At 37.6% G+C, this 72,089-nt stretch overlaps 1 protein-coding gene and 1 non-coding gene across 2 annotated transcripts; both read right to left on the bottom strand.

Moving 5' to 3' along the window:
• Positions 1-51,185: 51,185 nt before the first annotated feature.
• On the bottom strand, positions 51,186-51,292 carry LOC141603637 (small nucleolar RNA R71). The gene has a single exon (XR_012525499.1). It is a non-coding gene; the product is annotated as a small nucleolar RNA R71 (small nucleolar RNA).
• A 17,889-nt stretch (positions 51,293-69,181) lies between these two features.
• LOC141601319 (uncharacterized) lies at positions 69,182-69,949 on the bottom strand. The gene is made up of 2 exons (XM_074421591.1): positions 69,694-69,949; positions 69,182-69,474 (listed from the first exon to the last, which is right to left on the bottom strand). Exons 1-2 carry the CDS (start codon positions 69,947-69,949, stop codon positions 69,182-69,184), a joined length of 549 nt encoding a protein of 182 aa, XP_074277692.1.
• Between the last annotated feature and the right edge of the window lie 2,140 nt (positions 69,950-72,089).

The following is a 72,089-nucleotide window of genomic DNA, read 5'->3' as shown; positions in this document are numbered from 1 at the left end:
CAAAAACACAAAAGTAGACGGAAATAGGGAAAATAGTAGCATAAACTACACAAATGAGCTCTGAAATGCGTGTAAAATAGGGTGTAAAACATCATATTCAGGACACGCATCAAACATCCCCAAACCAAACCCTTGCTTGTCCCCAACCAAGAACTAGACTCGATCCTAGGACCTAATTGGAACTATTTCAATCTCAGAGCAAAATGCAAACTGCAAACTGCAAAGCCTAAACCAGTTTAATGCAACAACTAACAATCAATTAGCAATATGAATCATGCAAACGAGTAATGTAGTCGTTAAAAACTGCTGAACCGTCAACTATAGAGACTTATCATTATGGACTCTCACGGGTCACTCATATCACACATAAGCACAGGTGAATATATGTAAAGATAGAAAGAAGTAAATGTAATGACTCTCACCTAACTACAACCTATAAGAACATGCCTGCAATCTAATATGAAAATAATCTCTACAACCGTACATATGCATTCCAACCAAACAAATGACCATGACACATGCCGAGGTAAATATGGATATGTGAGGTAATGGGTAAGAAGGGGCTAAGATAAATCTGGATATAAGGAGTTAAAGCCAAGCTAGTAACTACAGATCCAAATTACGGGAACATCCCAACATCAAACTCAAGATTTCAATCGAAACGGTGCTAAATATCAAGCACTAATCTCACGATTTCGACAATTAATCAACTCCCCATTAGATACAAATACAACATGGGAGCAAAAATCGCCATTTAACAAAGTCTTTGAATTATGCGATTTTGATTTTTTCTTCCTCTTCTGCGGTTCACGGTCGATCGACCCATGAGTCCAGTCGACCGACCAAAGGTCGAACTTGCTTTTCATTTTTTTTTCTCTTTTTTTTTTCATTTCTTTCCTCCTTTCCAACATTCCACCAAACTTCTCATAAAGAGCAGTATAACCAAAATGTAATAAACACATTCCCACAACTACCAATACTAGCTCAGATAAGGTTGGCTAAATATAGTATGTAGCTTATGGGACAGAAGGCAATTTGGCTATGTGAGGTTTATGGGTAAAATAAGAAAAGGAGACCTCTACCACATGTGTCAACAAACCACAAACCGAATGCCTACAGGTATTAAGCAGATTAAGTTCATATTTATGCATAATTATGTAACATGCCTCATAAGGAGTAACTACTCACAATCCTAGATAAACCGATCATGGATGACACCAGTTATAAGCTCTAAACCTCGGAATATAATGTAGTTTGCCAAAAAACTAAGTTAAGTCTCAAGATTCAGCGAGATATTTAACGAAAACTCGTAGACTATGCAATTAGACTCTACTAATAACATGTTAATTAAGCACGGCTTAGGCATAAAACAAATGCAAATGCAATGTCATCATTGAAATACTACCGTTCCGACTCGACCTATATGCTAAAATAAACATGCATTTTTTTTTAATATTTGAAATTTCGATTTTTTATTTTTATTTTCTGTATATAAGAGGAAAATAGACAACAAATGCAAACTGAAATGCAATAAACGTGAAACAGAAAAGCAATAAAACATGTGAACGCAATACAAAACCCTTCCCCAAACCAAATCACACAATGTCCCCATTGTGCGAAATCATATAAGAAAGATAAGCAAAGGAAATTGGGATTTTGCGATAATATAAACTAAATAAGACATGAAAAGGGACTCGAAAACTCACAAGATTTTAAGCGCAAAAGGAAACCTCCCCAAACCAGCGTGAGCTAGGAGGTTTCAGTAGCCAGCAATGCTACCATAGGTACCTGAAAAGAAACAAAAGTACCGCGCGTAATTCCGAGAAAGCAATTTACGAAACGCAAAATTATGTGCAAAATAAGAAAACGGAAGAAAACAGAAATGAATCGGAGAATAAAGTGGAGAAAAGACTCACTCAACTCCGCAAATCGACCAAACACAGCAGGGGAATGGTCGTGAACATGTACAGCAGCGGGAAGCGGTCGATCGACCATACAGGCCAGTCGATCTACCAGGGTGACAGGATCAGAAGCCCCTAGAGTCGCGGCACAGTCGATCGACCACAGGGACCAGTCGATCGACTGAGATAACTACTGTAAGTGTCTGATTTCTTCGAATTAGCTCAATAAATTGAGTTAATATGGTCTATGAACCTGCAAATACACATAATAACGCGCCCAAAATTGCGCAAAACCCAAAGTAATAGTCTAAAGTCTTTGAATCCTAAGCAACTTATTAAAGCGAAGTCTCGCGCACACCAAAGCAATAAAAAGTCTAACAAAAGCAATAAAATGTTTTTTCAAAAAGTCTAACTACCCGGATCTGACTGCGTAGGAGGTAACTTATTTTGAAATAGGGCTGACCCCACCTCAGTCAAAGCTACGGTCTCACTATCACTAATAGTCCTCTTTTGCGATAAAATTTCTTTCAAAAACTTAAGATAAGAGGGTACCTTTGTCATCAATTCAGTGAACGGCACAGTGACTTCCAAGCTTTTCAGAAGTTCGACAAATTTGCCGAATTATTGATTGGCCTTTGTATTCTGCAGCCGCCTCGGGAAGGGAACCGTGATTGGTATTTCGAGTCCCTTGTTTCTCGCTTCCAATGTATCTTCCGGTGCAAGTTATGTATCCTTTGGACGCCTCTTACCTCTCGAACGAGGTCTTTCTGGTGATTCCTCGCTTAATCGAGCACTAGCAAGCTCTCAAACAAGCTTCCCGTCATCAAAACTACTCGATCGACCAAATTCCTCATTCGATCGAGCAGTTTTCTCATCAATATCAGTCGATCGAGTGAAATTTTCACTCGATCGAGCAGCTTCATTTTCACTCGATCGAGTGAAATTTTCATTTTCACTCGATCGAGTGAAATTTTCACTCGATCGAGCAGTTTTTCTACTCGATCGACCAGTTTGCTCTTCCTGTTCACTCGATCGAGTGGAAAAACCACTCGATCGAGCACTTTCGTCTCCAGTTCTGCTCGATCGACCACCTGTAATCAGTCGATCGAGCACTTGCTTTGCCGTGAGCCTATTTTCTTCGACAAAACACTGTTCACCATCAGTTTTAGCCTTCCTCGGGTCTGATTTCAACACTTCCGGTCCCTCATAAGAAAGACCGCTTCTCAAATTTATCATATTTACCGTCTCATGTGGATTCTTCTCATTTTGAGTCGGTAAATGACCCTGCTTTCTCGAGGATTGATTCGCGGCTAGTTGGGCAACTTGAGTTTCAAGTGCCTTAATGGACGCATCCTTCTGTTGATCACTCAGCTGAAACTGCTTTGTAATGGATTGCAACATAGACTTTATCTCACTTATTTCACTCACCCCACTGGAAGATGATGCACCTTGATTATAAGGAATGAAAGAAGGAAGCTTATAAAAGCCTTGTTGATTCTTGTGTGGAGGGACATACGGCTGCTGCTGGTGCGGAGGAGGAGTAGGATTGAGCACATTTTGACTACTCCACCTCAAATTGGGGTGGACGTTCGGCTCATAATAGGTGTTTGTCTGCCTGTAATGTTGAAAAGCAGCACAAGACTCATCAGAATGTGGACAATTATCTGAAACATGTCCCTCTCCTCCACATCTCTTACAGACGAAAGGGTCGTCCGAAACAGCATTCATATCGTAGATTCCTCCTTTCGAGGCTCCTCCCAACTCATATTTGTCGAATCTTGCCGTGAGAGCCTCTAATGCAGCTACAGAAGGAGATTCAGCACTCCTCCTTTGATTCCCTCTGGAATTCCCATACTCAGTTTTATGGGTGGCTAAGTCATCAATGATCTTCCACCCCTTAGTCCCTCCCATATTCTCAAAAATCGGCCACTAGTCTGCAGATCCAAGATAGCCCTCGATCGTCATACACCCCCGTTATTGAACTGATTGCATAAACTCCACTTTTCGAAACCATGGTGCGGAATGGTTCGCACCAACTTCTTGAAACGGACCCATGCCTCATGAAAGTTCTCATCAGGACCCTGTTTAAAGCTCGTGATCTGAGCTCTAATGGCATTAGTCTTCGAGGCAGAGAAGTACTTCTTGTAAAACGCCGAGCCGCCGAATTCCGGTCCGTTATCCCATGAACAGCTCGGTCCAGATCCCTATACCACTCCCTTGCAGCATCTCGGAGTGAGAAAATAAACATGGTTTCTTTTATCTGATCCGGGGTCACGCCAGTTGGTGGGGGTATGGAACAGCAATAATTAATGAAAGTCTCCATATGCTTGGCTGCATCTTCATTTGCAGCTCCCCCGAATTGGTTTCTCTCAACCAAATTGATATAGGACGGCTTCTGCTCGAATTTTCTTGCCTCCCCAGGTAATGTAAATCCCTTATAGAGATTCGCAGCTGTCGGCTCAGAGTGACTGGCAATAGTTGCTTCTTCGGCCATTTCTACAAAGTCCGGAGAAGTGACGGTCTCAGCTGATGAATTAGAAATAGGAGATGATGGTGAATCCTCCTCAAACAGAGCGTTCTCGTAGTAACTAGACAGAGTACTCAGCTCTTCCTCTGTCGGCAATATCCTAGATGATCGCCTCAACTCACGCAAAGTCTTCTCAATCTCAGGATTGATCGGTAGTAGTTCACCACCCTGTAACTTGCGCATAACAAGAAACTACAAATAGAATATAAGAATAGATTAAGGAACGGATGCCCCTTAAACTAAAAGAAAAACTAAAAATAAAACAACTAATAATTTAAACAATTGACTCTCCGGCAACGGCGCCAAAATTTGACACAGTTATCGTGTACCCTGTCAAAGATAAAACCTAACAGTCTCAACTAAAATGTAGTAGAGGCAGTCGAGTATCGAATCCACAGGGAGGCGGTGCAATTATCAGTTGCCTAATTCTAATCTTAAGGTAACAAATGGGGGTTTTTTGAATTGGTTGCTAAACTACGAGATTTAAAAGAAGAGAAATAAAGTAAAGAGCAGTAAAAGCAAGGAAATAAGTTTAAACTATCAAGAGAAAAGGGACATGTCTGGAATTCGGTTCACTACGGTAGTCCAGTAACTCAGCTGTAAATGATTCAGACGAATTATACACGAGACGGATGTTGAAAGGTCCTTTCGGTCCACTTTCTATCCTAAATTACCACTAACTTAACTTTCATTCTCATTAGGGTAGTCTACTGTTCATAGCAGGCCTATTTAGTCCATTCTTTCGATCTAGGATTAATTTTAGCCAGATTAAACGATGACAAAGAAGTGTGCACTAAACTAAGTCGAATAAATACAATTAAATTGCTATGGTGACAGGGTCTCACAATTAATTCTTCCAATTCATCTACTACATCGTCACATTTCTACCGCAGATCCCCTAATCCCAACATGAAAGGGGTTTAGCTACTCATGTCGCTAATTAAACTAACAGCAGTTAAATTCCCAGCAATAGACATTCTGAAATAAACAATAAATTGCATAAAAGTGAAATTAGGGCAGAAGAAATAATGAGACAAACAAAGAATTAAAGCAAACAAAAGGTTAATTATTATTAAAGGAAGAGAAGGAATTACAATCAATGCGAATCCGGCGTAGAGAACAATCGAATCCGAGCAATAATAATCCCAAGGCAAGGTTACAGTAAAGAAGAATGAAGTACGCCGTAAAAGTTTTATGTAAACTGACTAAGATAAAAGCTAGATAGTCCTAATGACCTAGTAAAGCGTGCTTAAATAGCAAAGTAAAAGAGTTTTTTCGAAATTAAACACAACACGGGCTAATTAGAAGCCCATAATAGCGAAACCACTCGATCGAGCAAAACCTCAACCAAATCTACTCGGTCGACCAGAAAGTTACTCGATCGAGTAGATGGTCTTTCTGCAAGTTAAGGATCGATTACAAAGTGCTCGATCGACCATTCTGGGATGTAGAGACCACTCGATCGAGTGGTAAAACAGCTCGATCGAGTGCTTTGACTTCATTTCAGCTCAAGTCAGCGCCTTAATGCCTCGTAATCCGTGCCATGACGCTTCCAAACACCGTATCTCACTCAGGAAAATCCCGTCTCCTCTAAATGCATGCAAAAAGGACGAAAAAGAGTACGATTCCACTACTTTCTCGTTCATTTCTACAAAATGGACAAAACGAACCAAAGTAGCCAATTCGGGGCAAAATACCATAAAAACAGTATAAAAATGCATAGAAATACGTGTTGAAATAGGCTAAAAAAACTATACATAAGGCACGTATCAAGTCTATTCACTAAGATGTTATTGTTATGTTGGATGTGATGCGAGATTGATGTAAGTTTGTTGGAGTTGTATTGTTGAATATTTTATTCACTAAAATGTGCATGCGTAGTAGTGGAGTCGTAACTCTCAGATGTAAATGGATGTTTGAATTGTGGTATTAATATTTTGAGAAAATCGTTGTGCTAGTGCATAAAACTTTGCAGGTGTTTAATTTTGGGTTAATCAATTTAATGTGAGCTTTTGTTGTATGTTGATACTGCTGCTGTTGTTGATACAGGATTTTTAATGCACTAATTTTGTAAATTTTAAAAAATAATAATAATAAACATCAATAACAACGGTTATATGCCAAAAAACCGTTGTTAATAGTCAATTTTAACAACGGTTTTTTTAAATATAACCCTTTTTAAAAGTCTTCACAATTTTGGTGGGAAAGATACAACAACGGTTTTTTATATTATAACCGTTGTTATATCTTTCCCACTAAAATTTTGTCAAACTTTCTACAACGACTTACTCGCAACAACAACTGCTTTTAACTGTTGTGAATAATTTCCACAACGGTTTTAGTAAATAACCTAACCGTTGTAAATACCTGTTACAACGGCCGCTTTAACAACACCCGCTTTTTGTTTTAACAACGGTTTTTACCCGTTGTTATAGCCTGTATCTGTAGTAGTGCCACCTCCCTCACATCACAATCACCATCATCACTATCAAAACTTTCAATGTCACAAAACTTTTAAACACTCAACCTCACCATCAATCATCATCATGTCCCCACCCACAAACCGACTCAACTCGCCTTCAACTCGGTCATCTACTAAGACCGGGTCACTCAAACCTCCATTCAACAAACCCGATCAACCAAAAACCATTCCCTCACCTCAAACAACCCAAAACAAGCCAATCCCAATCATAAGCAGGGTGAAACTAGTATCGAGGAAAAGTGACGGAAGCTTAATAAAGGCAAAAATTATGTTGTTGGTGTTGAGGACTCGGTTGATGAGGTGGAAGTCCTGGTTAGCCGTCATGGTCATCAAAGGACCCTATTTCGAGAGTATATGCTGAATGCTACGGCTATGTCGCTTGACAAGGTTTATTTTAAAAAGGAATAAAGAACACGGGTGAATTATTTTTTGAGGAACGTTATCCATGGAGGACGATATTATCCCTCGGCATGGTACCCAAAGATTGAAGCTTTGCGGTTTTTCTCCGATTTCTTGACCTTTCAAGAACGGGCCAAGATTTGTGAGATAACCGGTTAAGTTTATCCTATTGAGGTACTTCAATTTTATGCTTCAGTTTCTTTTAATAAGGGTGTCTTGCATGCGGTTCTGAACGAGTCCGAAGTCACCATGTCTATCGATGACTTTTGTACTCCGTTTTCCGTCTCTGATGATGGGATGGAAATCAACCCGAGTGTGGAGTGGGAAGATATGACCGAGGAGGAGAATCTCCAAATAAAGCGTTTGTTTGATAATGGTGCGACGGGTTCAAGCAATATTTGGCAGGATCTTTTTCGCCCAAATTAAAGTTCTTTCTTAATTTTCTGTGGAACACAGTGGTTCTAAGGCTAGGAGGTCAAGACAAACTGCCGAGTTATGAGATGGTATTGGTGTTTAAGTCGCTTGAAGGTATTAAGGTTTGTCTCCCACGACTTGTTTTGCATCGTATTATTCAAACTAGTATTTCCGTAACCGAAGACAAATTTTACACTACTTTGGATTTGCCTTACGGTATGTGGATTTCTCGTTAGTTGGAGTACAATAAAGCTGATGTATCACTTTTATATAGACTTTTATGTATCCTTTCGTGTTGGTTTTGATACGGTTTTTGTGCCAAATATGTCATTTATATGCCTTTTATATTAGAATGTCGATACAGCCGCTACTTTGTGTTTAAATGCCGAATAAAGCATTTACAAGGTGAAATAAGTGAAGATGAGCACTGCGGATATGGCATAGCAGGATACAAGAGGCATGGCACGTGAAACTAGAGGAATTAAAGATAAGAAGTGAAGATTAGATGAAGATAAGTTGAGAAGGCAGAATCCTCGATCGAGTGCATGAAGGCTCGATCGAGTGAAGTGTCCTCGATCGATTATGTTCATGCTCGATCGAGGTTCCTTTTTATTGAGTACTTTTCCGAATTTTCCTAAAACACGTCTTATTTGTATTATATATTCTAAACTCGTGATAATTATTAGGTTACGATTTTATTACTTTTAGAACTCGAAAATACCCTAAGTTTTAGTCGGCTAGCATACATTGAGATCTACAATCGTTCCTTATTAATTTTGTTAAGGTACTTTAATCTTTCTTCATTAATTGTTAATCTAGTTCAAGTTATTATTCCTTTGTTCTTGTTATATGTCTTTAATCATGTTTTCATCAATTATTATTGTTACTAATCTTATTACTATGAGTAGCTAAACCTTTCATCTAGGGTAAAGGGGATCTAGGTTGATTAGAAGGAGGATTATGAATTGAGTGTTAGTAATATCGTATAACTATCGTTTGATTATCGTTCTTATTTTAGTTATTTCATTTAAGGCCTGAATCGATAATTAGTGTAGCGAATTAATACTTTCACCGACTGGGTTAGGATTAATATAGGTTGCGATAATCAGATAGGTTGTGTTTAATTATAGCGATTGCATGTTAAACTGAATCTAAAGGACATAATAGAATTAATCAATCTTGTGACCTTAGATAGTTTGGTTGACCTAATAGTTGTTTAAGATACACCCTCGGATAATTGAAATAGTGAACCCGCTCGCTAGACCTCTTAATATTATTGTTATAATCTTTATTTTACTTGCAATTAGTTGTTAGCAAACAAACCAAACAAATCCCCAAGAATATCAGTTACTTTAAGACAATCTAAATATTAGCAAACTGAAAATTACAGCCTCCCTGTGGATTCGATACTTGTCTTACCACTAGCTATTTTGTTCGTACTGAGATAAGATTTCTTTGATTAAGGTGATACGACTTTAGCCTTATCAAATTTGGCGTCGTTTCCGGGGAGGCAACAATTTTCTTGTTTGTTTTTGTTCATTTTGTCTTTTGTCTCTAGAAACTTTAGTTCCTTGAGACCGTTCTCACACTTTTCTTGTTAGTTTCGTGTATGCCCAGGTCAACTAGGTCCGAGATTATACCATTAGATCCCGAGCCAGAGAAGACTTTTTGCTACAGACGAATGTTTTAGAAAGAAGTTGGTCAAGTATAAGACATGAGTATACCTGACGTTGAGACGGAGCATTCAATTACTTCAGAAAATCCGTTCTTTGAAGAGTACAATGCTTCTGACCTTGATATTCCAGTTCCTACGATTACCATTATGCCTACTTTAGCAAGTAATTCCGCGCCTACTTTGGCTTCCATCCCTAAAGGATTTAAGCTTCCTACCACAGATGACGGTACTTTTGAAATTCGTCCATCTTACATCAATTTGATGGAACGAAATTTATTTGGTGGGGGAGCTAATGAAGACCCTGCAAAACATATGGAGAAATTTGTCACATATTTTTGTTCCATCCCTTTAACTGCTAAGGTGACTCAAGATCAGGTGAAACAGGTGCTCTCTCTTTTTTCCTTAAGAGATGGTGCTCCAGAGTGGTTGCGAGATTTAGATATGAAGGATCAGGGAGTTACTGACTGGAATACTCTAGCTCTTACTTTCTACAAGAGGTACTTTCCACCACAGAAGACTAATGCATTAAGGAGTCAGAACACCAGCTTCAAACAAGGACCCACTAAAGATTTGAATGAGGCATGGGTTCGCTTCAAAAGATTGGTTCGTTCGGTTCCCTATCATGGCTTACAAAAATGGGTTATTTGCAACAAGTTTTACAACGGGTTGTATGATAATCACCGTGCTTTGCTAGATTCTTCAGCTAATAGGAAGTTTAAGTACAACACTAATGATGACAATGCACGGAAGTTGATTGATCAGATTGCTACCCATACTGCTAAGTATGGAAATCCAAGGGGAAGTACATGTGGAAGTGGGGTAGATAGTGGTATTATGGCGTAGAAGGAGGCTCTAATTGCCCAAATTGCTTAAATGAAAACTACCCAATCTTTGGCTCATAAGGAGGTAGTTCATGCTATGACTCAACATGAGGAGTCTTGTGCACGATGTGGTATGGATGGTCATAATGTAGCTGAGTGTTTGAGCAGATTAGAGCATCTTAATGCCTATCAATCTTTCAAGAAAGGTACACCTTTCTCTAACTTTTACAATGAAAGAACGAAGGAGTATCCTTTCCTTCAATGGTCTAGTCAGAATGTGCAAAATGCACAGCAGCAACAACCACAGAAAAACACATATGTGGTTCCTTAAAACCGTGGTAATAAACCACAAGGAGGTTATCAAAGGCAGAATTAAGGAGGTCCACAGTACAATAATCAATATCAACAACCTCCTCAACAAAATAATCAACAAGCTCCAAGTAATGAGATGGCAGAGCTAAAAGCTCTATTGCAACAAACTTTGTCAATACAACAAAAGCAGACGGCTCAAATTTCTGAGCTTATTGCCCATAATAAGATGTTGGAGACGCAAGTTGCTCAGATGGCGGTCCATAATTCTTTAAAACAGCCCATAAATCTTCCTCTTCAAGGTAAGAAAGCTCGCGAGCAAGCTAATGTGATTCAATTGAGGAGTGGTACCACATATCAAAATCCGGAGATGCCTAGTAATGAAGATGAATTGCCCATTAATGAAGATGAGGTACCCTATATGTATCCTAAGGTATTGGGTAATTTGGGGCTAAGTGATGACGAGAAAGAAGTTGACGAAACTGAAACACGATATGAGAAGAAAAGCGAGAAAAACTTAACTGTCAAAAATCCTCGATCGAGTTTGCCCAGGCTCGATCGAGTATCTCCTATGCTACATCGAGTGCACTCCGGGCTCGATCGAGTATCCTATGCAGTTGATGACGGTGTTTCAAAAATTGTTTTTAAAGCAAAGAAAGTCGAGCCCATTACTATTGCACTACCTTTTCCGTATCGACAACAAAAATCTAAGGTGGACAAGCAGTTTGGACGGTTCACGGAGGTAGTAAAGAACTTGCACGTGAGTGTTCCCTTTATTGAGTTGGTCACTTAAGTGTCGGCTTATGCGAAGTTTATGAAAGAGATATTGATGAGGAAGAGGTCCTTTGATGTAGTGGAGACGGTTGCGTTTACTCAAAAGAGCAGTGATGTATTAAAAGATAATTCACCACCTAAGCTAAAGGATCCAGGGGGTTTTTCTATTCCTTGTCATATCGGTCATCTTGATATTAGTAAAGCTCTTGTGATTTAGGAGCTAATGTCAGTGTCATGCGTTATTCTATTTGTATATGGGTCAAATGAGCATTACTAATATGACCTTGTAGATGGCTGACCGATATATTAAGCATCCATTGGGTGTGTTGGAGGATGTTTCAGTTAGAGTGGGGAAATTCGTTATTCCCGTTGACTTTGTTGCCTTAGATATGGCTGAGGACACCCAAATTCCTATCATCTTGGGTAGACCATTCCTTCACACGGCAGGGGCGGTTATAGATGTTAGGAGATGGAGACTGACATTAGCTGTGGGGGATGATACTATTGTTTTCATTTTAGAAAAAGCTTTGAAACATCCATGATAGAAGAAACTTGTCATAGTATTGATATTGTTGATTTTACTATTGATGAGTGTCTTGCTATTTGTTTGAACAGGGATCCTCTGGAGATTGCCCTTGTTTCTAATTCAGCTTCTGAGACGGGCATGGAGTCAAGAAGTTGATGAGATTAAGAAGTTGCTAACTAGAGAGGAATACCCAAAGCAAAAGGTATACAGCTTAGGTAGCCCATCTAAAGCTACCGAGGTAAAGAAACCTGAACTTAAACCCCTTCCCTCTCATCTTAAGTATGAATTTTTGGATGACTGTGAAATGAGCCCAGTAATTGTCAATGCTAGGCTAATTGAAGGCCAACTTTCTACTTTTTAACCTTTTTGAAAACTCATAAAAAGACCATTGGGTATAGCATTGATGATTTACAAGGTATTGGTCCTGATTTTTATATGCACCGTATTCATTTGGAAGAAGGTCACAAGCCTAGTGCACATGGTCAAAGACGGTTAAATCCTTCAATGCAGAAGGTGGTATGGAAAGAGGTACAGAAATTACTTGATGCTGGCATTATTCATTCTATTTCTGATTCTAAGTGGATCAGTCCAGTCCAAGTTGTACCTAAGAAGGGAGGTACTACAGTAGTAAAGAATGATAAAAATGAATTAATTGCTACTAGACTTGTTACATGATGGACAATGTGTATTGTTATAGGAAGGTAAACACGGCTACTAAGAAAGACCATTTCCCACTTCCCTATATTGATCAGATGTTAGAAAGAGTAGCATGTCATAGTTATTTCTGTTACCAAGATGGCTACTCCGGTTTCTTTTAGATACCCATTCATTCTGACGATCAGGAAAAGACTACTTTCACATGTCCATATGGTGTATTTCCTTATAGGAGAATGCCTTTTGGTTTATGTAATGCCCCAACTACCTTTCAGAGTTGTATGATGGCCATATTTACTGATTACATAGAGTTTATTATGGAAGTCTTTATGGATGATTTTAGTGTTTATGGTACAGACTTTGATGTTTGTTTGAGAAATTTGAATAAGGTTTCGCAGTATTTTGATGAGAGAAATGTATTGCTCAACTAGGGGAAGTGCCACTTCATGGTTACTGAAGAGGTGGTACTTGGTAATTTGGTTTCAGGTACAGGTATCCAAGTGGAAAAAGCTAAGGTTGAGGTAATTGAGCAACTCCCGTTCCCGGTTAATGTTAAGAGTGTGTGTAGGTTTCTTGGTTATGCAGGATTCTAACGTCGCTTTATTAAGGATTTTTCATAAATTGCTCAACCTCTAACCCAGCTGCTTTATAAGGATACACCTTTTGTGTTTACTGATGAGTGTGTTAAGTCTTTTAACAGGATTAAAAAGGCTCTTATCGTAGCTCCAATAATCCGATCTCCGGATTGGAGTCTACCTTTTGAGATTATGTGTGATGCCAGTGATTATGCAGTTGGAGCCGTTTTGGGTCAGAGAAAAGATAAAGTGCCACATGGTATTTACTATGCAAGTAAGACTCTTGATGATGCGCAGATTAACTATGCTACTACGGAGAAGGAGCTTCTTGCAGTTGTCTATGCTTTAGCCAAATTTAGAGCTTATCTTGTGGGCTCTAAGGTTATTGTTCATACTGACCATGCAGCATTGAAGTATCTTTTTACTAAGTAGGAAACTAAACCGCGACTTATTTGTTGGATTTTATTATTGCAAGAATTTGATTTGGAAATCCGTGATGAGTCGGGTGCTGAGAATGTTGTTGCAGATCATTTGTCTCATTCGAGATTTGCAGGAAGAGAAATATTGCATATTGATGATTCTTTTCCAGATGACGACCTTCTAGCTATTACTACGGGCACTCCGTGGTTTGCAGATTATGCCAATTACTTGGTTGGAGGTATTCTTCCTCCTGACTTATCTTATCAGCAGAAAAAGAGATTTATGCATGATGTGAAGCGGTATTTCTGGAATGATCGATACTTGTTCCGGGAGTGCGCAGACGGTATTTATAGACGGTGTATTCCAAAGGGTGAGGTACATGCCATTCTCTCTCACTATCACTCTTCCTCTTATGGTGGTCATCATGGTCCATCTATGACCTTTGCTAAGGTGATGTAGTCGCGCTTCTTTTGGCCAACTATCTTGAAGGATGCTACTACTTTTGACCTGTTCTTTAGATGCATGTCAAAGGACATGTAATATTTCGCAAAGGCACGAGATGCCTCAAACTGGGATCTCAGAGGTGGATATTTTTAATGTTTGGTGTATTGACTACCAAGGGCCATTCCCTACTTCTCATAGGAATCAATATATTTTAGTAGCTGTAGATTATGTTTCTAAATGGGTGGAAGCTATTGCCACTCCTACTTGTGGTGCTAAGTAAGTTGTGAAGCTATTTCAGAAGATCATCTTTCCACGGTTTGGTGTACCTCGCGCAGTGATTAGTGATGGGGGTAAGCATTTTGATGAGCGTCATCTTAATTATTTGTTGAATAAATATGGCTTGCACACCGTAGAGGATTGGCCTATCATCCTCAAACTAGTGGGCACGTGGAGGTTTCTAATACAAAATTAAAACAAATATTGGAGAAGGTAGGGAGTAAGAATAGAAAAGATTGGAGTCGTAAGCTTGATGATACTTTATGGGCTTATCGTGCTGCATAAAAGACTTCGATTGGAGCATCACCATACTGTCTAGTCTATGGAAAATCTTGCCATCTACCTGTAGAGCTTGAGTACAAGGCTATGTGGGCCATAAAAGAGCTAAATATTGATCCCTCACTGGCGGGTGAGAGAAGATTGATGCAGTTGAACGTGCTTGATGAGTTTCGACTGCGTGCCTATGATAGTGCTCAAGTATACAAGGAACGAACCAAGAACTGGCATGACAAGCAGATATTGCAACGAGAATTCCATTTTGGTGAAAAGGTATTATTATTTAAGTCTCGTTTACGTTTGTTCCTGTTGGAATATGTGTCCTCCGACAATAATGCGATCACAACTGTCGATCATGATGATCACATGTTTAAATCTCATTTTAAGAATACATGTGGGATGTAATATTTTACAGTCAACTGGTCCACACATATCGGTAATGATTGGCTGACGAGAGTTTGACATTACTGTCGTGCAACGGTGGTGATCAGTTGATCCCCTTAGGTCATACCTATAGGGAAATACTCTTAATTGATTATTTAATTGATCGTATGCCGATGCGAGTTAATTAAATTGCTTAAAATTGACGGATGATTTGTGAGTAAGATTAACGTGTCTTATTATAATTCGATTAAATTTGATACGGTCTAAGTAATCGAATTGTTTTATTACTTAGATAAAATTATTGTTTACGAAACAATTGAAATTGAAATTGAATGAATAATTTATTATAAATACAAGACGACGTAATTTATAATTTGATAAACCGTTTTGGTACAAGTAATTACGAATTACTAGTCGATTTTGTATATGACATATTTTATGAGTATGTTGATTTTTAATATGTTAAAAATACATTACAATGTCATAAGCCAAGTAACATGTCACATATGTTACAATTGACAAATGACAAAATAAAATGGACCTCCCATTTTATATATGTGCCGAAAATTGGAGGGGATTATGGCTGAAATTGTGTTAATTATTTTTAAGTGGAAAACACAATGATTACCCATAGTCTTAGCCTTGCATACCTATGATTTCTTGGGTAGAAAAAACTAGCTCATGCATTGGGCACCCTCTCCCTCACTACCGGTTTTCCAAGAGGAAATAACAAGAGTCTTTCCTCCATCATTTCATTCACAACTTCAAATATAATTTCTAGTGTAAGAAATTATCATTCTCTCTACATCTTATGAAACATTTTTAGAGACATAAAAACCTCACAAAATCATTCTCTCTGGGCCGAAATATTCAAATGAAAATACAAAATTGTTTTTGTGTCAATTTTTAAAGCAAGACTTATATTATTACTAGATCATAATTATATTAGTTATTAAGGGATTTCCTTGGGTATATACTTTTGGGAGAGGTTCTATTTTTGACCTTTTGTTCATCCATTATAAGGAAGCTCAAGAACTAACAAGAAGGAGATCTTGTTGGTGCCCTAATATCCGAAATCCCATAGTAAGATTGATGATTTCTTCTCTTATCTTGTTTTAGTTTGCATGCATAAGATCTTGTATTTAATTTATGACCAAATAAATTATCTCATATATGAATATGTAAATTAATGAGATTATTGAATCCAACAGTTCCCAGGTAATTAAGCTAAAGAGCAGATGGTCTGGACCGTTCACAGTTGCTGAGGTGAACAAATTTGGGTCAGTTACACAGCAAACTGACAAAGGTGAGACATTTAATGTAAATGTGCAACGTTTGAAGGTCTATTACGACGGTGCCCATGTTGGGGTGATAGTGGTCATTGACCTCTTCACCAATGATTCCTCTTACTGATGAGCTAATACGGTCGTGCGGGACCGTTTAAACCAGCGCTACCGAGAGGCAGCTCGGAGTTTGACTTGTAATATTTTGTAATTTAGGAATTTAAATTTCGTTAATCGCATTTTAATTATGTTATTGCATATATTTTGAGTGATGTGAGGGAGACAGTTTGATGTGTTTCAAAGTATTTTTGCAGATAAGATGGTTTTCAAGGTGGAAAATTGACGTATTTGCGAGAAAGTGGAAAGAATTTGAGCCCTCGATCGAGTCTACTGGTACTCCATCGAGGAACCAAGGTTAATTAATTAAAATTAAAAATGTCGAGAGGTGGGTATTCTGGAAATTGAATACTCGATCGAGTAGCATCAGGCTCAATAAAGGACCCAAACTAGACCGGGTTCCACGCTAATAAGCCGACTCTTTTCTTTATTTTCTCAATATAGTACTTGCCTCTTGTTTATTCCGTCACTTTTATTGCTATTTTCTCCTTAAATCTACATCACCCATTACTCTAAATATCTTATATCATCATCAAACTTCATTATAATTTGCGCTAAATTGTTTTATTGTTAATTATTTCACTCCTTTGTACTTATTTGTGTGATTCATTGCTATAATTTATCAAGTAAGTAATCCCGTTTTAATGTATAATTGGTCCGAAAATTTCACTTATGTTGATTGTTTCTTGTGTTTATTGCTTCGAATCTTCCATGGCTCATATACAATTGCTATTTCCTTGCTTTTTAACTCATTAATTGACGAATTAAAGGCCTAATGTCGAAAATTTGGGAGTTAGGGTTCATAAATTCGGGTTGTATTTGTGCATTAAATTGGTTAGTAATTGTGTTTATTTGCTTGGTATCTTCACTATTTGTTATATAATTACAATTTCCTTGCCATTTACATAGTTTATGTGTGATTTTCGACCTTAAAATCGAAATTTCCGACACACCTAGTCTTAATAACGTGGACTTTTTGGCATTTAAATTGGTTTGTGATTATATGATTGTCTTTGGTAGGTATTTCGAACCGAGGACAAAGCAACAAGAGACAACGGGAGAGGCGCGCTCCCGTCTGTCAACCGGTGGTAGTATAGACTTCCGATGAGGAAGAAGAAGAGCTTGGACCAATTCCGTAATTTCCATTTGTTCAATTCCAGGACAATGAGCAAAGGGCAAAGTTTGTGTATTTGATGGAGAAATATCACATGTTTCCTACTCGGTGTGTGGATAGGAAAGTATTGCGTACTTTGTCAAGGAAAAGTAGATCTATATACTTACATACTCATATATGTTTTAATTTAATTTGTCATAAAACTAAAGATGGATTTTATGCATGCAAACAAATGAGCAAAATAAAGAAGAAATCATGTTCTTACATAGTGGATTCGGTTTTAAGGGCACAAGAGAGATCACCTTTCTCTCTTGTTCTTGTGCTATCCTTTAATGGAAGAACTAAGATCCAAGTGTAGGATCTCTCCCTAAGCTTTATACCCAAGGCTTACTCTTAATAAAAATTAATATTATAAGAACTAGTACAATATTAATCTTATAGAAAATTGACCCAAAATATTATGTAACACTTAAATATTTCGGTTTTGGAGGAGAAGAAGAAGAGAGCTTTTGTCTCTCTAGAATTCTAATTTTTGGATGAGTGAAAAGTATGAATGAATTATCAATAATAATATTAAGTATATGGTAAAAGGAGAGGAAAAACCAAGTGGTTTTTCCTTCTCTAAAAACCGGACAAGGGGAGTGGGAGGGGAGCCAATGCATGCACTCATTTGTCTTCACAATGCACAATAGGGTTGCATGGCTACTAAAACAAACAATCATTATGTTTAACACTAATTTAAACAAACACAATTAGCTTAAACCTCCTCTTATTTTCGGTCCAAATGGATAATATGGAATCCATATTATTTTTGTCAATTGTCAAAATGTCACATGTCATATGTAGCATAAATTTGTTGTGTATTTTTAACATATTAAAAATCAACGTATTATTAAAAATACGTCACATACAAAAATTGACTTAGTAATTTCATAATTACTTGTACCAAAATATTTTACCATTTATAAATCACAACAGATTGGATTTATAATAATTCATTCAATTTCAATTGTTACCTTAAACAATTATTTCATCCGAGTAATGAAACGATTCAATTACTCAGACCGTATCTCATTTAATCACATTTTAATAAAATACGTAAATACTACTTCCAAAATCGTTCGTCAATTTTCAAGTAATTTAATTAACTCGTAACATTATACGATTAATTAAATGATCAATTAAGAGTGTTGCTCTATAGGTATGACCTAGGGGATCAACTGGTCACCACCGTCGCACGACAGTAATGTCAAACTCTAGTCAGCCAATCATTACCGATATATGTTGACCAGTTGACAGTAACAAAATTACTTCCCAATTGTATTCTTTAAAACGAGACTTAAACATGTGATCATTATGATCAACAGTCGTGATCGCGTTATTGTCGGACGACACATATTCCAACAATCTCCCACTTGTCCTCGACAAGTGTGCGTCACCAATTCTCTTGTCCTATTACTATCTCCCACTCAATGCAAGGTGTCTTTCAGGTCGTACTTGCAAGTGATCATATCGAGAGTGGTTTCCACGATCTGGAGAATAACTGATTGACCGGACTTATCTATCATAGATACTTTCCGAGCGTGGCCACGCATTTCCAGTTCATTACTACTCGAGTGCCCCTGAGATATTGTTATAACCCTGACTAGGGGTTGACAATTCCTATCGCACTCATTCCCTTCGACTAGCCACAGCCATCATAACCCAAAATATGCCCATTTGACCCCATTTATGAAGGCCGTAGTAACACAAATCAAAGTTAATCTGAAACTGTGCCATCTTAGGCGAATAGTCTTTAGTCAAAATAATCGACTCATTTGAATACTATAGTAGCTCTCGCCACGGCCAGGCTATATAAATTTGCCAGAACTCCATAAGCGGTCATTAGGCCCGACAAAAAGTTCCTAAAAGTCTGCCTATGTGATCGACTAGTCATCTCACATGACTCTATGGCACTTGAACTTGCCATCAATCGCATCACACTCTAGTCACTTCGAGACGTCACCTCATGTAAGTAACTATGGGCAAATACAATGTTAATCCATGTTCACTTTAACGGGGTTCAATTGTCTCCACAACCCGTTTGGATATAACAATTGTACAAGGTGAGTTAATAATAACTCAAACGACAAATGTCGACATAACACTCGGGTAGTCAATATCATATTACAACCTTGTGATGTATATCGTAAGTGTAAACACTTATTGATTGCAATAGATGTTTAACATACCATGTGTCCATGTGTTCAAACCTCTTACACTTGCATTTTCCTTTACATTCATGTTCTCTCTCATAGCATGAACTTTACCAAGTACACATCAAGGTTCCCGACCTCAGTTTTGGTTCTTTATCTTGAAAGAACTTTCTTATCGATTATCACATAACGAACGAATTTGTGGTGAATGATATAACTTGTACTGATCAAGTACTCCATCCACACACAATGCACTAGGTACATGTTTTGTAGAGTCTTGCAACAATTTGCCAAGACGATTGGCCTAGCACTTCTCACAAGTCCTAGCATAGTTAGGAAAGATTAGTTTTGAGTAACTTCTTATTCAACTAAATATCTTTCCAAAACTTCTTATTTCTCTTTCTAGGCTTGAAAGATTTAGGATTCTCATAAATCCTTACATGTGGTCGGATTTTCATAAATATGCGCAACCTCTTGACACATATAAGAGCATTCTGACGAACACCGAAATCGCTCATCGGATTCTACTCGAGAATTCATGACGTTTCTATTGTGGCTTACCAATGAATCATCATGCTCTTATGCATATGATTCATTATTTGGACATGTGCATGATTATTGTAATGGCGGAAACATTAGTAACTTTTAATCATGACATCAACTATATTTAGGTTCAAGGAACGACCATGACTGCTAATGGCAATTCGAATTCACTTTCATGAATAACCTATGTGAATGTTGATACGATGTGTATCTCCCAATACTTATCCAACATCCCTTGTTGTAATTGGATTCATCATAGTCCATTTTCATCCAGAATTGAAAACTCAAATGCTTCTTTATGAAAGAAGGTATTAGCTCGTCATTCTTCAATGAGTGATGAGTTGTAAACATTCAACGGATGATAGCGCCCACTAAATTCCATGTCTTCACATGACAATTTCCTAACTCCCACTCAATTCTACATATTTCAAAATTGACTTCTCAATCGAAACTTTTCAAGAATTGAAATATAAATTGCATTGACAAGTTATTAAGAGAAAACCATATATGTTCCCATCATATCCCTTCAAAATACCTATTTCGAAGAGGTCTCATTTTAACCTTACAGAAAGAGATTTTAAATCTCTAACACACTCTTGTCATAATGATGTGTAGCAATGTCATTATTCAAATATAAATAATATCTAGAACACGTCCTTCGAAATACCCTTTCGAAAGGAGGTTTAACCATTTCATAATGAGGTTAAGTAATGACATTTGCGTGGTTAAAACTTGGCCATTGAAGATATCGGTATATCAATCTTTGCAACTCGATCATAACTAGTATGTTACTATGATTCATTTAGGCTGTTAAGTAAATCTCAAGGTTGAAACTATTGGTCAAAATTTATCAAAAAACATAGTCAAAAACATGTTAAGACTTTACATTAGTCATTTTCCTTCCAAAACTTTCTTTTGGTCTCCTCGTGTAGTTATCTTGAGAATATACTCTTATGATTACTTCACTTGATCTCTTTAGTCATATAGAACTAACTTGAGACCATAGATCTCATCTATTTGGTATACTATGTAAATAGATATACCGTCATTCAAATCATTCTCTCTTGCGTAGATCTTCATTTACACAAGTACACAATTATATCTTGTCTTCATTTACACAAGTACACAATTATATCTTGTCTTGCGTGTTGTGTCCTCATTTTTCTCCCACTCTATCTTTAGAATAAATATACTATAGATTCAAAGATAGCATATGAGACACAAATAATGATGTTGATGTTATAAGGAGAACTATCTCATAGATTGACTAATAGTTTTAGATTTCATATGTGTACTTGGTGATTGACATTCCTTTAAGAGAGTTCATAGACTCAAAATCGCTTTATAAATGATTATACACAAGCCTTAAGCATGTGGACATATAATGAAACCCGTCATTATATTTGTCTATTAGATCAAGAATAATCTTATGTTTCTAAGAGCAAGCATTTTAAGGATGAATTTTAGAACAAAAAGGATAAATGATAAAACGGGTGACTTGGGTTGCAAACCAAGTCACCATTATCCAAAATACAACTCATTATCCAAAATACCTTTCCATGTCGAACACGGAAACTTAAGGTTCTAAAATTCAAAACATAATTTAAAATAAGACAATGAAAAGCAAAGCTCCATGAAAGCTATCCCTAGCTTCTTGATGGTTTCTCATGCTTGCTTTTCCTTTCCCTTGTCTTTGCTTGGTGGAGGCCTTATTTACAATAAAAAGGGAGATACATTATCACAACTTTGCATCATAATACCATAGTTGAATTAGAAACATAAAGGAAGGATAGTCATTTACCTACTGGAGTAATCTTTCCAGCCTTAATATCACCAAGGTATTTGGAACAATTTCTTTTCCAATGTCCCATACCATTCCAATAATGGCATTTATCAAGAGGACCCTTCTTGATTTTTGAAGTGCTAGCTTCACAAGTCTTAGCTTTGGTGAATGTGGGAGCTTGTTTCTTGCCCTTTCTCCCATTCTTTTTGAACTTCCCCTTACTCTTTGTGCTTATGTTAAGCACATCCTTGGGTGGGTTCACATTCAACCCCATGTCCCTCTCGGCTTGCACAAGTAACTTGTGCAATTCTTCAAGATACACATCCTTGTCTTGCATGTTAAAATTCACCCGGAATTGAACATACGCTTTCACTTTGGACAAGGAGTGTAGAATCCTATCTACAATGAGTTCTTTGGGGATTTCAACTTTTTGAATCTTCAATGTCTCGACAAGCTCCATAAGTTTGAGCACATAAGGGCTAACCTTTTGGCCCTCTTTGAAGTCGAGATCAAAGAATGCCGCGGCCGCCTCATATTGGACGATCCGCGGAGTTTGTGAAAACATTGTCACAAGCTTGGAGTAAATCTCATTAGCATTGCCCATTTTAAAGGCTCTCCTTTGGAGGTCCGCCTCCATCGCAAATATCAAGACATTTTTCATTGTGGCAGACTCCTTTTGGTAAGCCTCATATGCTTCCCTAGTTGCGGCTGTCGACCTAGTAGTAGGTTCGGGTGGAGAGGCCTCGGTAAGGTAACGAAGCTTGTCGTCACCTTGGGCGGCCAATTTGAGTTGGGCATCCCAATCGGAGAAATTTGACTGATTCTTTTCAAGTTTACATCGATCCATAATGGATCGGAGCCAAGATGAACTAGCGAGAGGCGTGGCGTTTGGAGTTGGTGTTGTCATTTGTTATGAGAAAAAGAAGTGGTCTACAAAACAAAATATAAGGAGTAAAACAAATGTCGTTTTAATAATAATACTCGTAAAAATGTATGATTTAAACAAGTTTTTATGCATTTTTCTAGTGACCTCTAACCAACTAGATAAATGATTCCAAGACCCAAATTCATATCAACTTAGGCACGGGGTAGCCGATGAAACCTTTATCAATATAACTCGGTGGATTAACTTTTTAATCGATTCTACTTTTAGAACTCTTGGTCGATAAAATTACTCTAATGTTTATCTATAGCCCAAAACACATCAACAAGGGCACGGGGTAGCCGATGAAACCCTTATCAATAACTTTTGTTGAGTTCAATCCAAATTTCGAATAAATGTGTCCATTATCCAAACCCACATTAACTTAGGCACGGGGTAGCCGATGAAACCCTCATCAACATGAATTCGGCGGATTAGACATTTATCACTCACTTCCCCTACGTAACAAGGTTTGTACCCCGGGGTAGCCGAGTGCACTCCCTCGCGAAATAGGTTTTCATGGTTTCTACTATTTGGTAAGGCTATGGCTCAATTGATTGTTTTAGCGAGAGGTCATGTCAATTTATTATCTATCACGTTGTTTTAGCAGGATTTTCCTGGAGGGATCCGGCTTAGTTATATAGTGATCAGGGTATCTAGTTCTATAAGATTAGAATGGTATGAATAAATGACAAAGAAAGAAATGAGTATAAAGAATAACGTTTCTATTGTTTTGATATACCGGGCACAATGTTGAAAGAATATTCAAATGCTAAAGAGTAAAAAAGATAAAGTATAGATAAAATTAAGCAATAATGAATGAATTTACAATTGTTGGAAATCTCCTATTTATATTTTTCTCCCTTCTAACGTTTATATTGAGCAACGTCTATAATCAGCAACCTCTTCCCCAAATTGTAGGAACTGTCACCGGAATAATAGGGCATGCTTCCTATTAGCTTGCTTGACCCGTTCTCAATTCAACCAATCCTTAGCCTTTTCCTTTCTTTCCGTCCAGATTCATGGATTATATAGTTCTAGGTTTGGACTTGGTCTTCCTTGAGAATAGGGCACGGTTATTTAGCTTATACAATCGTATTTCTTGTTTATCTGCCTAATTCGGGCTATTTTCGAATCCGCCAAGCTATGATATACTGATTATCAGGCTTCTCTTCCAGGATTTAATAGTCTTCTTGCCATAATATTCTTCACCACGGATAGTAGTTAGTCTTGTCCGGTCTGTGTCTCAACCATTCACTTCATTGAGTCGGACCAGGTTATGGTCGACCAGTTAAACTGGGCCTAACAATTGCCCCTTGACATTTTACCCGTCTTTGGGTCGGGCCAGGGAAATGTCAATTTTTACCGGGTTAAACAATAAAGAGACTTACACTTAATTAATGACTCTTAGACTCCTAGTTACCGTTGGACACTATAACGGCTAGGTGATGTCATCTTTGAGTGTTTTACAATCCCTAGGGTTTTCACACCGTTATAGGTTTTCTATAAATTCGGTATTTAGGGCAAGATTATCTTCCACCAAATTTCCTCCACTTTCTTTGCTAAATATTCTTCTAAAATTCTTCCTGAATTCTTCCATATTTCTCGGTAATCCTGTTCGTATTTTTTCAACAATTTCTATAATAAATCAAACACTTAAGAACATGGGAGCAAAGAAACGCCCTACATCCCAGAAAAAGGCTGCTGCTGCCGAGCCCGAACTCCGTAAACGTCCGGGAAGAAGAAGTGATGGAGATTGATCCTCCTGCTCGCTTGTTGTTGCTTTTAAGTACCAGGATTCTGTTTTCACTGCCCTTCAATCTTTGGATCCTTACTTTCCTGAAGAGAACTTGTTGAAAACAAATTATGACAAGATATTAAGGGAGAAGAAAATAATTCCTGAATCGACTGAGGTATGGATTCCTGAGTCTTGTCCAGATTAGGGCTAACGGGTATCACCTGGTTGGTTCTGTATTTTTGAATGGGCATTCAAAGCAGGCTGTAAGTTACCTTTTACTCCTTTAATGATTGACACCATCCGTGCTATGGAAGTGTCACCTTTTCAAATTATGCCGATGGTTTGGAAACTTGTTCATTCCATAGAAAATTTATGTGCTAAACACAATCTTGTGATTACTCTTAATGATATTAAGGCATTATATCATTTTAAAAATCCTTCTGTTGGTCGTTTTAATTTGAGAATTAAGTCAAAGATGACTCCATTAATTACTAACCTGGATTCTGGAGACGACAAGAGTTGGGCAAAGACTTTCCTGTTTATCCGGACTGAGACTCTGGGATCAGGCTTTGATTACTCGAGATATCCTCCTTTGGAGAGTGGTAGGTTTCTGTATTCTTATTTTGCGCTTATATTGAGTGAGAGTGAGGTATATAAATCTTACCTGTATATTTTGTTTCTGTAATGTTTGTAGCTCCTGATTGGAATCACGATCCTCTGGATGAAGAGGCTATTGCAAGGATAGATGCTTTCCTTGCCATTCCTGAGGAAGAGAGGACACAGCCCACCTGCTTGGGCAGGGAATTGTTGCCCCGTATATGAAGACCAAACGACCGGGGTCGAGTACCCAAAGGCAAGCCTAGTTCTCTTTGCTCTTTCTGTACGTCTTCTGCATGCTTTTATTTTGGCTGTTGTCTTCTTGTCGCTTTTTGGTTTGATATTTACGTATATTTTTTATGTATCCAGTGTTTAGGTCTTCTGCTAGGCTGGCTAGCTTTTCTGCCAAGGATTTGAAGGCTGGGGTGGCTAGGATTGCTGAACAGTCCAAGAGCCAGGAAACTAGTGGGAGTGACAAGACTTTGGATATCCTGATTTCTGATGTCCACCTCCTCAAGATCCTCCCGGATAGTGTCACCGAGGGTCGTCCGGCTCAAAAAGGAAGAGAGAGGATGATATTCTGGAAGAGGAGGAAGGAGGGAAACAGCCTATCCCGGCCCAGCCACTCAGGAGTATAAGGCAGGTGCCTGCTAGGATTGATGACATGGATGATGCCCGGGCTCGGATAGATGAGTTTTCTGTAAGGATGAGCGACCAACTGTTGTCTGCTAGTACCCTTGATTCGTCTACCAGGGTGGTTTCTATTCTGACTCTTCTTGTAACAAGGGCTGCTGAACTCGCTTCCCAGGCTAGAGAGGTCGATTGTATCTCATTTTTATTGTTTATATGCTTTTTGTTTTATCTTGTATTTGCCTAATTGATTTTGTATGTACGCAGGGGTTGGATGCTGGGCTGGCTACTGCTTGTCAGCTTAGGGACGCCCAGGCCAAGGTTACCAGCTTGGAGGAAAAGCTGGATAAGCTAAACCGTGACCTGCACTCATCCAGGGGTAACGAAGTGGTGCTCCAATCTCAGTTGGCGGCAGCTAAGGAGTCAACCAGGGCTGCTATAGTTTGTGAGGTGGCTGCAAAAAATGCTGAGAAGGCTGTCAGGCTGGAGTTGGAGGTGAGAAGCGGCAATGCAGATCGGTTGAAAAAGAATGAAGAGCTTGTCTTTCTTGAAAAGGAGTTAGTGGAGGCGAGGTTGGGCGATGCGGCTCGATTTCTTCGGAAAAGGTCGGGTTGATGCTATGAGGGACCCGAGAATCGATCGGGCCGATTGGAATCCGGACCGAGACGAGACACTCTGGATGCTCGGATCCCGATTTGGCCAATATGGGTCAAGAAGAAGAAGTGGATTCCCCTCCTTCCAAGGCAAAGTCCGGTGATCGGAGATGGTGGATGGTTGTGAGTCGATTCTCGGCTCAAAAATAACTTAGTTTTTTTTCTTTTGGGTTTTGGTCTATCCAGGGGGAATGTCCCTGGAATGAATTTTTAGAGTTTTAAGGAATTTTTTGGCCCATCCAGGGGGAATGTCCCTGGGATGGATGGTTATTAGGTGGGACCAGTATTTTGGGTGAATAAATATTTGGTCTTTGTTTTGTTTCTTTTTGTGTTTTGATAAGGTATTGATGTTGGATATGTACTTGGATCTGCGCTTATTCGACCGATCAGCGATTTTTTGATCGATCAGGCGATTATTCGATGATCGAAGCGATTATTCGACTGGATCGAGCGCTTTAACGTGTTATGGGTGGGGTTGTTGCACATGGAGGGCTTATGACCCACCTATGTCATACAATTCAGAATAGATTTTCCGGGCTTGTATGTTGAGCTCGATATTTAAAGGCCTATTTTGCAAATCAATTTTGGGTATCAGTTGGATATTTGGTGGGGGTGGCCCCCAATCTTTGAGATTTGTTTTAATTAAAATGCAATATGTAAAACAAGTGTTGAAGATTTCGCTAAATGAATATGAGAATATAAATAAGTGTTTGGACATATAAATTGAAGAAATCATATACGGCATTTATTCATGTAATTGCAAGTATCATACATGTAGGTTCCAGGCAAGAAGTATTTGAAGTAAAGAGTTATACCTGGATTGTGCGATATATTCTATATGTGAAATAGTTTTAAATGTGTAATATTCCAGGCTCTCGGGATCATTTTGCCGTCCGGGTTTGTAGTCTATAAGCTCCCCGGCCAACAATTGAATCAATCGAGATAGGGGCCTTCCCAGGTTGGGGCCAATTTGCCAAAGATTCTTTTCTTTTGTGTTTTGGAAAACTTTCCCGAGAACGAGATCTCCTACCCCAATACCCTGGCTTTGACAGCTTTGTTGTAGCTTCTCGCAACTCTTTGTTTGGTATCTTTGCTAATCTGATGCTTGCTGCATCTCTTAGCTCCTCCGTTAAGTCCAGGCTATCCTCCATTAGAGGTATGTTGTTTGTTGTTGTGTTTAGGCTACACCTGGCTGATGGAATGTCCACCTCAGCCGGAATTACTGCTTCACATCCATAGACCAAGGAATAGGGGGTTTGGCCAAGGATGTTTTAGGCGTGGTTCTCACACCCAAAGGACCAGGGGAGCTCTTCAGCCCATCTACCTTTTCTTCTTTCCAGCTTTTTCTTTATACAAATGATCACCACTTTGTTACTTGGATTCACTTGACCGTTGGCTTTTGGATATCCTGGCGTGGATGTTACCGATTGATGTTCCATTGAGCACGTAAGGTCATCTTTTCTTTTTCCCACAAATTGTGTGCCATTGTCGCATACTATTTCGGAGGGGATGCCATATCTACATATGATATTATGTTTGATGAATGCTATGACATCTTTCTCCTTGACTTGCTCGTATGATTCAAACTTCTATCCATTTGGAGAAGTAATCAGTCATTGCTAGCATGAAAACTTTCTCCGTCCGGTGCTTGAGGTAGTTTTCCTACTATATCCATGCCCCACTTCATAAATGGCCAGGGTGCGGATATGGAATGTAGTTCCTCGGATGGTGATGGATATATGGTCCGTGAATCGACGGGCTTTGCATTTAGAGCTGAAATCCAGGCAATCGGCTCTTAAGGTGGGCCAATAATATCCTGTTCTGAGTACTTTGCTTGCCAGGCTTCTTCCACCTTTGTGATTTCCACAAAGTATCCTTCATGGATTTCGATAATATCCGCTCGACTTCCCGTGGTTCCGGGCATCCGAGGTAAGGTCCGCCTGCGATTTCTTAAAAAGCACGTTGTCAATAATAGTATACGAAGCAGCTTTTATTTTCAGTGCTCTGGCATCTTGCTTATTTAAGGGTAGGATTCCCTGTTGTAGCCAGTCATAGTAAGGTTTCGTCCAAGAATTAGCAATGTAGATTGGGAAACTTTCATCTTGTTTGTTTATTGCAGGTTCTAATAAATGCACAATGGGTATTTTGTCAAAATCAAGGGGACTAAAGTTGGACCCTAGGCCGGCTAAGGCATCGGCCTGGGTATTTAAGTCCCTGGAAACTTGGTCAATATTAAAGTTTTTAAACTTTGATTTTAGCATTTGAACAACATCTAGATAAAGCATCATTTTGGGGTCTTTTGCAGTATATATGCCATTTACCTGGTTGGAGACAAGAAGGGAATCGGTGCGTACCTTTAAATTTTGCACACCAAGATCAATACATACCTTTAATCCGCTATCGTGGCTTCATATTCTGCCTCATTGTTGGTGGCCTCAAATGCACAACTTATAGCCTGTACTATCTTATCCCCCTGTGGTGATTTTAGTACTACACCTAGGCCTGTGCCCCTTGTATTGGCTGCTCCATCGACAAATAGGGTCCATTCTAGGTCCGTTTGGTCGTTTGGTCGGTTTATTTACTTCTTTTTTATTAGGTCGGGTTCTAGGGTCGGACTAAAATCAGCCACAAAATCTGCTAGTGCTTGTGATTTAATTGTTGTCCTTGGTTCAAACGTTATATTGTATGTGCTTAGCTGGATGACCATTTGCACATTCGTCCGGACAATTACGGTCTCCTAAGTACAGACTTAATAGGAAGATTTGTTCTAACTATTATAGGGTGACTTTCAAAATATGGTCTTAATTTTGTGCAACTCATTATTAAAGCTAAAACATATTTTTCTAGTAATCCATACCGATTTCGCATCCAGTAGACTTTTACTTACATAGTAGACAGTCTTGTTGTCCGTCTGCTTCTTTGACCAGACGCACCGACAAAGATTTACGTGGATCGATGTATACTTGTCGGGGTTCATCTTTGACTGGTTTTGCCAAGTAAAGGGGGAGGATAGATATATTTTCAAGTCTTCAAAGGCGACTGATGATCGGGGTCCATTGGAAGTCTTTGTTTTTCCTTAGCAGGTTATAAAACGATTTGCATCTTTCGATGATCTTGAAATGAACCTGTTCAGGGTCGCTATCCTTCCATCAGTTTTGTATATCTTTGACTGTCTTTGGTGGTTCTAGCTCCAGGATAGCTTTGATCTGCTCAGGGCTGGCTTCTATTCCTCTCTTTGTCACCATGTAGCCCAAGAATTTGCCTGCTGAGACTCCGAAGTGGCATTTTTGTGGGTTGAGCTTCATATTGAATTTTTCCAATATTTGAAAGGCTACTTCCAGGTCTTTGACATGGTCTTCTGCCTTTTTTGATTTGACTACCATGTCATCTATATAGACTTCCATGGTGTCTCCTATCTGATCTTTGAACATCATGTTGACTAGCCTTTGGTAGGTTGCACCGCATTTTTAATCCAAAGGGCATAGCAAAGATAACAATATATACCTCTTTTCGGTGATGAAAGCTGTGCTTTCCTGGTCTGCTGGATGCATTTTTATTTGATTGAATCCGCTGGAGGCATCCATGAATGTCAACATTTCGTGGCCTGCAGTGGCATCTACCATTGCATCGATGTGTGGTAGGGGAAATGGATCTTTTGGGCAGGCTTTGTTTAAGTCAGTGTAATCTACGCAGACTCTCCATTTGCCATTTTTCTTTTGGACAACTACCACGTTTGCAAGCCAGTCAGGGTACATCACTTCCCTGATCATTCCCATGTCCAGTAGCTTGTCAACTTCTTGGTTGATAATTTCGTGCCTTTCTGCAGCAAATTTTCTTCTCTTTTGCTGTACAGGCTTAAAGGATTTGTCAATGTTCAACTTATGAGTAATAACATCAGCATCTATGCCAGTCATATCAAAATGTGACCAAGCAAAACAAGACATTTTAGTTTTAAGAAAGTCGACCAGATTTGGTCCGATTGAGTCGGTGCATCGACCCTACAAGTACTTTCCTGTCAGGGAATTCTGGGTCTAATATGACTTCTCCTGTTTCCATCTGTGTTTGTGCTATGTATTCTTCCCTGACAGGTGACTTTAATTGCTATGCAAGAGACTTACCTGACTTTGAGGGTTTCAAAGCCTGAGTGTAACATTCCTGAGCAGTCCTTTGTTCTCCTCTGATGGTGGTTATCCCCCATTCTGTTGGAATTTTCACGCATTGATGGTATGTTGATGGGATTGCTTTGACATTGTGGATCCATGGTCTGCCCAGGATTACATTATATGAGGATAAGCAATCCATTACTCCAAATCTCTCATATGAAGCCACGCCCTCCACATAGGTAGGCAGGCTGATTTCTCCCAGGGTGTTTTTTGTTTCTCCACTGAATCCAACCAGGACGCTGGATTTCTTTATGATCTTGCTTTCGTCTATCTTCATAGCTTTAAGGACGTCAAGCATCACCAGGTTGATTGAGCTTCCTCCATCTATCAGAATTCTTGATACTTTGGCTGTGCCGATTTGCATTGTGATTACCAGGCTGTCATGGTGTAGACCTGATATTCCTTGCAGATCCGAGTCATCAAAGGTGATAGCAGGCAATGACACAGGCTTGGGAGGAGGTTGAAGTCTGGATTCCCTGGATATCCTTTTGGCTGCAGAGCTGGTCAGACCACAGATTTCTGATCCTCCATTTATGAATTTGACTTCATAGATGGGAGGAGGAGGAGGAGGATCTCTGCTGCTTCCTGGGTCTCTCTTATTTTGTCCTTCATCTTTATTCTTTGGCTGCTGGATTATATCTTTCAAGTAGCCTTTCTTTAGAAGATATGCCACTTGTTTCCTGAGCTGAATGCATTCTTCTGTGGTGTGTCCGATGTCCTGATGGAAGTCACACCATCTTGTTGGATCCTTCCTGGGGTTGTCGGACTTCTTTGGCCATCTGACTGTATCTCCCAGGTTTTCCAGGCGTTTGATTAATCCTGCAGTATTAATGGAGAAGTTATATTCAGGAATAGTTGGGAGGCTAGAGAGGTTACCTTTATGCTCTTGTGTCATATTGACTTCAGATCGTTCAGGCCTGGAATAGGGTGCTGATCTAGGATTGCCTCCTTTCTGGTATGAACTTTTCCTGTTGGTGTGTCCATAGCCTTGCTTTCCTCCGGATGAGTTCGTCCCTGTTGAGATCTTCTTCTAATCTGACATGCTCTAAGGCGATGGATTGGACAGTGGCAAAGGTTGGACATGCTTTCTTGGTTAGATCTGCATAGATGTCACCGTCAAGCGGGACTCCTTGTCTGAATGCTTCTACTTCTTTTTTCTTCATCACATCCGGGAATGGCCACCTTTTCTTTGACAAATCGGCCAGAATTCTTTGAGAGATTCTTCAGGAAGCTGCTTTATCCTGAACAGGTTGCTTGGTCTCTTGGCCATATCTCTGCTACTTGCGAATTGTTGATTGAAGGCATTGATCAATTCTGCAAAATTCTTGATACCTCCATTTGGGAGATTGATGAACCATTGTAATGCTTTGCCCATCGGGGTTGTGCCAAAGCCTTTGCACATACGGACTTGCCTGAGTTCACCGGGTATTGAGGCAACCAACATTTTTTGTTTGAATATGGCAACATGATTTTGTGAATCGAAGTTCCATCATAGGTTCTCATGGATGGGACAAAATTTCTTGGGTAGATCAATCTTTGCAATTTCATCTCGCAAAGGGTGAATCCGCAAAGTCATCAACTTCTACTTCAGCCACAGGGTCTGGTACTCCGGGTATATTTTCTATTTTGTTGTGGAGTTTTTGGATTTCCTGAAGCATAGCCATCATTATTGCGGCTTCAGTTTTGTTTGTCTCATCATTGGGAATAGTTGGAGTGCCGGATAATGTATCCTTCTCCGGGGTTCCAAAATTAGAGAAGTCTATGTTTTTGATGATGGATGAGAATGGGGTTCCTGGTTCGAATCTGGTCTTGGAGCCCGAAGCCCGATTTTCCAATTTCTTCTTCAAGCTAGACTCGATTCCTTCACTTATTGATTTACTGCTTCACTGAGCCGCTTTCTCTTGGATTGTTTCCAATTCCTTGATTTTGGCCAGAGCGACCGCTAATTGTTGTTCAAATGTGAGTTCCACCATTTTTGTGTGTGAATATTAATTGAAAGATAATAAGGAGAATTTTATTGGTTTGAAGAACTAGATGCCCCACGGTGGGCGCCAATTGTTTTAGCAGGATTTTCCTGGAGGGATCCGGCTTAGTTATATAGTGATCAGGGTATCTAGTTCTATAAGATTAGAATGGTATGAATAAATGACAAAGAAAGAAATGAGTATAAAGAATAACGTTTCTATTGTTTTGATATACCGGGCACAATGTTGAAAGAATATTCAAATGCTAAAGAGTAAAAAAGATAAAGTATAGATAAAATTAAGCAATAATGAATGAATTTACAATTGTTGGAAATCTCCTATTTATATTTTTCTCCCTTCTAACGTTTATATTGAGCAACGTCTATAATCAGCAACCTCTTCCCCAAATTGTAGGAACTGTCACCGGAATAATAGGGCATGCTTCCTATTAGCTTGCTTGACCCGTTCTCAATTCAACCAATCCTTAGCCTTTTCCTTTCTTTCCGTCCAGATTCATGGATTATATAGTTCTAGGTTTGGACTTGGTCTTCCTTGAGAATAGGGCACGGTTATTTAGCTTATACAATCGTATTTCTTGTTTATCTGCCTAATTCAGGCTATTTTCAGGAATCCGCCAAGCTATGATATACTGATTATCAGGCTTCTCTTCCAGGATTTAATAGTCTTCTTGCCATAATATTCTTCACCAGCCAGATAGTAGTTAGTCTTGTCCGGTCTGTGTCTCAACCATTCAGCTTCATTGAGTCGGACCAGGTTATGGTCAGACCAGGTTAAACTGGGCCTAACACACGTTTTAAGTGAACTAAAGCGGTGAACTACGATAATTCGAATTGACACGGTCGAATAACTCGATAAAGAAAATGCATGTTTTAGTTATGGCGATTTAGCGATGCATGTGACATAAAATAAAATGCAAGCATAAAAATAAATAAATCCTAGTATGGCCTTTCCTAAAATAGAAAAACTATTTAACTATTACATATTCGGAAACCAACTCCATTGGTCCCTTGAACTTCGGTTGTGGCACGCATCTCGAGGTAACACCGTCTTTATGTAACGCCATTCTTGAAGAAATCCGTCTTTGGGAACTCCGGAATGAATAAAATTACAAAATAAATTACATAATTTCCTATTATACAATTGTAACTAAAATAAAATAAATCTATTAAATTACAAAACGGTGATACGAGATCACAATAAAATTACAACCGAATCGATATTCCCATACATTTCGGGAAATACCAATTAAAAACTAAGGCCATACTAAGTAAAATTACATAATTCAAAAATTACATAAATTAAAATTATGACAATCATAAAGAAAATGCAGCATTATAATATGTATAAACATGCTCAATTTTATGCTAAATCGCCTTTAATTAGCCAATATCGTATATTACTCGGTTTTTACGGATTTGCGTGATTTCAACATTTTAAAATCACAAAAATTACATAAATTCATATTTATGCATAAGTTAATTACCCTAACCTCTTAGGACTTAAAATTTAGTCTTCACTAATAATTTGACCATAATTAACTCATATTTATAAAATTGTTCATTAATGGACTAAAAATTACAAAAATAAGCTATAAACTTCAAATAAATCACAAAATTTCAAATAAATTCAAAATTCAAAATTTAAACTCATGAAAATTCTGGAAAAATACCATGACACTCATAATGTTCAAAATTTTAGGTTAAAAATTTCGAAATTTTTCCGGAAAAACAATGTTGCGGTTTATCAATTTTAACTAAAATAATCATAAAAACATGGGAAAAATTATATTTATTAACTTTTCAATCTTAGATCTGAAAAAGATAATAAAATGCAACATTGGACGTTTTTCCTTAGCCATAGATTATGTTTTATTAATTTTTCACTAATAATGTCACTATTTATGCTATTTTTCTTCAAAAATCCATAAATCATGCAAAATGACTTCACTATATCCCGTTATTTTACACACATTTTGAAAAATTGCATGTGACAACATACTAAATTTCTATAACCAGATTCGAAATTTAACTCATATTAACCTATTTTTCACCTAAATCCGAATTTAATAATGAAAAATCCATTTTTCGAGCATAACAAGTCCAAAAATTATGAAAATTTACAGGTTATCTCAAAACAATATGTGTGACAACATATCCAAAAATCACTGGAAAATTCGAAGTATAGCTAATTTTAAACCGAAAATGACATTTTTACTCATAAAATCATATTTAAATGCCATTATTGTATAATATGAACAATAAAAATCCGTAAATTTAACCAAAATATCCTAAAACATTTTAGGATCAGAAATTTTAACATGCATGAATTAATTTCGTGATATATCATAATAACACAAAATTTACAAGTTTTATATGTTAATCTTTATAACTCGGAAAAACTTTTAACCGATTTGCATGCAAACAACCATGGCTCTTGATACCGATTGAAGGAAAAGTAGATCTATATACTTAAATACTCATATATGTTTTAATTTAATTTGTCATAAAATTAAAGATGGATTTTATGCATGCAAACAAATGAGCAAAATAAAGAAGAAATCATGTTCTTACATAGTGATTTCGGTTTTAAGGGCACAAGAGAGATCACCTTTCTCTCTTGTTCTTGTGCTATCCTTTAATGGAAGAACTAAGATCCAAGTGTAGGATCTCTCCCTAAGCTTTATACCCAAGGCTTACTCTTAATAAAAATTAATATTATAAGAACTAGTACAATATTAATCTTATAGAAAATTGACCCAAAATATTATGTAACACTTAAATATTTCGGTTTTGGGAGAGAAGAAGAAAAGAGCTTTTGTCTCTCTAGAATTCTAATTTTTGGATGAGTGAAAAGTATGAATGAATTTTCAATAATAATATTAAGTATATGGTAAAAGGAGAGGAAAAACCAAGTGGTTTTTCCTTCTCTAAAAACCGGACAAGGGGAGTGGGAGGGGAGCCAATGCATGCACTCATTTGTCTTCACAATGCACAATAGGGTTGCATGGCTACTAAAGCAAACAATCATTATGTTTACCACTAATTTAAACAAACACAATTAGCTTAAACCTCCTCTTATTTTCGGTCCAAATGTATAATATGGAATCCATATTATTTTTGTCAATTGTTAAAATGTCATATGTAGCATAAATTTGTTGTGTATTTTTAACATATTAAAAATCAACGTATTATTAAAAATACGTCACATACAAAAATTGACTTAGTAATTTCATAATTACTTGTACCAAAATATTTTACCATTTATAAATCACAATAGATTGTATTTATAATAATTTATTCAATTTCAATTGTTACCTTAAACAATTATTTCATCCGAGTAATGAAACGATTCAATTACTCAGACCGTATCTCATTTAATCACATTTTAATGAAATACGTAAATACTACTTCCAAAATCGTCCGTCAATTTTCAAGTAATTTAATTAACTCGTAACATTATACGATTAATTAAATGATCAATTAAGAGTGTTGCCCTATAGGTATGACCTAGGGGATCAACTGGTCACCACCGTCGCACGACAGTAATGTCAAACTCTAGTCAGCCAATAATTACCGATATATGTTGACCAGTTGACAGTAAAAATTACTTCCCAATTGTATTCTTTAAAACGAGACTTAAACATGTGATCATTATGATCAACAGTCGTGATCGCATTATTGTCGGAGGACACATATTCCAACACTTTGAAGATTGAGTCGGCCATGCATGACATGTTTTTTCAAATTGGGTTGACTGGCTTGTTAGATTTACATGAGCTATCCTACCGACCGTTGACACTTGAGTTTCTTAGTTCGTATGTTTATCTCCCACAAGAACTTATGATTCGGTTTAGGTTTCTTAATGTTGAGCGTTCATTGACTTTTAATCAAATTTCTTAGTACTTAGGCCTTGACCTCCACATTGATGGGGATTTATATACTCCTTCTGGATTATTTGCTGTTAGATTTTTTTCCCGTTTTCAATGGTTATGCTGACATAGATGTTAGTGCCATGGCTTTGAATGATGTGCAACATGTCTGTCTTAAGTTGTTTTTGCGGATGATGAGCTATTTATTGTTTGGAAGGCATGATAGGAGTAAGGCTCATTCGATGGAGGTATTATTGCTTGCAAGTTATCTTAACCTCTATCAGAAAACCCCCTTCCAATTCAGTCCTCCGGCTCTTATTTGCATGGCTCTTGACCGTACGACTGGGAAACATGTGGACTTAGATTGTGGAGCCATTTTCACTAGGTTTGCACGTCGGCTGTGCAACTTTGAGGGTGAGGATCCTTACAAGCCAATGCTTGATTATGAGCCTTTGGTGGATGATGATTACTTGCGGTATGGTATTCACTATCTTAACATTATTGGTGGTACTACTTATTACTGGAAGGTAAGGGGTAATCTTTATATACAATTGCCTAATGATAAGTTACCTGTCATCTCTGCTCTTGAAGAGAATGATTCCATTCGTCGACCTGCACCCCACATTTACTTGATACATGATGAGCTGCTGGTTACTTTACCTCTTCTAGCACTACCATTACTACCGGCGGGCGCCATAAACCATGCGGAGCACCACCTACCCACTTACCTGGCTCTTACTAGCCACAGCCTACTGCTCCTTCTTTTGCCTGTACTTCCCATTATGGTTATCACTTTGACCCAGCTATTGAGAGGGAGGTGAGGATGCATGAGGGGATTAACACCGCCTTGATTATCAGGTGTTTGTGGGAGCAGATGGAGGCTATTACTTTGTCCGGGGGAGGTCAGTACACTAGCACTGCATCGAGTTAGTACACCACTCCTAGAGATGATAGTCGTGTTTTTCATCTCTATGGTGTCACTCATGCGGAGTTCGGGCAGTTCTGTCAGGATTTTGGTGCTCTTGGTAGTCCATTTTATACTCCTATTCGGCCATCTATGCCCGTTGTTAATTTTGCTGAGGATGTTGGGGTTCCTCTTTCTCAGAGAGGACAGTTTAGACAGTTTCTACTTCTGGGACAGCTGGTGGTTCTAGGGTGGTCGTATTAGAGGCCGTGGTCGACGTCGTGGTCGACATGGAGGCCGTGTTCCTGACCCAGAGATGGATGTTTTGTTCCAGGAGATTAATGGGTATGATGAGGCATTCATGGTGGCAATGATGATGATGAGGAGATGTGCAGTAGTAACAGCGGGTCACTTCATCCCTCACTTTGCAGCTGGTTTGGGGGAGCTTTTGCTTTACACCTGGTATTATCTTTCCTTGTAATTTCTTTTATTGTATTTCTTATTTCCCTATTCCCTTTGTTAGTAGTGTCCTTTAGGTTGCTGGTTTTGTTGTGTGATCGCTTTGCTATAAGCGTCACAATGAGGACACTGTAACATTTAGGTTTGGGGGAGTATATTTATTTCTATTGTATGATTTACTTTCAGTTGTGTGCTTTACTTATGTTGTGTGTTTTAAAAATTAAAAAATTTATAAAAATTAAAAAATTTATAAAATACAAAAACATGTTTTTGTTTATTTTAGGTCAAGTCTTGGTGAATTGTTTAGCAATGATGATAATTTGCTTTGTCTTTGCATTTGAATCCCACTTAAGTCAAGGTGGTGCTTTATGGAAGGACGGGAGAGCTATGTGTGAGGAGATGGGTCTCATAATCGAGGTAACAAAGGCCTTGTCATTGAAGTTGCTCAACTTTGAGCCGTGTCTCACGATTCTGTCAACTCATGTGCTGTCTTGTTTTGATCATCTTGATTCTCGCTTTAGGGCTTGTCCCGGTTATGTGAACCCAAATGTTGGGAATCACAACATTCCTTGAACTCGTCCTAATCCTACCCCATGCCCCATTTCCTTTTGCTTCCTTAAAATTTTATTGGCCATTCGGCCCATTTTTGCTTTATACTCTTATTCAGCCCTTTCGCATACTTGTTTATTCGGCCCATAAGCTTTTTTACTTTTGGTTTGTATTAGACATATTTTATTATGCATGCTTATCGTAGACTCGTTTCTCTTCCTATAAGATGTGTTTGCATGTTTATTTCTTTCCTCGGTCTATATTATTCTAGTTGTTTTATGTCTTGATCTTGTCTTTTCGATGATGTCAAGAGGGGGGGGGGGGGGAACGACCGTGACTTAAGTATTTGCCTAAGCTTGCTCCTTTTCAGAACCTTTAATCTCTTAAGGTCATTAGATGCTATAACTTTGAATATAAGTAGCTTGTTCTTGCGTTCAACTGACTATAACATATGTTGAGGGGGAACTTGCACTTAGTCACAAATCATAGAGACTTGTCATCATAAAAAAGGAGGAATTTGTTGGACCATATAGTTATATGTTGTGTTTTGATAATTACAAGTCTATTCTATAATATGTATCTGTTGCTTGTTATCGTTTGTTAAGTCTTGGTTAGATTACATAAGGATTAGAGTATAAGCAAAAAATGTTATAGCCTCCGTGACTATAACATTGAATATTTGTGAAGCATCATTAAAGTAATGTTATAGCTGCTTGAGCTATAACATTGAAGACTCGTAAAAGCATTATTGTGAATATCTCAACTAAAATGATCACTCAAGCAAAAGGCATGATCAAGTCTTTAAGAAGCTCAAGATGAAGAGCTTATGATCAAGATGAAGAGATGATCCATATACTAAAGATCTCCAGGAAGATTAGCTAGTGTAGGACATCGTCCATTAATGGTACTTATGGAAGTAATGTTGGGAAGATAAAGTTATAGCTATTTCACCTATAACTTTACTTACCAAGCTTAATGTTATAGTCATTTGACCTATAACTTTAGACTGCAATATGAAGTCACGATTTTAGGGTTTTAAAATCGATTTTCGAAGCTTAAATCCTTAATATATTTTTCAAAAATATGTGTGTGTATTTTAGAAAGGAGATACGGGTTCTATCTCAAATAGATTTATAGATATCCTATTGATTAGTAAACCAACTTTTGAGTTGTCATGCTATCTAGGGTTCTAAAATTTATCTAAGAACTAAACCCTAATTCATGCATTAATATTTCTTCTAGGGTTTCGAAATAAGACGGTAGGCTTATGAGCCATCGTCCACTTCGCACGAGCCCTTTGTACAAGTAATCGATTATGTTAAATCTAGAATAAGTTGTTTTAAGACACTTTTCTATTTAACAATTTATAGATTTATCTTTTTTAGTTATAATGAGATATTAATTGATTTAAAGTAAGAGAATATAAGATTTGTTTCTTGTGAAGCAATCCATTAGGGCTGTACGGTACCTCTAGGGTTTCGCTAAACCTAGCTCTCCTTTATACTATATATGCACAAGTGCTTCAATATTTAAAAATAACGACTTTTCGCAATCTTAAACATCTTTTTGCAAACAAATCGAGTAAACGCTTTATCGAGTAATTAATTTATTTTTGCAATTCGAAAATCCTTACGAAAAGTCGTGCTTCATATTATTATTTACTTTCATAGATTACGTTATTGGATAATAGTACTTTTCATTGTTTCTTACTCGTTCAATTGTGTGAACAAATTGGAACAATCCTACTGCTTTTTTTATTAACGTAAGTTAGACAAAACCGAGTATTTAACGGTACTCAACCGAGTTACAACAAGAGTTCGTTGTACGAGTGGGTTAATAATTTTTTAATCCTAGAAAGGTACAAAAATTATCAATCGAGAATAGTGGACGTAGGTTTCGACTTGTGAAACTGAACCACTTCAAAATCACGTGTGTCATTTGTTTTCTTTCGTTCATTTCTTTACGTTTTAAATTTCTTAGTTAATTAGTTAAAGTTTAATCAATAAACTTTAAATAATTAATTATTAATTCACGCTCATACGGACAATCAAAAAAGTGGGCTAATGTTTTTATACTCAATTCACCCCCCCCCCCACTGAGTATTTTGGATCGATAGACTCTTCAACCGTAAACCTAACTTGGTAAATGGATGTATAACTTTCGTCTTGCATGCAAATCAATACTAAATCCAACTCGACATCAATTACTTGATATTTGGATAAGCATCCGACATAACAAATATCACATGTTAGGTTTAAACTTGTGGATGCGCATTCATGCATTTAACCTGTTTTATCAACTTTTGCACTTAACCAACCAAGATCGATCAGCAGAGGCTGCTACCACGGGCGGGATTGGGTGTTTGATTAAAGAGCTTCTCAATACGTACCCTCACCTCTTACTCAGAAACTTTGGATAGTGGACGACCTTATCCAGGGTGAACGAGAGTCATTCTAGAGATAGGATGCTAAAGAGGGTCGAGTCCTTATCTTTAGTATCTATGTCAAGCACTGCTTTTTGCTTCGTTTGACCGAGGTACAAAGTGGATTTGAATGGTTTCGAGGCATCCCATAATTGCTTGGTGGCGACTCCGAACATCTCTAGCATCGTTTCGAGACCTTCAACGAGACGAAACCGACCGGTCTAAAGCGATCCGGTCGAAAGTATTTCTACGTCACTGAGCGTGGATTTGCGACAGCTATATGTCCATCGATTGGCTTTGCGTGTAGATGGCCCATGTCCAAAAATAGACCTATGGCTGTCTCTGATTTTAGGCCAATTGCCTGCTGTAATGTCTTGTATAAGTGCATCACTAAGATACTGAGTACTAGATTGTCTACAGTGTTTCCTGATATTATAAGTGATAACCAAAGTACTTTTATTAAAGGGAGGGACATTGTTGATAATATTTTGATATGTCAAGACCTTGTGAGACTTTATAATAGGAAGAGTTGCTCACCTCGATGTATGACGACAATGGACCTTAAGAAGGCATATGATTCAATTGAGTGGGAGTTTATTAAACACAATTCACACCAGAGGATGTCTGCAAAGAAATTTCTTATTGGAACCAGGCTGTTTATTGTTTTTTTCTAGGGGCAAACCCTCATTGGGAGGTTTTACAGGGTTATGCTCACAGGGTCTTGGGACGACATTCTATTGATAAGATCTCATTCTTACCAAATGGCATTTTCCTGGTAAGGTTTAAGAAGATGAAGGATAAAGAGGCGGTTTTGAATGCAGGATACCATATGTTTAACAATAAGCCCCTGGTAGTTAAGCCATGGCAAGAGGATATTGACCTTTTGAAAGAAGAGTGAAAGTGGTTCCTGCGTGGATTCGCCTACATGGCCTACCTCTCAAATTTTGGGGAACATGTTTACCAGCCATTGCAGGATTAGTGGGCCCCTATGTGAAGTCTGATGCAGCAACTATGAATAAAACCAGGTTGGGGTTTTCTAGGACTATGATTGAATTGAAGGTTGGGCAAGCTTTCCCATCTTCAGTTAAGTTTCGAGATGAGAATGGAAAGGTTATTATTCTGAATGTTGAGTACGAATGGAAACCTATCTTGTGTGAGAAATGTAAGGGACTAGGGCATGAAAGCAAGAACTGCGGAAAAGATTAGCAAAGGAATACCCAGTCAAGGCCAATTGTTAAGAAAGTTTGGAGACCCATACCCAAGACAAATGTGAGTAACCCTAATGTGTCTAACAAAGAATTCCCTGCTTTGCCTACTTTAAGAGTCCCTCGTCTGCTTGTGAATGTAAATCCTAAACCAGATGCTGCTGCAGGACCAAGTGTGTCTGTAGTAGATATACCCCCTGATGCTGTTGAAAGTATTCAAGTGGAAGATTTTACGGAGGAGGAGTAGGAGACTGAAGAGATTCAGGTTGTTGATATTGGTAAACCTATTTCTACTACATATAATAATGAATAATATAGGTTTCTGGAATGTCCGAGGCCTGAATAGTGTGAATAAACAAAGGATAGATAAAAGTTTTATCCAAAATAATGAAGCTTGTTTATTTGGTCTTTTAGAAACAGAAATAAATGGTGTTAATGTAGAAAATATAGCTCATATTATGCTCGAGGGCTGGAGTGTCACAACCAATTGTAGCTTACATAAAGGAGGGAGGGTCTGGTTATTATGGCGACCTAATATTTTTTATGTTACAATTCTTCCTTATGATCCTCAATTTATTCATTCTAAAGTTCTGATTAAAGCAAGTCAGAAAGTTTTCCTCTTCACAGTTGTATATGCTTTCAATGAGGGTTCTGAGAGATTGGATTTATGGGATAAATTGAATATTATTTCTAGTCAATGTGATGTTCCTTGGGCGTTACTTGGAGATTTTAACACAGCTATCTATCCTGATGAAAGTTTGGGAGCTACTAATAAGCAGGAGGATATGGATGCTTTCATTGCTTGCCTGAATGCTTGTGGTATGCTTGATATTCCTGCAACATGAGCCTTCTTCACATGGACTAATAAGCATGATTCTACTCATAGGAAGTATAGTAGACTGGATAGATTTCTTATAAACCAAGAGTGGGTAGATGTGTTTCCTAATATGCATGCTCACTTCCATCCTAAGGGCTTAATGGATCATACTCCTTGTATTGTCATGAATATTAAGTTGGAGGGAAGGAGGTATGCTAGCTTCAAATAATTTAACATGTGGAGTGATGCTCCTGGTTTTCATGACAAAATAAGGAATATTTGGAGTCAGCAAATAAATGGTACTATGATTTTTGGAGTAGTGAAGAAATTGAAAGCTCTCAAGGGTGTTCTCAAAAGGCTTAATAAAGATTGTTTTTCTGATAGTGAGCTCAACTCTAGCAAAGCTCTTATGAATCTTGAGAAAATCTAGCTTCAACTCCAGGAGGACTATGCCAATCCTGAATTTGTTTCTTTAGAGTTACAGGCCCTTGTAGAGGGGAAATTTTAGTCTAAAGCCAGAGACAGTTTCTTACAGCAGAAAGCCAAGACCCAATGGCTTGATGAAGGGGACAGTAATACAGCCTATTTTCATAGTGTCATTAAGAAAATATGCCTGAGAAACAAGATTCTACAGATTGAGGACCAATTTGGTAACCTCTGTACTGATACAGACCGTATTCAGGAAGCTTTCTTGACTTTCTATCAGGGTTTATTGGGTAGCAAGAAGAAGACTGAACAGGTGAGAAGTGAAGTGCTGCTTACAGGATCTTTTTGTAATGAGAACCATGTTCTTTCCCTATCAACTCCTATTACTAAAGAAGAGATTAAAGGAGTGGTGTTCTCTATTCCTATTGACAAAGCACCTAGGCCTGATGGCTACACCAGTGGGGTTTTTTTAGAGATTCCTGGGACATAGTTGGGGATGAGGTCTCCAATGCTATTATTAATTTCTTTGCTACTGGTCGCTTACTCACACAAATAAATGCAACTAACATTACCCTTATTCTAAAGTGTGACAGACCTACTGTTGTTAGACATTTCAGACCCATAGCATGCTGTAACCTGGTTTATAAAGTGATCTCTAAATTGCTCTGCAATAGACTTGCTTCTGTACTGCCTGACCTTGTTCATGAGAACCAAGGAGCTTTTATTAAGGGGAGGTCTATCATTGAAAATGTTCTTATATGTCAAGACACATTCATATGTATGGCAGGAAAGCAGTCACTCCCAGATGCCTATTCAAAAAAGACTTGAAAAAAGCCTATGATACTGTAGAGTGAGATTTTGTTGAACAAATGCTTCATGGTCTAAAATTTCCAGCTCATTTTACCCATTTGGTTATGCAATACGTAAGGTCAACCTCCTTTACATTGTCTCTGAATGGGAATAGCTTTGGATACTTTAAAGGGCAAAGAGGACTGAGGCAAGGTATCCTATTTCTCCCCTTCTGTTCACTATATGCATGGAATATTTAACCAGGTTGATCAAATTTGTGACTGACAGATGGCCATTCCAATATCACCCCCTTTGCAAGAATCTGAAGCTCACTCATCTCATGTTTGCAGACGATCTTCTCCTTTTTTGCAAGGGTAAGCCTCAATCAATCTGGTTACTCATGAGAGCTTTCTCTTCTTTCTCTAATGCCTCTGGCCTATCTTTGAACAATGCTAAATCTTAGATCTTCTTTAATGGAGTAAATGAGGACATTAGGGAGGGTATAAAGCAGGTGACTGGATTCAGGTAAGGTACCATGCCTTTCAGGTACCTGGGGGTTCCAATCAAAGTAGGCAGACTTACCAAGCAAGAATGCTCCTCTTTGACTGAAAAGATGGTTGCTAGGATAAGAGGGCTGGGAGCAAAAAAGCTCTCCTATGCTGGCAGGAAGGATTACACTCATTAATGCTGTTCTCAACACTCTACACAATTATTGGGCTCAAATGTTCATAATTCCTAAGAGTATCGTTAATCGCATTATAGCTATTTGCAGAAACTATCTTTGGGATGGCTCCCCTTATTACCATAGAGTGCCCCTTGTAGCCTGGGATAAGGTCACTTTACCTAAAAAAGAGGGGGGGGGGGGGGGGGTTGAGGATTAAGAAGGCTGATGTGTGGAATGTTGCTACAGTAGGTAAGTTAGTTAATTGGGTGTACTGTAAAGCTGATAGGCTTTGGATCAAGTGGATTAATGATGTGTATATTAAGAATCAGGACTGGCATAATTATAGTCCTTCTTCTGATGCAACTTGGGTATGGAAAAATATATGCAAAGTGAAAGAAAAGCTCAAAGATGGTTTTATTGATAGCATCCGGACCTCGAGCTTAGAATGCATGAAGGAATGAATGTGAAAAGCAAATTATTTAGATTTGGCTGCTGTGAAGATGACTTATGTGTTCTCTGTTAGAGGCAGACTGAAATGGTGGAGCATCTGTTCACAAGTTGTATCTATACTACCAAAGTTCAGCACCATCTATTACAGTGGTATGAGGGCTCTTTCCCAACGGTGGATAGCTTGATTGCAGAAAATAGAAACAACACTCGGTGGAAGATTAAGGTTGCCATGTTCAATGCCTTCTATTACTTCATTTGGTTTCAAAGAAATAATGCCCAGTTCAATGAATGGCTACACAGACCTGATGCAGTTGCTAGGCGTATTGAAGAGGATACTAAACGTAGAGTTAAACAGAAATTTAGGGTAGTTGATGACCGGACTGGTTCCTTATGGCTGCAAAGCATGGGAGTGATTTGATATGATTGAATTGGGACTCGATCCAGGAACCTACATGTAATTATTTTTTGACTTTGATATATATTTACTCACATTACACCAAAAAAAAAAAGTGCATTACTACCCCTTCCTTCTCCATTTCTTTGAATGGTTCCACCTTTGGATTCTTTAAGGGGCAAAGAGGGATAAGGCAGGGTGATCCTATCTCACCTCTTATCTTCACTATTTATATGGAATACTTGTATAGAATTTTGACCGTGGTCACTGATAGAAATGGATTTAAGTTTCATCTATTGTGCAAGGCTCTGAAATTGTGTCATCTTTGCTTTGCTGATGACTTGCTATTATTTTGTAAAGGGGATGGGAATTCAGTGATGGTTTTACTTAAGGCATTTGCTACTTTTTCTAAGGCCTCTCGTTTGGAAATAAACAAGGAGAAATCTGATATTTATCTAAATGGTATCAACTAGGGGAGTTCACATGTCATTTTGGCAATTTCTGGTTTTAAACAAGGGGTGTTCCCTTTTAGGAATTTAGGTATACCAATTTCATATGAGAGAATTGCTGTGGAGGATTGCAGTAGGCTGGTGGAGAAACTTGTGGGCAGAATAAGAGGCTTGGATGCTTGTAAAGTGAGCAATGCAGGCAAATTGATTCTAGTTCAAAGTGTTTTATCTCAATTGCAATCTTATTGGTCCAGACTATTTATAATCCTAACCACTGTCATTACTAAAATGATGAATATTTGTAGAAACTACCTATGGGCAAGTTCTTAGGAATTTCTAAAAGTACCTCCAGTTTCATTGGATAGGGTACGTCAAGAGAAGAAAAATGGAGGATTGGGGGTGACTCAAAGTATGATATGGAATCAAGCAATGATTGTCAAATATTATTGGTGGCTTGTCTCTAAGGCTGACCACTTATAGATCAAGTGGGTTAATCACATCTATAATAAGGGGCAGGATTGGCTTACTTATAACCCTTTTTTGAATTCTAGTTGGACTTGGAGACAAATATGTAAAATTAAGAAGCTACGGAAGCCAGGGTATGTGCACGATCAATGGTGTTTGAATGGTGGTATTTATACTACTCTTTCTGGTTATGAACGGCTTTTGGGGACAAAAAATAAGGTCCCTTGGTTTCCAGTGGTGTGGAATATGATGAATGTACCTACGCACCAGTTTCATTGCTTGGGTGTATGTTCCGAATTGATTAATAACTAAAGACAGGATAACCAAGTTTAGTATGGTAGTGGCCACTGGGTGTGATATGTGTATGATGCAACCTGAAACTCATTCCCATATATTATTTGCTTGCAGTATAGAAGGGATTTTTTGGCCTTGTTTAATGGATGGTTGGGTTCACAGATACCAGTGATTGAACCAGTGCAATGGTGTGCTCAAATTAGGTGGAAATCTCTGATGTAGAAGAAGATTGTATGTGCTGCAGTTTGTGCTTTGATCCATATGCTTTGGATGGCTCGTAACAAGTGCAGAATTGAAAGAGTGCTTCCCCTATCATTCTTTCCTTATCCAAAAGTTGAAGAAGAGTATTCGTCTTAAGTTTCAGGCTTATAGATGGTCTGTGAAACATAAGACACCGGTTTCAAGGCTGGCATAAATTTGCTTTTTGTGATGTTGTGATAGATTTAGTTTTTTTTAGATTGCAGGCTGTCATTTAAGATTTAGATGGCCTAAAATGTTTGTAATGGATGTTTGGTATACGGATTCATTGATTCGTTACTATGTTTTTTTACCTTCCACCAACAAAAAAAAATACCAGTTTCATGGATCTTATATGTTATGTCTTTCCCAAAAATACAAATTTCTAAAACAAAAGGATAAGAAATGGCACCAGTCTACATTTTGAATAGTTTTAGACATCTTTCAAATGCAAAAAAGAAGAAGAAAATATTCAAAATCAACTTGGCTCATTTGATATTGTTGATTTAAATGTGCGCAAATGAGATGGTTCAAAAAACGCGATGTACTCCTTGTCTATAAATATATATATTGGCAACAAAAAACTAAACAACGCTAATTTTGGACATAATTGTAACACCCCCATCTACTAAAGTGCCTTACCAAGGACTACCTTAGTACATGAGAGTGCTACCATCTCGGTTACCTGAGGTCGTACGCATCAAAGTTACCATAATGAAACAAGAAATGTAACTAATAAAGTTTCACCACGGTTTTACTACCAAACCTCAAAGTGAAAGTAAAATACAACTCGTCTCAAACTAGCCAAAAGATAGTCTACTAAACAACAGCGGAAGCTAATGTGAATGTTTCGACGGCGTCCCATCCAACCCCGCAAGAAAGCTCAAACATCAACATCTGTTAGACTCACTGCTCACCATTTGGCGGAAATATCAAATGGATCACCACAGTTTTGAAAACATTTGAAGGGTCAGTACAATTACATAATTAATCACAAACACACACAAGAATAAGCAACATAAGATAATACAATCAATACTCCAACGATCCTCCAAACTCCATAACCCCAAATGGCACTCATTGCAATGAGTAGCCGGGTACCCATTGCAATAGGTAATGCACCGCTGCCGATTCCAAACCGCAGCGTAGACATCAAATTCCCTCTGGTTGCAATGAGCGAACCTTAGCTCATTAATGTGCACATCCCACTTGTGACGGCAGTCACACGAGGCGAAACAAGGGGGTGAACCATCTCCCGACATGCCTCAAAATATCCAAACTAATATCTCTAACAATCGCAATCACAATACACAATACTATAATCACAATAATCACCTAATCCAAATAACTACTTAATAGTACTAGGTAGGGAAACCCTACCTTATTCGCGAATTTCGGAAACTAGCCAACAACGGTCACCTATACAGTGATGTACATGCATTACTAATCAATATCCATCACTATACAATTATATTACATAATTCACCCAAATTAGGGCTCAGAGCAACCTCTAGAATAACTATAAAATGAATAGAGATGACGATTGACTTACTAACGCGATTGGAAGGTGAAAGCTAACTCCGAAATCCCCAAAATGATGAATCCTTGCTTAGGTGTTGATTAGAATGCTTAGGGGGTGTTTAAAATGTGATTAGGTTTTGCAAATGACGTTTATGAACTGCTTAAAATGATTTTATAACCCTCTAATCATCTTTATCAAACCGGGGAAAAATAACCCGTCAGACCGGGCACTCGGTCGAGTATACCTAATGTGACTCATATTTGAGCATATTCAGTCCCTAAATTAGCCTCGTTTCTATGCTTTTTAGTGCATAATGGGGTCATTTACTATCCTTAGCTTCCCATTTTGCATATTCTTTGAGGTTTTGTTTCCTTGGTAGGAGAGGAGTGCAAACCTTGCATTTTCATGGCAAAATAGAGCTAAATTGATCGAATTCAATGACCAAGCATTAAAGGGAAGACGATACTAGAAGGCCTATGTAGATAATAAAGTAGATTGGGCAATGATGAAAGGATCCTTGGATCCTCAACAAGATCCCCGAGGATTGTTGAGGAAAGAAGAAAAGAGAAGTGCCTTACCTTGGATCCGAGCGGCTCCCTGCCAATCCGGGCGTCTCGCTGCCAAGAAATCCGAGCGTCCCGATGCCAAGAGGCTCTTATTGAAGCCAAACAATATGAGTGTCTCCCTCAGTGATCCGCTCGGATTCCCTTGCAGACTCTACCGTGCCTGCTGCCTAGACGCTCGGGACTAGCAAAACGGAGATCAGCATCTCCTTGGAGAGGAGCACTTCCTCAACTTTCCTTAAGGGTCTTAATACTCATTTAAGCCCTTAGTAACCCTAATCTTTGTACCTAATCTTTAGTATAAATTTCCCATTGTACTACTTATATTGGAATCAATTCTTAATACTCTTTTATCTCTTCTTAATACTCTCTTAATCTTGTAATCAACTCTTAATTTAGCATTAATACAAATCTCATTTCTTACCTTTCCTTAATTTTTCTATTGTTCATTATTTATTTTGGTTAATTAGAAGATTATTTGGGTTTATTTGGAGGATTGACAACCTTCCATCAATCATCAAGTACTTCTATTATTCTTTGCTTTATTATTTGGAATCATCTTTATAGGTATAATTCTCTCTTAATCCCTTTTTAATTATTGTTAATCATCTTCATTTGCTCATCATGTTTTGCCTTGCTAGTATGATTGACAACCTTGTTAGCATGTTAAGCTTGATAATGAGTGAGTAGTTTCCTTAACTAGGGTTGATGGGGAATTAGGAGAAACCAACATGGGGATTGATTCATGCTTAATCTAATATGTTTTCATAATTAATTTGCTTGCTTGTTGTGATTTCAACTTATGCACATGTTATGTTTGATAAAATGCGAGCCTATGAATCCTTGCATTTTTTACCCATCACTTACCTTTTCAATGACACTTGTAAGACATAAACCAACTCGAGTCTCATTAGACCATGCATATAGTTGGATAGGGAGGATTAAGTCGACTTGTAGGTGTTGTACAATCTAATCGATTCGGGTCCGGGACCCAAATCTTCTTAGGGATTGTAAGACATAAACCAACTCGATCCAATCACAACAATAAGTGCTTGCATCTAGTAGAAAAAATGTATGTATGATCAAATTCCATGAATCCCCTATGAACCCATGACACCCTAGTGCTTTTAATCAATTGTTTACATCTCATTTTAATCATCATGCTTGTTTTCATTGCTCTATTTACATTGCTGATTAGTTTAGTTGATCTCCAATCTCAACCCATATTGTGACACCCTTAGACACAACCAATTGCAATTGAAAATCCTACATCAATACCCGTCCCTTGGGATCCGACCTTTACTTACCTCTTTACTAAGAGTAGAGTAGTAGGTGAAGTTATAAATATTGTTTTGGTCAAGGTAACTTTTAACGACAAGTAACAAAACTGACGAACCAAAAATGGCGCCGTTGCCGGGGATGGTGTTAACTTGATTTGATTTTCTTTGATTTTTTTTAGTTGTATCTTTCTTTACCTTAGGGAAGTTAAACTACTAAAGGTTCATTCTAATTGTTTTCGAGTTGTTTGATATTTTGCATGTCTAGGAGATCACAAGGTAACTTGTTACCCATTGATCTTGAAATTGAAAGAAGTTTGACCAACAATAGAAGACTTGCTAGAAATACTTTGAGAGGTATTGATGAGATTGTGGACATTCAACCAAACAATATTGAGTTTACAAACCCTTTTGCAAAAGAAGGAGAGGATAAACCAACACAAAACCAACCACAAAATCAACCACAAAATCAACACACAATGCCTAAATTTTCATCACATTCCGTAACAACCGAGGAGAACCTACCAAATGGTACTTCTACACCACAAAACTTAACCGGTAATTTCATTGCAAAATCCGCATTTATACAATTAGTTGAGAGAAGTCAATTTGGGGGGATGCCTAGTGAAGACCCTCATTCTCATATGGAGACTTTTTGTGACTATTGCGATGCGATTTCTCAAACCGGAGTTACTCAAGACCAAATTCGATGGGTCTTGTTTCCTTTTTCTTTGATTGGTTCCGCGAAACAATGGTTGAAGAGCCTAGATAAGGGTACTCTTAGTATTGACTATTGGAAGAAATTGGAACTTTCTTTCTACAAAAAGTTCTATCCTCCGGAAAATACTAACATGTTGAGAGCCCAAATCACCGGGTTCAAACAATGGGACTAGGAATCTTTGTATGAAGCATGGGAGAGATTCAAGGATACTTGTCGATCTTGTCCACACCATGGACTTAGCGAGTGGTTCCTTGTACAACAACTTTGGAATGGTCTATAGGAAAACTCCCGAAACATTCTCAATATGGGATCAAATGGTATGTTTACCATAGTTGATGATAATCAAACATGGAACAAGATTGTGGAAATGGCGGTCCATAACTCACAATATAGTAGACCTCGGAAGGCTACTAGAGGAGGAAAGCATGAAGTGGACTCTATTACTCAATTAGGTGATCAACATAGTGCTCATATTGACACCATTAATTTGAAGTTTGAGAAGGCTATGCTAAACTTGAAGAGGCCTCCAAATCACCTAAGCAACATGTTAATGCCATGGTGGCATCTTCATCAATTCCAAGTGGAGTATGTGAGAGTTGTGGAACTTTGGGACATGACCAAAGTGAATGTAGGGGAACAAGTGAAAAAGTGAATGGTTTCCATGCATACAAGAGTGATACCCCTTATTCCAACTATTACAATGAAAACATCAAATTCCATACCAACCTCTCATACAAAAGCCAAAATGTTCAAAACCCTGAAACAACATACACCCCCACCTCCAATGAGAAACCAAGCTCAAAGACCTTTTTTCAATCAAAGCCAAAGTTATCAAAATCAACCTTCATACAATCAAACAAATGACCATGGTTTTGATGTTCAAAAAGCGGTCCTTCAAATGCAAAAGAACCAACAAGAGTTTTTCACTCAAATGCAAAAGGATAGTCAAGCAAAAGACATCACCATCAACAACATACTAGCTCACACAAAGATGTTAGAAACCCAAATGTCTCAATTAGCATCTTCTAGTTCACAAAGACAAAAGGGGCAATTACCACCTCAAGGTAATCCCCTAAGACATGAGTCGGTGAGTGCCATCCATTTGAGGAGCGGTACAAGGTATGAACAGCCAAAGAGGCTCGTTGATGAAGGTGTTGTGAATGCTAGTGACAAGGAAAGAGTTGTTGAAGACTCTAAGAAAGAAGAAGAACCCACCACCATTCAAGAAGTTTCAAAGGAGAATGAAGAGAAGGCTAAGGAGAAAGAGCCTGTTGTGATTCGGCTTCCATTTCCAAGTCGTCAAGCTAAGCCTAAGTTTGATGAACAACTTGGAAAGTTTATGGAGATTATGAAAAACTTGGAAGTCTCAATTCCCTTTACGGAATTAATCAATCATGTTCCGGTCTATGCGAAATACAGGAAATATATTCTTACAAAGAAGAAATCCATCCGGAAGCTTGAGACTATTGCTTTCACTAAGGTGAGTAGTGCCATCCTACAAGGAAGTTCACCTCCAAAACTAAAGGATCCGAAAAGTTTCTCTATTCCATGCACCATTAGCGATACTACAATCAACAAAGCTCTATGTGACCTTGGGGCAAGTGTGAGTGTCATGCCATATTCGGTGTGCAAGAGGCTAAGAATGGGAGAGCTTAAGTGCACTAATATCACACTTCAAATGGCGGATCGATCAACGAAGACACCTTTAGGGGTATGGTAATATGTGCCGGTAAGAATTGGCAAGTTCTTCATCCCTGTGGACTTTGTTATTGTTTATATGGAGGAGGATTCCAATATTCCTATCATTCTAGGAAGACGTTTGTTACACACTGCGGGAGCGGTGATTGACGTGACACATGGAGAGCTCACACTCGAAGTTGGAGATGAAACAATCACTTTTAATCTTGACAAGACAATGAGAGCTCCCCTACTACATGAGCCATGTTTCATGGTTGATCAGTATAGCCGAGAAAGTGATAGGAAGAAGTTGGCATCTCAATGCAAAGAACAAGCTATGGGTAAAGAATCACCGCCCATATGGGAGAAGAAAATGGGTAATCTCCAAGATGCTCCATCCAAAGAGAAAGAATGTTTCAACAAGAATGAGAGCTTAAACAGCTCACCACCACTAATGACAAGAGAAGAAGAAGGCCTCATTGGCCATAATGACAAGAAGAAAGAGGACTTGTTCTCAACAACTCATGATACTGTTGGGGAACAAGTAGATGAAGTTTGCGGTTTTTGGGATAATGAGTTTGAAGGGATATTCAATCCTTGAATTGGTAATGCTATGACCCAAGACCACAATAAAGAACAACATGTGCAAAGGTCTATTAAAGATCTTTATCATAACAATGAACAAGCTTTCGACTACTTCTTTAAGGTGGTGAGCAACATCAACAACACCTTGGCTATGCCCCCTTGACATCTCATACATGGATGAGAGTTTGGTGGAGTCCTTCCTAAACCACCATTTGTAAATATTCTAACTCCTTAACTTGCATTTTACTTATTGTATTACATTTTTGTCAATTTTGGATTTATATTTTTGTGCCTTGATCAAGATTTTCATCTTTTCGAGAGAAAGTGACGGAGGAACTTAAATTTTTATTGATGTGTAGTGTTTTGACATAGTGTAGGGATAGCAATTGCCTAGGCTATCCAAGCCTTCGTAGTGCCCTTACGATGAGGACCAAGGGAATGAAGAGTAAATGACACGGGTTATAAAATACCCATGGGTGGAACTGAATCCGTGAGGTACAGGGACAATCCGAGCGGCCCGACAAGAATCCGCTCGTCCTAAAGAAAATCCTAGCGTCCTGGGAAAAAGACGCTCATCCTGGGAGAGCTGGAGAAGACAATTTTTGGTCTGACTGATGATCTGAGCGTCTCCATATAGAATCCGCTCATCTCAGTCAAGACGCTCGTCTCACAGAGGATACGCTCGTCCTACTACTGGTAAAATTTGGGATTTCTCCCTGACAAGGAATTCGAGCGTCCTCAAGGAAATCCGCTCGTCTCCCTTCAGAAAGACGCTCGTTTTCATCAGAAGACGCTCGTCTCAACGCGGTCTTATTTTCTGAAACAAGCTGAAACAGAATCCGAGCGTCCCGACACAGATCCGCTCGTCTCCCCTGTGCAATTCAAATATAACGGGATTAAAACCCCACCTTTCCCAATTCATTTTACTCATTCAAAACACAAACACATCTCCAAAACCTCCAAAACCCTCAATCCCTCCATCCACCAAAATCAATTTTCTCAACCAAATTCACCCAAATAAATTCCAAACTCCCTCAAAAATCAAACAAATCACTCCTTTGTCAACAACAAGCAATTAAAACACCAAAATCCTCAAGGTTTGAATCGATTTTCTAGGATACAAGGCAAAATTTAAAAAAATCCTAAATCGATTTGGGTCTTATTGAAACTTGAGGAATTCAAGGAAATTTTTGGGTGTTACTGCATACAAGGAGAAAATGGCTAGAACAAAAGGTGGAAACAAGGCACTTCCAAAGAAGAATCTCTCAAAAAGGCTACAAGCTCTACAAGCTTCAAAGGCTTTGGTGGTTCAAAGTGCAAGGATGGAAATTGAAGAGACTACTCCTCCTATGGTGGAAACTATTACTTCTACTCCGATTGTTGAGCAACTACATGAATATCCGGAGGTAACTTTCACATCCGATGCTCAAAGGAAGAAATTTGTATCCCTTGCTAAGAAATCTATTTTACCCAGCAAGTTTATATGCCAAGAGACCTTGACCAAATTGGGTGTCTTTGAACAAACCAAGAATTTCTTCGAGTCCAAGGGATTGCTTACTTTGTTTAATATGCAAGAGTTGACCTACTCATCCCTCACCATGGATTTTTTAAGCTCATTGAAAGTTACGAAGGTGGAGACTCGAACAAACATTGAATTCCGCCATGAGAATGTTGATAGGAAAATGTCTTTTGGCGAGTTTGGTAATGTTTTTTGCCTTAGCAATAACTCGACCTATGTGAAGAAACCAGTCAAAAAATATGATCACGCTCCTTTATGTAAGGCTATTACCGGAAGAAAGTTTACGTCTTACCATGATTGTCGTGCCCTTTATGTCCATCATCTGGGCATAAGGGGGTGGCACAAGGTTGTTGGGCACACTTTGATTGCTAGAAAGGGAACAAACTGTTGGGAAATGTGTCCTCAACAATAGTGCGATCACATGATTTAATATCATAATTAAATCTCATATAAAGAATACATAAGGGATGATTCAATTATATAGTCAACTGATCAACATTAATCGGTAACGATTGGCTTGCTAGAGTTTGACGTTACTGTCGTGGGACGGTGGTGGTCAGTTGATCCCTTAAGGTCACACCTAAAGGATGATGCCCTTATCTATAAAGTTAATTAATTATATGTTGATACAAGTTGATTAATTCCTTAAATATGAACAATTTATATTTATGAGAGGAAATATGTATCTTATTATAATGTGATTAAATAAGATCATATTTAGTGGATTAATATGTTAATTCACTAAATTATGTTGAGGTTTTATAAAGTTTCGAGGTAGAGGTAATTAGTTATTTACATTTACAAGAGGTTGTGAATTTAACTAACTAGCTATTATGGGACCCATTATATGTTGATATAATGATAAAATATTACTCAATAAGTTGAGTGAATATATGTTTATTAATTTGTGTCATAATTGTTGTATGATCAAATTAATATTTAATTATGTGAGATAATTAAACATAAGACTTATAAGCATTTGTGGGACAAATATTATAAGACAAATATGGACCATATTAAGAGCAAAAGGGCCGCATCATCAAGTGGGTAAGAGGAGCCTTTTGTTCTTTTATAATTCACTCCAACATGTGCATTGGGTAGTGAGTTTTTGAGAAGAGAAATTTGCTCTTTTGATGAGCATAGGGGAAGTAAGTTTTGAGAACATAAAAATGCTCTTATTAAGGCCTAGGGGCCGGCTCACTCACAAGAGTGAAGAGCTTTTGTTCTCTTTTCAACCTCTCTCACACTCTCCAAAAATACAACATGCAAAACCTCACACATGTTCATAGTTTTCTCTCTATCAAAATATGAGTTTTGATTCAATTTGTTCATAAAGATTACTAATATTATTAGTGTAATATATGAGTATTAGTAATCAATTTTAAGGTAAACTACTAAACAAGTATCTAGCAAATATTATTTAGTGGGGATAAGGGATAATCTTGGGTGCAATCAAGAGGAGTGACTTCTACACTTGAGGTCTTTGGAGGATCGTCCTAATACTCATCATAGCTCAAGAACAAGTGAAGGTAGGAGACCTTACTTGTGCCCATAAACCGAAATTTACAATGTAAGGGACATTGTTTTCTTATAAATCTTTCATTTTGTTATGCATGCACTAGATCTAAAGAACAAATAATTAACAAGTTAATTAGTTCACTATTAGAGGAGTCTAATAATAGGTATATGAACCTAACAAGTGGTATCAGAGCATAAGGATGTTGCATGCATAATCGGTTATTGTTTTTCCGAGTTAAAAGGTTAACATATAAAACTTAAAAATTTGTGATTTAAAAGTATAAGCCACGAAATCACCATGCATGTTATATATTCTGGTCCTAAAGTGTTTTTGGGTCATTTTTATGATTCATGGAAATTTATTGCTCATTTTAAGGATTTTTGGTCATTTTATTACATTTTTATGACTAAAATGGGAATTAAAATGCTAAAAATAGTTAAATTTAGTTTCTGACCTTGGCAAATTTATATGACCTCACATGCATATTTTACAAGTTGTATGTAAAAGGACGAGTTAATTTGATTAATTTTGCATGATTTATGATTTTTATGAGATAAAAATGGATTAAAAGAGGTAAAATGGTTAAAATTAGTTAAATTTCGAATTAAGCCATGATCTTTTAATATGATGTCACATGCAAGATTTACAGGGAGTATGTAAATTTCTAGATTTAAATATCTTCTTTAGCATGATTTATGGATTTTTGAGTAAAAATGGCATAAATAGTGACTATTTTAGCAAAAATTAGCTAAAACATATTGCATGGCTTGAGAAAATTATTTTAAGTTGCATAAATATCCCACTAATCAGATCTAAAGTTGTTAAAATTATTGGTTTAATTTTCGGATACTTTATGTATTTTATGAGATAAAACCGATAAAATGCAACTATATTTTCTCAAACTTAATTCGAAAATTTTAACCATATTTTTGACATTATGAGGGTCATGGAATTATTCCAGAATGTTCAAAAATTTAAAATTCAAATTTTGAAACTTTTATGAATTAATTTGGATTTATTTCATATAAATAATGATTTTAAGGTCAAAAATGAGCATAAACTTAAATCAAGTTGAATTATTGTCAAAAATTTAGTGTTGACTGAATTTTGAGTCCTAAAATGTGTTAGGATAATTAACTTGAGCTTAGATGTGATTTAAGTGTTAATTAGTGATTTTAAAAGGTTATTATCACGTATTTCCATGAAAACCTAATTTATATGTCGACATAAGTTAAATAGGGCGATTTGGCATATCATTTTGCATGATAGGTACATATTATAATGCTGCATATTTCAATTGTTGAATGTATTTTATTTATATAATTTTGAATTATGTAATTTTTATCTTAGTATGGCCTTAGTTTTAATCAATATTACCCGTAATGAAAGGGAATATTGATACGGTTGTAATTTAATGTGATCTCGAATCACTTTTATTTTATTTTCAGTAGTTTTTCCATTTTACAAATGTATAATAGGAATAGCTTTGTATTTTTATTATTATTTGTAATTATGGAGCATCTTCAAAGACGGTGCCATTCGGAAGGGTGATCCGACAAAGACGGTGTCTTGGGAGGCGTGCCATTTGAAGATTCAAGGGACCAAAGGAGTTGGTTTCCGAATATGTAATAGATTATTTGATTTTCTATTTTAGGAAGGCCATACTAGGAATTTTATTTATTGCTTTGCATTTCTTTAATATGTTGCATGCATTGCCAAATCGCCATAACAACACATGCATATCATATCGAATCATCGACCGTGTCAATTATAATTATCGTAGTTCACTGCTTTAGTTCACTTAAAATGTGATAGATAATAAATTGACAAGACCTCTCACATATAATAATTGAGATAAAGCCTTACCAAATAGTAGAAACTCATGAAGTACCAATTTCGCAAGGGAGTTAATCCGGCTTCACCGTAATACAAACCTTGTTACGTTGGCGAAGTGGGGTAGTAAAAAGTTATGACATCGAAATTTGGATTGAGCTCAACGGAAGTATTGTTGACCGTAGTCGCATGTGTTCCGGGCTAAAGATGAGAATTAGAGTAATTTTTATCGACCGAGAGTTCTAAAAGTAGAATCGATTAAAGAGTTAATCCACCGAGTTATATTAATAAGGGATGAATCGGCTCACCGTGCCCGAGTTGATATGAATTTGGATCTCGGAATCATTTATATAGTTGGGTGGAGGTCACTATATAAATGCAATACTTGTAGATAAATTTACGAGTATTATTAAAACGATAGATGATAATTAATTCCTTCATTTCCTATTTTGTAGTCAAATTTGTTTTCACAATTGCAATGGCAACTCCAATTTCATCTAATACTCCTACACCAATCACCGTTAATTCATGGCTCCAATCATTCAATGAAAAATGCTTCTCGTATATCAACGACCCGATTAGAGTACTACGCTTTAGCATTGGTGAAGATGGGAATCTTTGTCTTTTTACTACTTCTACACCTCCCACTCCATACTCATGCCTACCTCTCAGGTAAGAGGATCATATGAGGGGAATCTCACAGATTCCAAGATATCCTTGTTTGATGAAACAAGGAGTAATATCAAATTAAGTGGGAGTTCTAGCAAGAATGTCCTTGCAAATGAACAAATTATTGGTATTAATAAAGGAAAAGCAAAGAAAGGTAAGAAACCCAAATCCGATTGTGAATTGGAAGTTGATAGTGAGACTACCACAAAAGCAAGATGGGTATCCAATCCTACCATGAATATCATTATTTAAATGTCATGGGCCAATGGAAGCATATTTGCCCCAAGTATTTAGAAGATATCAAGTTGGATTCATTACTCCAAGTGGGACTTGGAAATGTGGAGAAGCTAAACAAGGGTGATGTGGATCGCCGACAATGAAATGGAGCTCAGGTAGCCGCCACTTCATGAGAAATTTATATGCTTGTTTTAGCAAATAGCTTTGAGTTATGATTTACATAATTGTTATTATGTTCCCACTTAGTCTAAAACATTATTTCCATGTGAGACATGAAAGGATCTATATTTTGTCATCAAAGACAATTGTTGTATTTTGTTGAAAATAGACATGGATGTGAGCCATGTCACTTATCTTTATGATACACAAGTTTTAGACAGTTCCAACTCATGTAAAGATATCTACATAATACGATCCAAAAGACTCATAACTAGTAATCCAAATGATTTGTACATTTGATTTTTCAATTTGGTTACGTACATGAGAAACGCATTAAACGCTAGTGTTGACTAGAATTATTGGACCATTTGATTTTCAATCATATGGAATATGCGAATCTTATCTCCTTTGCAATATAATTTGCACTTCCTTTAGTGGTAAAGGGACACAAGCAAGTGATTGTTGAGACTAATACATGCCGATGTATGTGTTCTAATAAGCATCACCGCAAGGGGAATTTATGACTACTTCGTCACTTTTACCAATGATTCAAGTAGATAAGGGTATATTTACTTAATCTAATAAAAGGTGAACCATTTGAGAGATTTGAGAAATTTCTAAAATGACGTAGAGAACCAATAGAATAAAGTTCTAAGCATTACGACCTAATCGTAGTGGCAAAGATCTAAGTAATAAATTTGATTTATTAAAGATGGATTATGACCTAGCGTCACTACCCATAAGATCAAACTAATATGAGTCGGTTTGAGTTGATGAACTCAATTTTGGGAATTTGCAATCCAAAACGGACAAGTAATTCTAATTGGATGGTCAACCATGAGATACCTAGAATAGAGAGTCTATTAAACAGATGACATGGATAAGACTCGTATATTATCTAGCTGCCATGTTAGGTTGGCCCTTTGAAAGCTAATACATAGTCTAGATAAACACTAATACTCCGTCAAAAATATATGTTTGTGACTCACAAGGCTATCTCTCAAGAAGATAGATGTATTTCTGAGAGATAGAGTGGGAGAAAATTGTATCGTCACAAACATCTCTTATAGTTGAAATGTTACTTTGTGAAAGTAATAGAATTATAGAGTGGGAGTTGTTATTGAACTATTATCTATGAAGATAGTATGAGAGCATAGTTCAGTGGGAGTTTATCGCACATGTCTTATTGTTAAAACATTACTTTGTGAAAGTGATAGTATCATGACCTTGTTACATACGAGCCGAAGCATTACAATCCAAAAATTGTAACTCTAGAGTAGATTTGCTTTAAGGCGCGGGTCTCCTCAAAAGTAAATAGAGCTCCAGAGTACTCAAATGCATAAGATTTACATGAAGATGTTAATCAAGATCAATAGTGTTAGGAATTGCCGCATTTCATGAAGAATGGCAAATAAAAATTCGCTTTTCTAAAATGGGAATTTAGAGAAGGAAGTGTTTGAAACACAAAACCTTAGATGAAGATCTAAGAATCCTATCATATTATGCGTAGCTATCTTAAGTGATCACAAGTTGGTTTTAAGCTAGCATTAAAGGATTATACTTTTCATTCATGTGATTATAGTGAATTGTTTCATTCACATGATTGAAGAATCATGATATACATGAAGTTAAGTGGGAGCTAGAATTGTTTTTCCATGTCTTATATGTTGATGACATATTAATTATTGAGAATAATGTACCAATGCTCTCTTCCGGCAAGAGTGATTGGGAGACTAGGAAAGGGTGCAATATACGTTAGATTACCGAATCTATGTGAGAGTATATTGGCATAGAGTTGAGAGTCTTATGAGGATAAGATCTTTCGTATCTGTTGTAACATCAACAAGGTTGAATGGCTTATTCATGATGATGAAAGTGGAATTACTATGATGGAATCATAGTCGTTCACTGAACCCATTAAGTTGTTGATTACATGAAATCGATTGCTAATGTTTCCGCCATTAGAACGATTATGTATGCCAACAGACGCATGTCTTTGTGATGAAAAATATGCCTAGGGCATAATAAGTCAATAACAAGATAATTCCCATGATATGGTTTGTGAGAGCCTTATAGAACATCCTTGAGATTCTTGAGAAGAATTAGGGAAGGAGTCGTTCACATGTTTGGATGATAAACTAAGTTAGGTGCTGATGGGATACACAAACTTTAGTTTCCAAACCAAAACGGATTTGTTGAAATCCTAGGATGTCTTATTGACAAAGGAGAAAGAAACTAAGAAAGGTGTTTTAAATTTCGCTCATTGCAAATACTACAAAAGGAATCTAAGTAAATTGTGATAAAATGGTCAACATAGGGATTAAGGGTGAATCCCTCAACAAATGACTTTATCACAAGTTATGCGATAACAAAGTGGGGGAGCTTCTTTCAAGTTAAAGAGCTCAGGTCTAGTATGAAGTCTAGACATATACTTAGAGAAATTCATGTCATAAGAGATGACATTGAATGAAAGGAAATAGCAATTAATAAAGTTGGAATATATGGATATCGGGTATATCCACTTGCCAAGCTTGTATTGCATTTTAATTAGTGTTAATAATACACTAAAGATTATAGAATATGAAGTAGTAATAGTGTATTGACTATTCATATGTGATAATCACATTTATCGTTTGAGTTTTAACTCACCCGCTACTTTGTCGTATCCGAATGGGTTGTAGAGACAAATTGAACCCCATTAAAGTGAACTGGATTGACATGGTATTGGCCCCTAGTTACTTATATGAGGTGACGTCTCGAAGTGACTAGAGTGTGATGCGATTGATGGCAAGTTCAAGTGCCATAGAGTCATATGGGATGACTAGTCGATCACATAGGCGGATATGTATGGGACAATCATCGGGCGGACCGCTTATAGAGTTCTTGTAATTCATAAAGCCTGGTCGTGGCAAGAGCTACTATAGTATTCTTATGAGTCAATTCTTTTGACTAGAGACTATTCGCCCAAGTTGGCACAAGTTCTGATTAGCTTTGATTTATACTCTACGATTTCTTAAACGAGGTCAAACTGGGTATATTTTGGGTTATGATGGACTGTGGCTGAACGAAGGGAATAGGGCGATAGGAATTGTCCACCCCTTGTCAGGGTTGTTTGAAATCTCAAGGCCACTCGAGGAGTAGTTAACTGGAAATGCGTGGCCACGCTCGGAAGGTATCTATGATAGATAATTCCGGTCAGACAGTTAATCTCCAGATCGAGAAAACCACTCAAGATATGATCAAATGTAAGTACGACCTGCAAGACACCTTACATTGAGTGGGAGATTGTAATAGGACAAGAGAATTGGTGACGCACACTTGTCGAGGACAAGTGGGAGATTGTTGGGAAATGTGTCCTCAACAATAGTGCGATCACATGATTTAATATCATAATTAAATCTCATATAAAGAATACATAAGGGATGATTCAATTATATAGTCAACTGATCAACATTAATCGGTAACGATTGGCTTGCTAGAGTTTGACGTTACTGTCGTGGGACGGTGGTGGTCAGTTGATCCCTTAAGGTCACACCTAAAGGATGATGCCCTTATCTATAAAGTTAATTAATTGTATGTTGATACAAGTTGATTAATTCCTTAAATATGAACAATTTATATTTATGAGAGGAAATATGTATCTTATTATAATGTGATTAAATAAGATCATATTTAGTGGATTAATATGTTAATTCACTAAATTATGTTGAGGTTTTATAAAGTTTCGAGGTAGAGGTAATTAGTTATTTACATTTACAAGAGGTTGTGAATTTAACTAACTAGCTATTATGGGACCCATTATATGTTGATATAATGATAAAATATTACTCAATAAGTTGAGTGAATATATGTTTATTAATTTGTGTCATAATTGTTGTATGATCAAATTAATATTTAATTATGTGAGATAATTAAACATAAGACTTATAAGCATTTGTGGGACAAATATTATAAGACAAATATGGACCATATTAAGAGCAAAAGGGCCGCATCATCAAGTGGGTAAGAGGAGCCTTTTGTTCTTTTATAATTCACTCCAACATGTGCATTGGGTAGTGAGTTTTTGAGAAGAGAAATTTGCTCTTTTGATGAGCATAGGGGAAGTAAGTTTTGAGAACATAAAAATGCTCTTATTAAGGCCTAGGGGCCGGCTCACTCACAAGAGTGAAGAGCTTTTGTTCTCTTTTCAACCTCTCTCACACTCTCCAAAAATACAACATGCAAAACCTCACACATGTTCATAGTTTTCTCTATCAAAATATGAGTTTTGATTCAATTTGTTCATAAAGATTACTAATATTATTAGTGTAATATATGAGTATTAGTAATCAATTTTAAGGTAAACTACTAAACAAGTATCTAGCAAATATTATTTAGTGGGGATAAGGGATAATCTTGGGTGCAATCAAGAGGAGTGACTTCTACACTTGAGGTCTTTGGAGGATCGTCCTAATACTCATCATAGCTCAAGAACAAGTGAAGGTAGGAGACCTTACTTGTGCCCATAAACCGAAATTTACAATGTAAGGGACATTGTTTTCTTATAAATCTTTCATTTTGTTATGCATGCACTAGATCTAAAGAACAAATAATTAACAAGTTAATTAGTTCACTATTAGAGGAGTCTAATAATAGGTATATGAACCTAACACAAACCACTTCACCGAGCTTGATTTTATCTATCTCGAGTCGACCTTGAATGTTGGTAGAGAGTTCACCACAAAGTACAATATTCTTCAACTCTTAATTGAGAGGTGGCTCAATATCGATCATGGCAAGGAAGGTACGGCCTTCATTGTTAATGGGGGATTGGTAACTTATTTGGCTAAACACTTCAACCGGAATTTCAACAAAGATGACACTTATAAACCAGTTAAGGGAGGCCATATCATTGATCTATCCACTATAATTCAAAAATTCAAATGGCTCAAGACAACACTCTTGACAACAAATTCGAGTGGTTAACAAAAGATGCTAACTCCTTCACTTTACCGAAAAAAATTTGTCGACTCAATGTCCATAGGCCACACTACCTTCTCCCATTCTCCGAGGAAGCTGATTACATAATACAACACCAAAGAGAGGATATTACCCAGCCCTCCTCCTCTATTATCACTCCACCCTACCCATTCACCAGCCATGAGCTTCAACCCAAAAATGTTAAGGCGGGGAATGACTGCTTGACTTTTTTGATGCAACAAATGCACAAGAAAACCTATGATGATAGAGTCGATGCTTATAGAGCACAATATCCGCCTCTCTTACATCTAGCTAGGCAAGGACTTCTTGACCCATCATGTCCTTTGCGTAGTTGAGCGGATAGGGAAGTCTTCTTTCCTAGTGCTTCTAGGGGTGTTAGCTTGGGTGAAGAGGAGGTTGTTGTTGAGAGTGGTGGAAATGAAGGTGAAGGAAATGAAGAGAATGAAGAAGGTGAAGAAGAAGATGGTAGTGAGGAAGAAGAAGAAGGAAGTTCAAGTGCAAGTGATGATAACTCCGGATCTATGAAGGTTGATGAAGATTCTAGTGAAGAAGTTGTTGATGATGATGGAGATGCTAGTGATGTGGCCATGGGCGATGATTGAGGATTAGAAAGCTCTTGGGAGGATGCCACAATACTTTGTGAGTCTCCTACACCTCCTTTAAGATTTGTTTATTTCTCTTGTTTTTCATATAACTTTTATCTTGATCATGATTTTGAGTCCTAGCATCATTTAGAGGACTCACACCTCGGTCCCATTGAGGTGTTTCTTTTATTGTTCCCACCATGTAAAATCCAAAATGACAATTGTAGTTTCATGCATAGCATCCTTATGCAAGAACTCCCCCAATTTTTGACATTAGCAATAATGTCTATTTTGGTTTAGGGAAGTTTATGCATATGCATTGGGAGCTAATCTAAATTATGTTCTCCAACCAAAACAAAAACTCATGCATCATATAGTATAGTTTAGTTGCATCATTTGTTTATATGTCATATAGTTTGCATTTAGTTTAGAAATCATGCATTTCATATAAATTGCATAATTTCCTATCGTATTGGCCATTGAGGACAATACCCATACTAGTGTGGGGATGGAAAATTCTAACATGACTTTTTATAACAAAAATGATAAAATTTGAAAAAAATTTGAAAAATACAAAAACATGTCTTTTTATTACATAAATCATAATAACCATAAAAATTTGAAAAATTCAAAAACCCAAAAACATGTTCATTTCCTTCATAGTATAGTCTTGTATATATTGTGTTTGTTCATCCTTTTTCACATTGATCGGCTACGCCAGATCCGAGATATGAGGATATTGAAGACTGCATGGTATGATCTTTCCAATCTTCTTTTTCCTCTTTATGTTGATGACTATGTGGCTTTATTTTGATAGATGCGGTATAAACAATGTGATTATAGGATTGCATTCAGATTATTTGGCATACTAGTTGGTAGAAGCATATGCATTAGGATGTATAAATGGTAGTTGCATCATGGCATATAGTCGCATTTAAAAAAAAAATTGTGAAACCATCTATTTGGGAAGCTTGATAAGTGTATATAAGGCCCTTGTAGTTACTTTTTCTTCTTAAGACTTTGCTTGTTAGAATACTTGTAAAACACCCTAGGATGTGTCATTCTAGTATCCTTTGACCCATGGATTAAGGCCTAGACAATAGTACCTTCTGGTGTGATAACTCCTTGGCTACCATTTATTCCAAGGTGACCCTTGAAACCATGCAGCCATCATCCATGTTCTACCACATTTTGTCATCAAAGAAGGGAATGGGCACAAAAATTGTTCAAAATTTGAGTTCAAGTATTGAAATGAAAAATGAAAAAGTTTGCAATTGCATCAAAAGAAAAGAGGAGTAACAAAAATGAAAACTCCTATACTTCAAAAACAAGCACCCTCACTACAAATGGGGTGACTTTGAAAATGTTCAAAAGAAATGCAAGAAAAAGTTAAAAAATTGTAAAGTGTTGAAAAATGCCAAACATCAAAGAAATGGCAAAGAAATGTTCTCAAAATGTCAAATGCCACAAACTAGGGGGAAAGACAACAACAAAAAACAAACTTCCATATGAAACTCAAGTTCTACTGATCCCTTTTCCATCGTATCCACTTTTGTGCATGGTAGAGAGAGGACGACCCTTCTTCTTGTCTATGCAATAAGGGGAATTCCGCGATCTTCCACTGTTTCTAACACCATAGGGAGTCTACTCTTGACGAAAGCATTTAACAATTGAGGAAAAAGGTACCCTAGCTTGACACAACTTGGAGGTGATTTATTTGTATACTTCCAGGCTTAGTAGTTTGAAGAAACCGTATCTATAATGGAATGTGTACCCTTAGCTTGCTTTCATTGTATATAATTTCCGCCACATAGATGAGGAAAGTGGCTATTCATTTTTGTAGATGCATCCATTACTTGTTTTGTGTGCTTTAATGCTTGGATGTGTCGCCATTTTGGCATGCCCCACCTTGCCTTGCAAGAAGGCATCCTACCTCATGGTTGTCTTGTTGTGAGTTGAAGGGGCAGAGTGAGACCCGCTAATTATCTCACATCGGCTATATTAGTAGGTTAGTTTGAATAAGGGTCCTAGTTTTTGTCACCTCTTTACTCGGGACGAGTAAAGGTTCGGTTTGGGTATATTTGATGTGACTCATATTCGAGCATATTTAGTTCCAGAATTAGCCTCGTTCCTATGCTTTTTACTGCATAATTGGGTCATTTAATATCCTTAGCTTCCCATTTTGAATATTCTTTGAGGTTTTGTTTCCTTGGTAGGAATGGAGTGCAAACCTTGCATTTTCATGGCAAAATGGAGCTAAATTGATCGAAATCAATGACCAAGCATCAAAGGGAAGACGATACTAGAAGGCCTATGTAGATAATAAAATATATTGGGCAATGATGAAAGGATCCTTGCATCCTAAACAAGATCCCTAAGGATTGTTGAGGAAAGAAGAAAAGAGAAGTGCCTGACCTAGGATCCGAGCGGCTCCCTACCAATCCGAGGGTTTCCCTGCCAACCAATCTGAGCGTCCCGATGCCAAGAGGCTCTTCTTGAAGCCAAACAATCTGAGTGTCTCCCTCAGTGATCCGCTCGGATTCCCTTGCAGACTCCACCGTGCCTGCTGCCTAGACGCTCGGGACTAGCATATTCTCTAGGGACTAGCAAAACGGAGATCAGCATCTCCTTGGAGAGGAGCACTTCCTCAACTTTTCTTAAGGGTCTTAATAGTCATTTAAGCCCTTAGTAACCCTAATCTTTGTACCTAATCTTTAGTATAAATTTCCCATTGTACTACTTATATTGGAATCAAGTCTTAATACTCTTTTATCTCTTCTTAATACTCTCTTAATCTTATAATCAACTCTTAATTTAGCATTAATACAAATCTCATTTCTTAACCTTTCCTTAATTTTTCTATTGTTCATCATTTATTTTGGTTAATTAGAAGATTATTTGGGTTTATTTGGAGGATTGACAACCTTCCATCAATCATCAAGTACTTCTATTATTCTTTGCTTTATTATTTGGAATCATCTTTATAGGTATAATTCTCTCTTAATCCCTTTTTAATTATTGTTAATCATCTTCATTTGTTCATCATGTTTTGCCTTGCTAGTATGATTGACAACCTTGTTAGCATGTTAAGCTTGATAATGAGTGAGTAGTTTCCTTAACTAGGGTTGATGGGGAATTAGGGGAAACCAACATGGGGATTGATTCATGCTTAATCTAATATGTTTTCATAATTAATTTGCTTGCTTGTTGTGATTTTAACTTATGCACATGTTATGTTTAATAAAATGCGAGCCTATGAATCCTTGCATTTTTTACCCATCACTTACCTTTTCAATGAGACTTGTAAGACATAAACCAACTCTAGTCTCATTAGACCATGAATATAGTTGGATAGGGAGGATTAAGTCGACTTGTAGGTGTTGTACAATCTAATCGATTCGGGTCCGGGACCCAAATCTTCTTAGGGATTGTAAGACATAAACCAACTCGATCCAATCGCAACAGTAAGTGCTTGCATCTAGTAGAAAAAATGTTTGTATGATCAAATCCCATTAATCCCCTATGAACCCATGGCACCCTAGTTCTTTTAATCAATTGTTTACATCTCATTTTAATCATCTTGCTTATTTTCATTACCCTATTTACATTGCTGATTAGTTTAGTTGATCTACAATCTCAACCCATATTGTGACACCCTTAGACACAACCAATTGCAATCGAAAATCCTACATCAATACCCGTCCCTTGGGATCTGACCTTTACTTACCTCTTTACTAAGAGAAGAGTAGTTTGTGAAGTTATAAATATTGTTTTGGTCAAGGTAACTTTTAACGACAAGTAACAAAGCCGACGAACCAATACCCTACTCAACCGAGTGTTAACCACACTCGATCGAGTGCCCCGAAGTTATAAACCTGACTAAAACAGCCAACAAAGTACTCGGTCGAGTGCAGCCTACTCGACAGAGTACTCTATGATCAGAAAAATGAACTTCGTACTCAAAGTTCATACTCATACCTGCATAAAGTATACATAACCCTGACCACCATGCAACATAACTCGAAGCAACCCCAACTAGAACCAAAACACTACCAAAGATGCACAAAACCCCAAAACACTACCAAAACCGACCTCAAAATGTCGCAAAAAAAAACATACTCGATCAACTCCTACCTCCCCCCCCCCCCTCCCAAATAGAATATGGTTACGACCTCGTAACCAAACATACGTAATATAAGAGATGTGGATAACACTCCTTCATGACCTCTTCCAGCTTAATGTGACTTCTTCAACGTTACGGCCAGACCATAAAACTTAGAGTAACGTAGTCTCACCATTCCTCGTCTTGCGTGCCTTGCGATACAATATTTCCTTAAGCACTTCAACATAAGTGAGTCATTCATCTAGTTCAATTGTCTCAACTCTAGCACGTGAGATGGGTCATTAATGTACTTCCGTAGTTGTGACACGTGAAACACATTGTGAACGCGATCCGAAGTTGGTGGCAAAGCTAGTCTGTAAGCCAATTCACCAACTCTATCCAAAACCTTAGAAGAGCTTATAAAATTTTGGCTCAATTTGCCTCGCTTGAAAAATTGAATTACATCGACCATAGGTGACACCTTAAAAAGAACTTTGTCACCTACCTGAAACTCAATATCCCCACGATGTAAATCTGCATAGCTCTTTTGTCGATCTTACACAACGTTCATCTTTTGCTGAATCAAGTGTACTTGTTTAACTATGTTCTGTACCATATGCGGTCCTAAAACCACAGCTTCCGAGATATCATCCGAACACAATAGGCTCATACACTTCCTCCCATATAAGGCCTCAAAAGGTGCCATCCCAAAACTCGTGTGATAACTGTTATTGTAAGAGAACTCATTTAGATCAAGTGGATCTTCCCAAATACCACTGAATTCCATCACACAAGCTCGTAACATATCCTTCCAGGTCTTAATGGCCCTCTCCATTTGCCTATCTGTCGCCGGATGAAAGGCTGTAATCATCTTCAATGTGGTCCCCATCAATTCCTGCAACTCTTGCCAAAACCGAGAAATAAACCTGGCATCCCAGTCCGACACAATATCTTTTGGTACCCCTTGTAGCTTCACCACATTATTCCTATAAGCAGTTGCCAACTCGATCTTATTCCAAGTATCTTTCATTGGAATAAAATGGGGTGATTTTCTCAACCGATCAACGATCACCCAAATCATGTTGTTACCTCGTTGTGTCCTTGGTAACCCCAGGATGAAGTCCATAGATATTGACTCAAATTTCCATTCCGGTACCTCAAGTGACTGAATATTACCTTAAGGCCTTCTTTGTTCCCCCTTGAGTCTCTGGCAAGTCAAACACCTAACAACTAAATCCACTGCATCTTTCTTCATCTCTGGCCAATAAAAGGTTTTCTTCAAATATTTATATAGCTTGTCACCTTCCGGACACACCGAATAAGGAGTGCAATGAGCCTCAGTCAGGATCATCTTTTTCAACTCGTCATCCTTTGGCACACACCATCTATCATAAAACCGATCACTCCCATCCGCGTGGATTGAAAATCTTGATGTCGTACCCTTTTCTACTCCTTCCTTCCACTCTTGAATTTTAGGATTAAGCAACTATTTTCTCCTAATCTCCTCATAACGCTAGGGCTCCATAGTTAAGTCACCCTTCCGGATAATGTGGTTTGTCATCTTTTTTACCTTATCTTTCAACCTCATCAAAGACATAGTAGTGCTGTAACAACCCGGCCCGCTACCGTCGTAACATAACCTCAATAAGATGGGTGTGAACCTTAGGCCCGATTACTGTCCTAACTTAAGCCCAAAAGAACAAGGCTTTGTTACTAAGTGGTGGGTGTAATCCTTTTTAAACATATCACAACCTACATATTTTCCCGATGTGGGACAATTTTTCCTCTTAATCACTTAGGGTGTTACAAACTCCCCCACTTAAAGAACAGAACGACCTCGTTGTGCCTCAAACCTAGCCGCAGCGAAGACCATAATCCTCCCCCACTAGGTGTGTGGCCCGAGTCCCTGACCCACATACTCACGACTAGGTCGCAGGTCCTTATGGCGTTTGTAACGAACGCATTTAGTAATTCTAGTCAAACGTTCCTTTAACAAATCACCTCCAAATGGTGAGAATTACTAAATGCGTTCATTAAAAGCGGGTACTTATGGCGTTAGAAGACAATAAAGGATCAGGCAATTCCTCCTCTTACCTAGACAAAAGGACTGGTCGTCCCCTCTCCACCATGCAACAAAAGATAGGACCATCAACATATCAAGTAATCAAGACGTTTAAGGTTCACAATGTTAGTTTTCTTTGGGGTAATCCCCCCCCCCCCATTTTGTAGCAGTTAACAGTAAGCACATTTGTTGCCATTTTTTTTATGATTGGTATTTAATACTTGGCCTTGGTCTTTCGGCTTTGATTTAGTATTTGAACATTCAGAGAGACCCCAAATGTAATAAGGGTACTCTTAAAGAAGCACAAGAGTTTCATATGTGCTCCTAAGCCAAGGACAAGAATTTCTTTGATAAAATTTACAAACTTTTCGGCTTTAGTTTGATATTTAAACTCAATTTGATGATTATAAGTGTCCGTTCCCTTTGGTTAACAAAATAGTGATGGTAGAAGTGGAAGAACGGTTAAAAGGTTTTACGGGTCACCTTGGAATAAACGGTAGCCAAGGAATTATCACACTACAAGGTACTCTTGACTAGGCCTTAGTGCATGGGTTAAACGATACTATCATAACCCTATCTAGGGTGTTTTAAGGCTATTCTAGAAAACAAAGTCTTAAGGAGAAAGAGTATCTACAATGGCCTATTCACCTTTGTCAAAGTTCTGAAGTAGGCATTCGAAAAGTTTATTCCTAATACAATTGTATGGTATGATGCAACCTATAAATAAACAATATAATGCAAATGCTTCTTCCAACTATATGATATATAATGTAAATGCAAGCTCCTTACAACACGTAGGTACATAACCGCAACAACAGAAATACTCCACATCCTCCTTGACATACAAGCCCATTCTCCTCATATGATAATTGAAAAGAAGCGGAAGGGGAAAGAGTTAGATCGATCATACCAAGAGGTCTTCATGTTCCCTTAAGATATGTCTCAAATGGAGTGTTGTACCTATGCGAGAACATAACTAAAGCACACATGTATATACAATTCTACAATAATAAAGTAAAGAACATGTTTTTGGCTTTTGAAAATATTTAATTTTTTAGGGATTTTTGATTTTTATGAAATTTAAGACATATTTTTTTGTGATTTTTCA

This window comes from Silene latifolia, chromosome 9 (genome assembly GCF_048544455.1).
Source record: "Silene latifolia isolate original U9 population chromosome 9, ASM4854445v1, whole genome shotgun sequence".
Lineage (NCBI taxonomy): Eukaryota > Viridiplantae > Streptophyta > Magnoliopsida > Caryophyllales > Caryophyllaceae > Silene > Silene latifolia.
This window is presented reverse-complemented; position numbering and strand designations above follow the sequence as displayed.

Coding starts and splice junctions, on each gene's coding strand:
- LOC141601319 (XM_074421591.1), bottom strand. CDS start 69,949: ATGAAAGATACTTGGAATAAGATCGAGTTGGCAACTGCTTATAGGAAT. Junction 69,475..69,693: donor TTGTGTGATGGAATTCAGTG/GTATTTGGGAAG, acceptor ACGTTGTGTAAG/ATCGACAAAAGAGCTATGCA.